A 72089-nucleotide genomic window follows, 5' to 3' on the forward strand; every position below is an offset into this window, starting at 1 on the left:
GTGGTCAAGTGTTCAGGTGTTCAGTTGTGACCCATGAGAATAATTTGGCCCCAAATGGAGGACCCAGCTCTTAGAGGAGTTTTCTCTCACTCTAGAAGCTATTTGCATCACACTAGCTCACGGAAGTTTAGAGTTCCCCAGCTAAAAAAGGGATTGCTGGAGCACATTATGATGACTTTAAAACGGGTGCTTGGATCTCCCTGAGCTACTAAGATAGTGTTACATTCTCGTTGGTCATCTGCAATTCAGAGAAGCCTGGCTACCTGGGCCTGTGGTGGGCGTGTCTGGTTGTCCCCAGCCCAGGCAGTAGATCTCTACTGGGCATTCCAATTCTAGGAGTTGTTTTATTGTTAATTTGCATAACAGTAGTTATTCTTGAGCAAACAGAATAATTCTCTGCTTACTCCAAAGCCACCTCTACTAGATTTCATCAGTGACCATATATGTTTCTGCTACTGAAATAACTAAAATCTTTCTTGAAAGTCCTTTACGATGTGTATCCATCACCACTTTCTGTGTTAGTTGAGCTTGTATCACCAGGTAATTATGGTTTATCTGCATCCCTATTACCAATCTTCCCCCTCCCCCCCTAAAAAGAGTCAATTATTCCTTTTTGTCCAACGTGTCAGTGTCTTTGGGATCATAGTCTACAGCTTTGCATCTGTCATTTGTTTTTCTCTCCCGACAAGGAAGTCCATCTTGTATGTTAATGCTGCTGCTTGCTTTCCAGTGGGAGCCGGGGAGGCTGCAAACTTCGCAGCTTATGCTTTTGCACCCGCCACGCTGGTCACGCCACTGGGCGCGCTGAGTGTTCTCATCAGGTACGTGAGCCAGAAAGAGTGTGGCTTCTGTAGGGATTTTAAAACCAGGATAAGCTTAGCCCCACAAGAAACATATTGCTAAGCATATCACAAAACAAAATCCAGAAATCACAAAAGTAATTTGAGAAGACTACACCATAAATTGTAGGAGAAATAGGAAATAGATTGCCTTACTGTTTTTTAGAAAACCTATGAGAGTGAGCTTGGTTTGATGCTCACATAAAGGAATTGTGTGTTATGTTTCAACGATTCAACGAAGCAGATTTTTTTTTCTCTCTCACCTGAACAAATTGCCACAGCCCTTTTAATCCTCTCTGTTGTCATAGTGGTTAATGACCATTGCTATTAGAGGACTTTTAAAAAGCATAGTGTTTGGGTTAAATTTCAACTCTGGCTAAAAGTCTTGCATCTACTACTGGATACTTCTGTTTGGAGGTCTCTTTGTTTCTTTTAGTACTGGGAACAGGAAAAATTTCCCGTTCATAGAATGTGGATCTAATCTTTCTTAGTCTTTCTTACGATCCCAAATGAATGTGTTCAATGAGCCCATGAACTCTTATTTTGTAGCTAAGCAACTATTTTGTTTGTTTTTCTTTTCCTTTTATCTCCATTCATTATCAACCTCTGGTGGAAAGATTATGACGAGGCCTACTCACTTCTTTCCACCTTCTTTGTAGGATTGTTTTGAGAATTCAATGAGTCAATACACATAAAGCACTAGAACACTGTCTATACAGTGAATGACAGCTATGTTTTTGCTGAGGCTGAAGACCTCACAAGTGGCCACAGCAGGGCGACTCTTAGAAAACACCTGGTAGTTGACCAGTCTCGTGTGCAAATGGGTACTGGTAATACCCTGGTGGGAATGCCAGGGCATCAGGGGAAGGAGGCTGGTGTGCAGGAGCCACAGCATACCTGCCGGTGAAGAAGCAGGATGGCACAGTCTGGTGTCCATGGTGATGCCAACCTGGAACTACCTGAGACCGTGGCAACCAAAGTAGTGGGAGCATTGGGTAGGTGAAAGTATCAGGCAGGAGCAGCTGGTAAGGAGATATTTCAATATTTTGACATCCCATATGATTGTACTTATGTGTTCTAGCTAAATATCTGTCCTGAGCAGAGTAAATCTTTAAGCATATATCTTTCTTTAACGTTTTCATGAACATGTGTATTCTAAGTGTATCATGCCAATAAGATGGAAAAGATGGAAAAAATTGAAAATGAATTGAGTGGGCTCTTTTTAGAAGGTCATGGGAAGTTTAGAGGGGTATAGAATGTCTATTTTACTCTTTAGATATAAAAGCAATTAAGCAGAGACGATTGACCATCATTTCTGTGTTTTAAAACTAATCAGGGTTTTCAGTGTCACGTAGCACATTCAGATCAGTTGATTGGGATACAGTGGCTTGTGCCACCGTGTGACTTCTGAGCTGCTATGGAATCAAAAGGTAATTGGACAAGAGTCATTTATTTTTCTTCTCCCAACAGTGCAATATTATCTTCCTATTTTTTAAATGAGCACTTGAACATTCATGGGAAAATAGGCTGCGTATTAAGTATATTGGGGTCAACTGTGATGGTTATCCATGCCCCACAAGAAGAGGAAGTCGCTTCTTTGCATGAAATGGAAATGAAATTGAGAGACCCAGGTCAGTGCTTCAACCAAAGGAAACACTCAAATTCTGCTCCACTTTCTCTCTTCATCAAATGAATTTGTAATAATATTGTAATAGGCTTCCTACAATCCAAGTCGTGCATTAAGAGACACAGTTAAGTTTCACTGTGTATTCCAAGTCTTCTGAAAAGATGACACAACTTACTTTTGTGTCCATGCTTTCCCTCTACACAATGAAATGAAGACATGGGGAGAGGAGAGGCTAAAGACTTACGCGCCAACCCAAATTTGGCCACTCCTCTAAAAATAAAAAGTCAGCCCTAACCAGTTTGGCTCAGTGGATAGAGCCTCGGCCTGTGGACTGAAGGGTCCCAGGTTCGATTCCAGTCAAGGGCATGTACCTTGGTTGTGGGCACATCCCCAGTAGGGAGTGTGCAGGAGGCAGCTGATCAATGTTTCTCTCTCATCGATGTTTCTAACTCTCTATCCCTCTCCCTTCCTCTTTGCAAAAAAATCAATAAAATATATTTTTTTAAAAAAGTCAATCAGCCAATATCTTCCATGCCTCACAGTATTTTCTGGGAGATTCAAATGACATGTTTGGGAAAGTCCATTGTAAAATATAAAGAGCTATGCAGTCAAGTGTTGTTGTTTTTTGTTGTTGTTGTTTTCATTTAATCTCACTTCTCTTTGTAAAACACCTGTGCTCCTAAACTCCTGACTAATAAGACTTCACAAAGACATGATCCTCTGAGCATTTTCTGAAGTCTAATTCTTTTCTCTTCCTCACAGGATTCATTTCCTTTGCTGTGATCATTACCATGATCGCCTTGGTGCTGATTTTGATCGTGGCTCCCAAGAAAGGACAGACCAACATATTAGTCTACATTTCAATCTGCTCGTTGATTGGAGCATTTTCAGTTTCTTCTGTGAAGGGCCTGGGAATCGCCATTAAAGAACTATTGGAATGGAAGCCAGTTTATAAGAACCCCCTGGTCTTTGTTTTGCTGGCTGTGCTTGTGCTTTCAGTGACGACACAGATTAACTATCTCAACAAGGCCCTAGACACCTTTAATACATCTCTTGTGACTCCCATTTACTATGTGTTCTTTACGACCATGGTAGTGATGTGCTCCGCCATCTTGTTCCAAGAATGGTATGGCATGAGAGCTGGAGATATCATCGGGACCCTGAGTGGGTTCTTCACCATTATCAATGGCATCTTCCTTCTACATGCTTTTAAAAACACAGACATCACCTGGAGTGACCTGACATCCACTCAGAAAGAAGCCCTCTCTCTGAATGGCAATGAAGACAAGTATGTCTTACTAGAGAATATAGAATGTTCAACCTCGGGATATGAGGATGACATTACCTTGTTTAGCAGGACTCGTGAATGATCAAAGTCTCTACAAACACTGGGCTTGAACCATGAAGAGACACTTGGAGAGGAGAAGGAATACCTGCAGAACTATTAGGAAAGCTGACATTTTTAAGGTCCTAACTAATAATTTAGATGTAAGGCCAAATAAAAATGCCTTCATTTTTGGCCATCATCTTTGAAAAATCAAGATTTTGATCATCCTCCAGAAGACTTCTGTTGTTTCTCATTTCTGCAAACTTGAAATCTCTTTCCTTCTGGTCGCAGTATATTTGGCCCGGCCAGGTGGTTCTTCATTTCATTGGCTGCTAGTCTTGGTTTCATAGTAATTAATAAACTTAACTGTGTGCTGATAAGCAGAGTATCAGTCACTCTCTGATGAGTCATAGTTTCAAATTATTGAAACTGAGAAGTGAGATCACTGAGGCTTTCCCTTCCCTTCCAACTTCATTTAGCTAAACTAGATGGTAGCTGAAGGGTAGAGTGTTAAAGAGAAGAATAGGCCGGCTCTGGAAATCTGCTCCTGGTGTGTTAGAATGCAAAGAAATATGTGTCCATGAAGAGCTTATGGATTGTAATTGTAATTTATTGACATATCATAGAAGTTTATTACAAAGTAAAAAGGGGAGAATGGAGGAGGGAAATATTTATACCTTAAGTAAAGGAAACACTTTTTTTTCTTTTTACTAAAAGAAACACAAATGATTGTGTTCATGAGTTCTTTTAACTCAGACCTGAACAACATAAGACAAAATTGAGTTTTTGGAGACATCTAGGTGAGTTTAGTTTGGAAATCCTTGTATTCATTTTATTCCTTGATTTTACCATTTTTTTCTTACTGATATGAAGATTTTTGTAAAGCAATTGCTACATTATTTTAGGATGATATTATACACTTCAGTTTTTCTCAAATGTTTAATTCCCAAAGGTTGGTTTTTCCACAAACTATTTGGAAACAACTAGAAGAATCTTTGTGAAAAACCTGAATGAGTTATAATAATCATCCTCTTGAAATTGAGCACTTTCCAGCTTATTAAGGAAATTATAATTAGTTACAAACCTTTTTGAAAATATACATAACCTACCACAATAATTGGTAGATTGTCTCTTTCTGTTGACTCTCACGCTGACCATGTTTTCCATATATTTTACCTATAAGTGTTTTGGAAGAATAAGAAGGGGAGTTAGCTTCCTAGAAAACAAAATATTAAGACCTCAGGAACTACTGCCAGAAAAAAAAATTTTGTATTGAAACTTGCATAAAGTGTTCCTGTCTCCAAGTGCATAGCAGGAATAACACTTTTGGTGGCCTTTAATGTTTATGGACAGATTTCTGATCACTCGTTGATTTAATAGAAAAGGAGAAATTAGCTGCCTTCTAAACTTACTTCTCTCAAAACAAAACAAAAATCCTAACCCCAAAAAACTGTGGCATTCAAAAGAGAAAAACCCTCCTGGTGAACTGGATTTATCTGTTCTAACATCAAAGGTCTGTGATGTTGTTTGTTTGCAATCTAGCTCATGTCTACCCTGGGTAATAATAGACAATTCTGTTATTCAGAATTCTGTTAAACTGATGTTAGCACTTTATCAGTTCTACTGAACTATCACTGATTTCACAGTGACAACCTGAGGTGACTGCCAAGTCCTAAAGTACTGTTATCATCTCTTCAGCAGTTTAGTGTTGAGTGCAACTCAGTGTGTTCTAAATTTCTGAAAACTGATAACCCATGGAAGATACATGGGTTGATACCTCAGATCAAATATGTGTTTACTCTGTTGACTGCTGTTTCACTGTAATTGTATATCAGATATATAAGCTATGAACACAAATTTGTAGGAAAAGGTAGTGTTTGAAAAATGTAGACATGCTTTTACTTTTTTTTTTCTATTGAAAACTTTATTGGTTTATCCTTCTTGGTGAGGAAATTCACTGATGCTGTGAATTTCAGTGTCAGATGTTTCTTAAATGTCACCTGTTACAAAGCTTTGCCCTTGGTGTATTGTGTTCAGGTTGAAGGTTCTTGGAACACAAGAACCATGTGTACCCTGGGTTAGAAAATAAACTGGTGTTGACATATAAGCCCGGGAGAAAGACTGAAAAAAATTTAACGAGTTGAAATATGTTGAGAAACAATGAAATATTTCACATACTCTAAAAATCCCTGGTGGGCTTCTTCAATATGCATTGAAAAACTAAAATGTTATTGCAAACCTTAAACTCAGAATAAATTTCTCCAAATAGGGATATATTGTCTGAGGAGGAATAAAAAGCCGGATCCCCATTTTCAGACTAACCATGTTAGTCTTAACTGGAAGTTTCATATATCTATATATTTAAAATATATACTTTCTTTATCTCATATCGATGATATCTGAAGGTTTATTATGTGAATATCTGCACTTGTGTTGTTAAGGATTACAAAGTTGTCCTCACACAGCCAAATTGAAAGCTTTTCCTAATTCTGTAAACATAATACTTTCATTTTATTTTTGGTCTTGTAAATTGTATTCTTAGGTTAATGGTTAATGATTTTATTTTTAGTTCAGATTGCAAAATATTCATAAAACTGTTTAGCTTTAGCAACATAAAATTAACACCTTTCTTTTATTTTAAGGGTACTAAATTAAATACATGGAAAGCATCCTACATCATGTCTGATAGATGAGACAATTAATAAAATTTAGTTCTCTTTGAATCAACATCTTAATTCTTAAGTCTTATTACTAGATAGGTAAGGACCATTAGTTGCCAGTTTTCATACATTCTTCATCTTTTCTCAATGTGTGTCATAGTAGCTCCTTTTAAGTAACTCAAGGGAAAATGAATTCCATCATTATACTATCTCAACACAAACCGATACAAAAGGATTCCGACAAAAATATTTTATTTTTCTTAATAAAACTAATAAAATTGAACTAACTACAATCTTCACATTCCAACCAAACTTTGTGGAAAAGTAATTTATATGAATATATGTGAAATGTTCTTAGATATTTTGAATGAACTCTGTGGTTATGCAGTTTTCTATTTTTCAAATGTTTATAAATACTGTTCATTTTTAAAAGTTTACAAATTTTAAATTAATATTTCTGTATATTTTTCATTTTCAATAAAATAATGTGGTTGAATTATGCTTGTTGCAGTTCAGTTTTTAGTTTATTGAAGTTAAGTTTATGTAATGGCAAAATTATCCCCATTTAGTTGTTGGTTATAAAAGAAAGTTTCAAGGTATTTTAAAATATCTGCACTTAGGTTAATTTTTTTTTGGTCAATTTCCTTGAAATTCAAACCTGTTTTTTAGAAATGGCTCTCCACAAACCATCTCCCATATAACTGACTCGTCACTGGAACAAAAGGTAGGAGACACTATCTGATCTTCCAGTAATTTCATTGAATAAGATAGGAGCTCAAAGCAGTCAGTATAATGAAATCTCTCAGTCCAGAGATTTATAAGAAGGCGAAGAAAGCAGTATAAAAATATTTGGTAGTATTGCATTACATCAAAGTTTACATTTACAAACCCTACACAAATTGCTTCTAGCTCCTGTGTTACTAAAACTTCGTTTCATGTAGAGACCACATCACCATGACTTGATCAATTCTCCCTGATTTGATTAGGACTCATATTTGAGAACAAGTCCCTCAGTTGTTTCTATGGAAATGAATTGTTTAGGGTAGAAAAGGCCTGTTTCTAGCCTGTGTCCCATGTCCCCTCTTTCCTGCCATTTTATAAATAATATGCAATTCCCTAAATCACATAGTTACCTAGGGCCAGAATGAGAACCAAAATCCAAGTGTCCCAACACCCCAGACTACTCAATCCATGGAATGCAGGCCTATCTAAGGAGGGCTTGGAAACAGCATATCTATCCCAGCAGAGTTAGAACAAAATGATTTTCGCCAGCAAGTTGTCTGTATAGACAAACATTTCAGCACCATGGCTGCAGTGTACAGGAAGCCACGAGGTGAGCTTAAGTTACAAAGAGTGTTAAATTGTATAACAACGAGCAACATATTCTTCCCAACTGAAAGCTTTGGTTGCACACACACACACACACACACACACACACACAGTCTTTTGAGAGAGCTGACTATCTAAGCAACCCTTTTTCTACTTCAGTTACAAATCATGAAGTCCTTTCTTCTTGAGGGAAAACTGAATCTCTAGAAACATCATTATTGTAGGCGAAAACCTTTGAGTTAGAAGGCATTTTAGTTTTCATTTTTTTAAATTCTCACTGAGGATATTTTTCCATTGGTTTTTAGAGAGAGTGAAAGAGAGAGGGAAAAAGACAGAGAGAAACATCCATGTGAGAGAAGCACATCGATTGGTTGCCTCCTGCTCAAGCCCAACCAGGGCCCAGGCCAGGGAGGAGCCTGCAACCAAGGTACGTGCCCTTGACCCAAATGGAACTCAGGACCTTTCGGTCCACAGGCCGACACTCTATCCACTGAGCTAAACAGGCTAAGACGTTTTTTAGTTTTTATATGTAGAACTTCCCTGTGGCTGGTGGGCTGAGGGGGGTAGGAATCTTTGCAGGCCTAGCTCTACCTACTGGCCTCAGGAACTTGTCCAACCCTCGGGAGACAGGCCTCACACCAGTTTTCTGCACTGGTGTACTCCTAAGACCACATGGACCTCCCTCCCACCCAATCCTGTATAGCCCCAGCCACTACTTGACTGGGGCGGGGGGGGGGGGGGTGAAAGGGGAGGCAGATGGGCAGGGTTAGTAGTGGAGACATGCTCTGAGTACCATGTTCCTACAATCCCCTCCCACTTTCTGCCTTCTATGATCCAGCCAGTAACTCCTGACCACCAGTAAACAGCATGCAACTCATCCTGGCCCAAAAGCTTGAATGCCTTCCACAGGGACTCACCGACCATGGAAACCAAATACGGAGTCCTGATTGTTTAGTTTCCACTGAGAAAACCTCTAGCTCTCCCCTAGAATAAATCCTGGGTAGTGATATGTGACTCCTCCTTGAGTTAATTGTACCCAACAAACATTCAGAAAATAAACTCAAAGATATCCCGTAGCCTCAGGCCCAGGTTGATTGTTCCGTCAACCAGGAATGAGCAAAATAGCCTTTGGCTCAGGTCTCCATCTCTCAATTAGAGTTTGCCTTTGTTTTTACTGTTAACATTTCAGCATATTTCTAGAAGAGTTTTAAGTAAAATATCCTATATAATAAAAGCCTAATATGCTAAGTGTCTGGTCATCCAGTCATCCGTTCAGCCAATCAAAGCATAATATGCTAATGATATGCTAAGGCTACTCAACCGCTTGCTATGATGTGCACTGACCACCAGGGGGCAGATGCTCAATGCAGGAGCTGCTCCCTGAGGGTCAGTGCGCTCCCACCAGGGGAGCGCTGCTCAGCCAGAAGCCAGGCTCATGGCTGGCAAGTGTAGCTGTGGTGGCGGGAGCCTCTCCCGCCTCCCCGGCAGAGCTAAGGATGTCAGAGCTAGGGGGAGCAGGCCTAAGCAATCAGTCAGACATCCCCCGAGGGCTCCCAGACTGCAAGAGGGCTCAGGCCAGGCTGAAGAACCCCTGCTCCCCCAGTGCACAAATTTCATGCACTGGGCCTCTAGTATTTGAATAAAAGGGATCTCTCTTCTCCTTGACTCATGGAACTGGGAGGCTGGGTCATAATGTACAAGCCTTGGAGCAGTGGTTCTCAACCTTCTGGCCCTTTAAATACAGTTCTTCATGTTGTGACCCAATCATAAAATTATTTTTGTTGTTACTTCATAACTGTAATGTTGCTACTGTTATGAATTGTAATGTAAATATCTGATATGCAGGATGATCTTAGGTGATCACTATGAAAGGGTCGCTCAACCGCCAAAGGGGTCGTGACCCCCAGGTTGAGAACCACTGCCTTAGAGGAAACAGACAGAAAATAAGTTCTTATGGGTAGAATTGGGTTTTATTTATTGGACTAAATTCCTTCTGAATAATCTTGCATGCACAGAAGAAAAAGAGCAAAGGTACCAGTTTTGAGTCTATTTTCAGGATTACAGGGTGTAAACTTAAGTAATGTGGTCAGTCTGTCTTTTCAACAAGAACTGAGACCTGCAGTACTCAGCAAAGGGAAGCTGCCTGATTGAGTTAATGTGGGGGAAAGGAGGACCCACATTCCAGGCACCATGATGGCTTTCTGTGCGAAACAAACTAGTTCAGCATCAAAAGGACTTAAGCAACTCGATGCAATTCAGGTTACACGCAGCAATTCCACTTGTTATGGGGAGGTGCCTGCTGATTGAAGATTAGCCCGCAGCAAGAGGGAAAACAAAAGTGTGGAGGAACTGGTCAAACAAGATCAAGGTTGTATTATTTGTTTAGCTGCGCACCATGGAGTAGCTGGGGCTGGATGAAGCAAGGACTCTCCATTGGGGCGCGGGATCTACTTGAACAACCTCAGCATAATTTACAGTCCAACGGAGGGAGGATTAACCACTTCCACCAGACACCTCTGTGTGTCCAGGGTCTCCGAAGGGCCGTGACTTCCGAATCATGAATGAGACATAAAGGGTGAGATCTAAAATATGTCGCTAAGCAGAAACACTTTCAGTTTTGCTACCAAGCAGACAAGAAAATGAGGTGACTTCAAAGTCACAAGTCCACTCATTGACTTTCATTCCCCCCAAACAGCAGATGCCACAACACAACAAACCAAGCCATGGAGTATGCTCCCCGCCCCCCATCCCACCCAATGAGATATACAGAGTAAATCCTACCAGTTTCTCAGCATCTTTAATATCTTCTCCAGAGACCTGTGAACCAAGTGAGGAGAAGATGTGAGCTCCCTGCCTCCAGGTTTCTGGCGCTCTGTGAAAGGCACTGTATCTCCTTCCCTGTGATTCCATAGCCATTCTGGGGGCTGAAACAGGGAAATGGCAGGCAGGCTAGTCAAGCATATGGTGGGTTTGCAAGGGACAGCTGTTAGTCATCAGGCATTGATGGATCATTTTCTCCCTTTGTTCCACCTTTTAATAAACTTCACAAGAAGCCTGGGCCCAGAGTAAGCATATCTACATGCACTTAGAGTAGTTTATCTAGCGCAATGATTTTTGGCCCTGGCTGCACATGATTTCACGTAAGAGGCTTTTTGAAATTACCATACCTGGGCCCCACCCCGGACCAGTTGAGTACAACATCTGAAGGTTGGATACGGGCAATTATTTGTTAAAAGCTCCCCAGATGATTTTAATATGCAGCCAGGGTTGAGAAACACAGATCTAATCTAAGACCCTACCTGTTCTAAGTCACATCCCAATTTCAAAGTCATTTTTTAAAAATTGCTAAAATGTAATATGCACACATTCTGTGGTTGTTTTCAATTTGTTGGGCAGATTTCAGCAACCTTGGAAATAAGGTACCTAACCTGGACCCGAGTAAAAGTGTCAAGTGCAAAAGCTGCCAATGGAAGAAGCAGCAGACAGGTGTCCTTTAGGAACGGGCCTGTCCTCAGGTAGGTGAACATTTGACTAGCAGTGGCTTAAGGAAATAGGGGCTCATTTGTCTCAAAGAACAAGAAGTCAGGAAGTAGGTGACTTAGAGTTGGTGTAGTGGCTGAGCAATCCCAGGAGGCAGCCAAGCTCTTTCCTTTCTCTGCTCTGTAGATAGGATTGCCAGATTTAACAGCAACAATAAAAACACAAGACACCCAGTTAAATTTGAATTTCAGACAAACAAATTTAGCATCAGTATGTCCCGTGCAATATTTGGAACATACAGAGTGCAATAAAGAATCTGACTCCATTCTGCACCACATCTGAGCAAGCTCATCAGACAGGCTGGGTGCCTCTTCCTTTGGTACCAGCTGGAAGTTCAAACCATGCAAGCCGCACCCAGCCCCTGCACCTCAGCCCCGCCCCTCATCACCACAAAACCCCAAGGCTGTCTCCCACCTGCTCTCTCCAGCTACTTTCAGATCTGCTGGGGAGCCTTCCCTGATGTCCTCAGAAACTCTCAAGATGTGAGTCACAGCGTCTCTCATACCCTCTTGGTATGTGTATGATGTCAACAGTCTCAACACTGGGGCCAAACGTGGGATGGGGGAAGAGGGGGTCCATCCATTTCTAAGGGTGACCCCAAGAGGAGAGGTGACCACACACACTAAAATATTGTTATTTATCTGAACTGTATCTTTAGCTGCACATCTGATATTGTATCTGGCAACACTACCTGTGGGCCTTCCTCTTCACACCTGTTTCCTCTGAGTCACAGGTGGGCACGCCAACTCCAGGTCTCCAAGCCATGCTCCAAGCAGGAAGGGATTTCCTTCTGGTGAGACTTGGCTTGTTATTGGGGAAGGCGAACACTCCTTGCCCAGGTGCTTCTGGCTGCATTTCACTATGTGGAACTTGCTGGTGTGGGTGTGCTTGTGGCAAGAGAGCGTAGAAAATTGAGTATTTTAACCTTCATAACAGGAAGAATGAGAGTAGTAGCTGACTCTTGCAAGATAAGCCCATAGCAACTACTAGAAAGTTGTCTGTGGCCTTATGTAATGGGTATAATGTCTTTGAAATACCTTCACCTACCCATAAGCCAGAGCTCCCCTCTCTGAATCCTGTTAGCCTTGGGGGCAGGGAATGGATGTAAATGTCCTCTGGGGTGAAAGGTGTGGTCCATATATCTGCACCTTTGACATCAGCTGGGAGCTGGTTAGAAATGCAGAATATGAGGTCCACTGTGGACCTACTGAATCAGAACCTGCGTTTTAACAAAGTCCCCAGGCGACTGTGCATAGATTACAGTTTGAGAAGAACTGGCCTGGTTCTCATATTTAAAAGGAGCTTTAAAACTACTGCCATAGATATTGTGATTTAAGTGGTCTAGAGTACAGCCTGGGGATCAGGATTTTGAAAAGCTCCCTATATTATACTAATAAGCAGTGAAGTTTGAGAACCTAGAACAGTGGTTCTCAACTCTGGGTGAGAATCACTTGGGGTAACTTGTTTTAACACCACCAATGCCTGTGTCCCCCTCAGAGCAGTTAAATCAGAATGGAAAGATGAGTGAAATGGTGGGACCTGAGCAATAGTACTTCCCTAAAGGCCTCACATCATTCTAGTTGGGAGGACCATGCCAGGAAGAGGAAGTAAAAAGCTAGCATCCTCTAGCCCAGTGGTTTTGAAAAGGGGGGCAGTGGTAAGTGGTATTATATGGGTTGAAGGTACCATTGAGACAGGAGGGCCAGGTGGATGCAGCAGTGAACAAAACAGACAAAAATACCTGACCTCATACATGTTTACAGTTGCTGGAGGAAGAGGGCAGACAATAGACCAAATAAATAAGTAGCCCTACATGATTTGTTATACAATGGGGCCTTGACTTACGAGTTTAATTCGTTCCGAGACCGAGCTCGTTAAGGAGCTCGTTAACTCAAATTACTCTATCAACTCAATGCAAAAAATCGGCAGAGAGACAGCTGGTATCTCAAAAAACTCGTTAGTTGGGACACTCGTAAGTCAAGGCCCCACTGTATCGTGTTGAGAGCAGAATCTACAAAAAAGGCAGACAGGGAATATTCATGGTGAGGGTACAATTTTAAATAGTGGTATTAGAGAAATCTCTCACAAAGAGGGTGACATTTGAGCAACAACCTGGAGGTGATGAGGAAGCAAACCATATAGATACCCAGGAAAAGGACTCCTGGTATAGAGAACAGCAGGTGCACAGGTCTTGAGATAAGAAGGTGTCTGTGGTTTGCAAGGGCTCGCATGGGCAAATCAGAGAGGAGCAAGAGATAAATGAGTATGTAGGTACAGGTGACAGCAGTAAACAGAGCATGCCACTCCAATCCAAGCAGATTCATCACCTGCACTTTGAGCTTTCCTAGAAAGCTTACCATAAAAGTCACCAAACTCATGCTTGGGTTGCAGGCTCAATCCCTGGTAGGAGGTGTGCAGGAGACAGCCAATCAACGATTCTCTCTCATCATTGATGTTTTTATCTCTCCCTCTCCCTTCCTCTCTGAAATCAATAAAAATATTTTAAGAAAGAAATTTAAAAATAAAAATGGTCCTCTGTGTGTGTGTGTGTCCATCCTACATATGATGGTGCATCCACATCTTTCATAATTTCTCCATATCCAAGTTCTTGCTGCTGTCAAATCCCCCTTCTCTGCTCTGCAGTACATCTCTAATATTTTCTTTTTTTATCATCCTAAATTACTTCAGTCTTCTCAAGTATTATTTATTTTAATTGTGCATATAACGTATTATTATGTTGACAACAAAGACTGGGGAGTGGGTGGGTAGACATTATATTGTAGCACAGCTCAAACAAGCAACTTGAAATTGAATACGAGTCACCCTTGCCCATAAAAGTCCTTTAGCCATTGTTATGGCCAAGACAATTCCACGTGTTGTTGAGGATGTGAAGCAGCTGGAACACTCATGCACTACTGCTGGTTATGAATCTGGTTGTATCCGCTTAGGAACACTGTTTGGCACTATTTACAAAAGCTGAACATACACATAATTGTTAGCCCTGCAATTCCACTCCTAGGTATACCTAACAGAAGTACATACATATTTTCACCAAAAGACATGTAGACGAATGTTCATAGCAGCACTGATCTATAGCCAAAAGTTGGAAACAACCCAAATATCCATCAAGAGTAGAGTAGATAAATAACCTGTAGTATAACTGTATAATGGAAGACTATACAGAGATGAAAATGAATGAAATACAACTACCTATATATAAGATAGATGGATCAAACAAACATATTAAGTGAAAGAAGCCAGGCACAAAGACTACAATGCCATAGGATTCTGTTTACAGAAAGTTTGTGTTGGAAACCAGGATATTGATTGCTGTTGGGGTAATGACTTGAACAGGGAATGAGAATGGATTCTGGAATTCTTGAATGTACCATTTCTTGATCTAGTGCTAGTTTCACAGATGTGCTCACTTTGTGAAAATTAAGCTGCATCCACAATGTGTGGACTTTATGTGTGGGAGCAAAGGGTCAACAGCAGTCCTGCACTGTTTTTCTCCCAGATCTAGACCTACCTGTCTGAGAGGACTTTAGGTTTGCCGTCACCCAGCACCAGTCCCGCGGATATGTCCCAAGATAAGGTAAATCTGGGTACCGGGGCCAGACATGTGTTTTGTAACCGTGAAACCTCTGATCTGTGAGACAGCACATGGGTTGGGAGGCTTGTGAACTGCACGCCTACATGACAGGTCGAAAACCAAGGGAAAGCTTCTTTGCATCAAGATGAACACCGCACGTCATGGCCTCATTGCCAGCAATCATACGCTCTCCTGGCAGATGAGGGGGGACCCGAGCATCCATGCACATGGAGAATCGATAGGCTTCCATTGGAACTAAGGGCCGTGCATACTCTTTTTCCTGTCCCGAATCTTTCTAAACAGCTAAGTAAACTTAGTGCTGGATTAAATACTATGGTGTCTTGTGAGTTTGATTGCCACTCAAACATGTCACCAATGCAGTGGTGGGACCATGTATTGTACTTCAATTCAAAGTTTACTAAACAGAAAACATGTTTTGGCTCTTCTTGCCAAAAGGCTATTTACCCTGATCATATCTTCTGCTTGGCCTCCAAGTTCATTCTGTTTTTCAGCTTCCCTCTCTCCTTTGACTTCCTGTCTTCTCCTTTTTTAGGGCTCTCATCTACCACCAACCTCTAAACTTCCTGTCCACTCATTATGCAGAACTGTTTAACTATTGAACAATCTCATCCTTAACCAGTCAAGCCACCCACAGAGAGCTCATGTCAATAACTAATACAAAGATCAGTTACAAAACAACTCCCTTCCAAAGGGAGTTGTCTAACTACTTCTTAAGCAAGATTTTTCTTTTGTTAGACAGGGAATGCTGACTCTCTGTCCATGGACATTCCAAATCCACACATTATCTGAGTCTCAGTTACATTCATGATTCCTGTTCCTAATTTGGTGTTTCAAACGTTTCTAAAATGTTAACACAAAAGGAATAGAACTTGCCTACCATCACCATAGATGCTCTTAGAAGTCCCTGCTGCCACCCTATGACTCCCAGGATAACTTACCTGTACCACCACTCTGCTCTGTGCCCTGTCTCCCTGCACGGCATTGATAATGACGGCAGATGCTCTGTGGGCACTCCCAGCATTTCAGTGTTCAGTATGTTGTTGTTTTCTTTTGAGGGGAGAGTGAGGACTGCTAAGCTTAGTAAAACCTGAGAAAGACACCTTACTGCCTATATTGGTACTACTTTATTTCCTGTTATAACATTAACCTCCCCTCCCTCTGCTTTTGCTGCTTAATAGTCTCATGGCCTCTTGAGCTACACTTTCACATTATTTTACTTGAACTATGGTCTCAGTAGTAGGAGCCCTCTGTCTTCCCTCCCCGTAGCAGAAGCGGTGATAATCTCAGAAATGGCACAGTGTCTCAGACAAACATGTCTGAGGGCCCCACTTGAGTTATCAAGATTCTTCTTGTGCCTGGTGTTTGATTATTTCAATGCACATTTATTGGATACTATTGATATTCAAAGATGTCGTTCTTAGAGTGGGCAAATATGATTTAAAATCACAACTACTGTCAGCCAGCAACTTAGAATCTAAAAAAATATATATAAAACAAGTTCCTTCAGAACCACGATGCAGGGCAGGATAGCATAAAAATAATGGGCTCCTGTTGTTAGACCCCACGGTAATGATACGCGTGCTTTCTATCATAACCTTCTTCGCATGGAACTTCTGAAGCACTCAGAATGATAAAGATCCGTTTCCAATCATTCCTACAAACAGTGCATGAGAAATTAAGATTTTATTATGATTGCTGGTTGCTTAATCATGAATTCAAAACCCTGGACTTCAGAAGTGAAGGAGCCTGATGTAACAATTGGTCATCTTATTTTTGCCTCCCTCTTGTTCTTGTGGAAAAACCAAGTCATCTTCTGGTAAGGTGCAGGAGGTACTTTTTATGACAAAATAAGACTTCTTAAGTTGTCCAATGTCACATGGACAAAGTGTGAAATCTTGGAATTGAAATTCAGGCTCTGAACTGCCCCTGACAATGGATGTTGGGTCCAAGTTCCTCTGTTATGGACTTGATTTCTTTGGACGCCAGGATTGGAAAAAGACATGAGCAGGCATAGGGAGACGGGTCATGCTTTATTGCAAACAAAGCAGACAACTGCCTGGTCAGCAGCACCTTATATACTCACTCAAACAAAAGAGGCCTCCTGCCAATTAGTGACATCTGTGCTACATGAACATAAGTAGGTTATATAAGGGTGCGCCTGCACAGTACAGTGATACTGCTGAGTCATTGCCTTTTCGCGTGCGTATGGCAAATGGGCCTTTAACATCCAGTGTCCTCTGGCCAGAGTCCCCACAATGGGTATTACTGGACAGGGAAATGTTACCAGGACCTGTACAAAGAAGAATGTGTGTTGTCTCCTACAACAATGTTTAAAACTGGAATATAAGAAACTGTCCCCAAAAGTATCAGGTATGTGCAAAAACAATTTATTAAATAACATAGGGAAGACTATACAGGACAGTTCCAGACTGCTCACAGGTGTGTGGTTTGTAAAATGAAGGCAAGTTTCTAGAAAGATCTGTGTAGATCCAAAGCATGAGATTCTGCAGGGGAGGCTCCTTTAGTCCATGACTTGGCAAAATTTATTTTCATCTTCTGTGCATGGTTGACTGAAGTAAAGAGTGTCACTCCTCTTCAGGAAATAAATTCCCTCCACCCTCAAAGAATCACGTTTCCACGTACCCTCAGGGGTTCTCAGGGCTATTCTTATAAATGTGATAGAGCATTTGTCCCATTTTCATAAATAGGGCATGAAGAATGAAGAGTTTAGAAGTCCCTCTCAAACATGTAGGAAATCTGTTGTCAGGATATTCTTAAATCTTATAAAACATTTGGGAAGCCTGTGATCTTGATAATGTTTCCAAGAGGCAGCAACTCTAAAGGAAGATATTCACTATCAGTGACCCTCACAGCTTTTCCTTTTGAGACAATTTGGCGACAAGATCTTCTGGGTTGGCATTCCACTCAAGTCACCAAGTTTCTGCAATCTCAGAGAGAACCCGCAGCAGCTCAGCAAACGTAGGCCGGCCTTTAGGTTTCTGGAAAAGAGAAGCAGAGGTGGTCAGCTCAGCTTCAGATTCACTCAGACCCCAGTTCCGGGACTTGCCAGCACGGACCTGGATCCAGGCTGGTTCTCCACAAACGGAAGAGAAAGACACCTCGGCTGTCCCACGGGGCGTGATTGGCAGTGGCGTGAGGTAGGATGTGAAAATGTAAGATAGAGGGCATTGCAAAGATAAAATGGCTGGAGCTGCAAATACTAGCCACGTGTGGCTATGTAAATTTCAACTAATTCAATTAAGTACATTTTGAAACTCAGTTTTCAGTCACCCCAGCCACTTTGCAAGTCTTCATGGCCAGGCATGGCCACCATGTTGGATAGCACAGACATAGCACATTTCCGTCATCACAGAAGGTTCTGTTGGCCAGCACTGCCCGAGATCGATCTGGATAATTTGATATGCATGAGGTAAGGGAAGAGTGGGGAAAGAGGGGGCATCTAGAGTACTAGGCTCCCACATGCAGTCCCAGTTATTTACTACACCTGATCCCCTGTTGAAAGAAGGATTTCAATCACAAAGCAAAAGACATGTTTTCATAAGGGACTTGGCAGGTCCTGGAGCACAAGCTGTGCTTTCTTCAGGCTTAGTTAGCAAAGTCCCTGGCCACGGGCCAAGGACTGGAGCATTTTCCTATGTCCCCGTGGGCTGTGGTTTGGCTTTGGCTCCATGAGGAAGAGGAGATGACCCTGTTGGCAAATGGAACTACTCATGGTAGCCCACATTCTCACCAAGGCATAGGCGGCAGGGTTAGTGGGGAGACAGACACCCTTAGTGGCTTTTGAACAATAAAAAAGAGCAAAGGAAGATGTGAGCTCATGCGAGAATCCTCCTTGAAATTCCAAGAATACATGGTGAAGGTTTGTAGGGGCTGAAGTTCCACAGTCACTAGAGACTATGAAATGTGTGTATCAATGCTATTATTATCATGTTGGATCTAGAGGCGCAAAAGTTGTAGGCAAAATCAACTTTGCAAACAAGTACATCAACATAACCAAAACAATGCTTTAATTCGTGTTCCAACTGTTATTTGAGACTGATGTCATTTACTTCCCCCTTCTTTGTCTCCTCCCCACAAAAATATAAAATTTCAATAGGTATTTTATTGTATGTATATGTATACATACATATCCTATATAATAAAAGCCTAATATGCTAAGTGTCTGGTCATCTGGTCGTCTGGTCGTCCATTCAACCAATCAAAGCATAATATGCTAATGATATGCTAAGGCTGCTCAACTGCTCGCTATGATGTGCACTGACCACCAGGAGGAAGATGCTCCAACAGGTAGGTGAGCTTGCTGCTGGGGTCTAGCTGATCGGGACTGAGCGAGATGGGCCAGACATGCCCTGGAGCCCTTTCATATTCCCTCCCTGGCTGGCCAACCTCCCATGTCCCTCCCCAGGCTGATCATACATCAGCGGGGTCCCTCGCCTGGCCTGCAGCCTCTCACAATCCGGAACCCCTAGGGGGATGTCAGAGAGCCGGTTTCAGCCCGATCCCGCAGGCCAGGCCAAGGGACGCCACTGGTGCATGAATTCATGCACTGAGTCTCTAGTACAATATATAATTCCTGAGCTATTTACAATGTTAATGCAAAGATGTTCTTGAGACAGCTGTTTGCTACTAAAAGCCTGCAAGATTCTTAGCAGATCAGTTAGTCATATGTAAAATATTTTCATATACCAGGTATCTTTATAAAATTAATACTTCACTGGGTGTGAACAACCACATCATTCTTGAAATATTGAATTTTTCAGTGTTTGTGGACTGGAGATCAAGTGGTTTCTTTTTCAGCCAGGAGGAAATTCCTCACCCAGCTGTGGTTTTTCTAAGCTGAAACTGTCAGCTGGAAAGAGAGGAGCTGTCAAAATCACTGGGGAGTCTGATGTGACAGGAGGGGTGTATTGAATCAATGCCCAGAAAAGACAGTAGTGAGACATAAACCCCTCTGGCTTTATTTTTAAGCTTGGCATTTCAAGAAAAAGAGAAATTGGGCTCCCTAAAGATCATTTCCTGAGAAGTTCCTGGCACCCTTTCTGCCTTCATTCTGTTCTGGTTTAATCTCTCTATCAAGAGTCCTGAGTGCACCAAGAGAGATGAAACCCACTATGTTTATCCTTGGAAAAGCAAGACAAATTAGTAGAGTGAAGTAAGTAAAAACGCCATCCTTCTCTCCCAAAGTGGAAGTTTAACAAACCTGATTCTACCTTCAGTTCCCACCCACCAGTTCCTAAAAGGTGTAAACCAGCTAATCACTGAGGCTTTACTAGCAAGAGTTTCTGCAGGAACCAATCACAGAAAGATAAGACTTGGAAAATATCCTGAATTCCTCAGATGAAAGGCCATTGTTAAAAACAGAATAGATTAATGACTTTGCAGTGGGAGTTTCAGAGAGAAATAGTGCTTCTGGCTCTCAGGGGTCATTACCAAGGAACAGACACCTTTTCCTGCCATGATGGGGTCCTGTGGTGAGGAATGTGATACATGGGTCTGCTCTCAGATGCTGGGGCTGCCAACCTTCACGGGAAAGTGAGGGACACTCACCTCATGCCAGCAGTGGTACATGACTTCATAGATGGACATTGGTGCCAGGCGAGGGCGGTACAGCCTGAAGCCTTTAGAAATGGCTTCCACAACTTGCAAATTTGACTTATTTTCAAAAGGCATTCTCCCTTCTGTAAAAACTTCCCACATCAAAACGCCTGCAAAGATAATGCACAAAAACCAGAGGGTAGAGAGAAATGGTTACTTAGAACTGAAAGAACTGCCTCAAACTATACGGCATTATCTTCCTCTTCCAGTCTTTGCATCATAATCACCCAGAATGAGAGCAGGTCCATCTAAGGATCGTGTGCATCTTAGTTTTAGGACAGGCCTGTAATCTGAGAATGTTCCAGTTGGAAACGATGCCTTTCCTTTCCCATTGGCCTTGTCTGCCTCCCTCTTGGAAGACATTGCTGCCAGCACTTTCCTTTATAAGTATTCTCATGTCCCCACCTTGAAATCAATAAACCTTTTTGCCATTGCATAGAAAACAACAAAATTGACTGAGGCCCTGCTGCCTGCTAAGACCAAGAGTTGACCAGCTAGCAGATGGCTTGCATCCCCCTCCAACACTGGAAGTTAGACTGCTGGGTTGAGCCGAAGACTACCTAGCAAGGGCTCTGAACATAAACAGGTGTTGATTGATTAATTGATTGATTCATGAAACTTCTTCGAGTCTCCCAATTTGAGTTTATTTAATAATTCACTTATTCTACAAATTTGTATTAGGTATTAAGAGGCCAGGCCTATGCTAGAGCCAGAGGGTTCTTAAGAATGACACCAGTCCAGGTGCTCAAGAACCGCACTTGTCCAAGGGGCTGAAGAGAGACAAGTGGGCAGGTAAAACTCCAGTTCTCATTGTTCTGCAGCCACTTAATGAGGCCCTTGGGTTGCTATCCATTTGTCTCAGGACATAACTCTCCAGTAGAGCTTAAAATGTCACCTGCCAAGACTACCACATGTCAGTGGAAAGGTAATGAGATCAATGATACAAGTTTAACCTTATTGTGACAATAAAATTCACACCCTGCTGAGGATATAGCTGTCCCTCCAAACCCAAGAAGCCATCCAGGAAAGTCTGGGTGAAAGAGAGTAGGTAACCACACATTTGTTGCCACTCTTTGAAAATCATTTAGAAGAACAGACTCCATTGGGCATGGGTCTACAGTGCCTCTTTCTCAGTGAAGAACAATACCCAATATAAATATGATTGACAGATCCCAAGGAGGCCTATGTCTAAATTCTACAAAATTTGATGGTAATGAAGGAAATTAAGGGATGTTGCTTAGCAGTTAGACATGAAGTTTATCAATTGCATTCGAAAGTCAATGACCTCATAAGATCAGTTTTCCGTACAAGTCTCTGTGGTGTGGACATGTCGGCTGAGTTTGTTTCCTAGATCAGAAGACTCGATACTCTCTTACGGTTTCACAGCAAGTGCTCAGTGGGAAAGGAAAAGATCCAATAGGCAGACTTATGTCAGAAGGTGAAGGACACCAGTTGCCGAAGACAGCCTGGGTGTGTTCAGAACACTTAAGACAGAAAGCACTGTTTTCCAATGCTGTTACGAAATCAAAATTTTAAGAGACTGGCCTATTTTATGACATAAAGCTCCATTAAAAGAACACTAAATTCACTCACCAAATGACCAGACATCAGATTTGCTGCTGTACTTGTTGAAATGGAAAACTTCCGGAGGGGACCACTTGACCGGGAACTTGGCTCCAGAAGAACTGATGTATTCATCATCCAAAACGTACCTAAGGCCATCAGATTGCAAAGCACATTGTGTTTCGTGTTATCTCCAAGTTCTGTTTACTTCAAGTCCCTTCTGTGAAGTCAGTTCTAGAAGACAACGTGTTTTACCCCCCAAAAGTTCTGCTTGCCCTCCCTTTTTGTTTTCAAAGTGGGAAAGCAGTCCTTAGAGCAGTGGTTCTCAACCTTCTGGCCCTTTAAATACAGTTCCTCATGTTGTGACCCAACCATAAAATTATTTTCGTTGCTACTTCATAACTGTAATGTTGCTACTGTTATGAATCATAATGTAAATATCTGATATGCAGGATGGTCTTAGGCGACCCTTGTGAAAGGGTCATTCGACCACCAAAGGGGTCGTGACCCACAGGTTGAGAACCGCTGCCTTAGAGTGTTTCTTTTCCAAGCCAAGCCTCAATTTTGTTTATTTTATTTGGGTCTCAAAAAACCATAGCCATTCTTCAGTCCAAAACATACCTTACTCATTATGCTAATTACAATAAAATCTGCAAAGAAGTGTGCTGAATGGTCTAACAACCAAGGTTATAAAAAAGGAAATAAAAATAAATATATAATAAAAAAGAAATTTACAGCTGAATGTCTTCTTTTGTTACTGCATATTTTTTTTGTGGGACAGAGAAGGGGGAAATAAAAGTATTTGAACATATTATATTTGAGGTGGAAAATTTCTAATGCATTAAAATGGCCCTATAGGGAAGTAAATCAGTAGTAGCTACCACCTCCTTTTAAAAATAATGAAGAAATTGAACCCTCTCTCTTTTTTGAGAATCCAAGAATCTCTTTTTTGGATATTTGCAGAAATATCCAAGAATGGGCATCTGGAGAGAAGAGAGGACAGCTAACATGTGCTATGTAGCCTCTTGTCTTGAGTATGTAGTATGGTATTTTTACATTTATCTATTAATGCTTCCCCACATTGCACTTCTTTTCCCCATATACTCTACCTCACCTCATCTTTAAGGTCTTTATTGAACCAGAAGTCATTCTACTAAAGGGAAAGAATGAATCATAGAAAACAAAAGGGAAAGAACAATTTTTCATAGCTTTTGAGTTTCCAGAGAAGGAGAAAGATGGAATTATTAACAAAATATTTGGGAGAATGGCTCATTTGGGAGAATAAGAGTGAGAACTACCCCCATCACCACCACCATCTGTCTCTCTAGAAAAGGCCCCTTGAGCCGGGAAGTAGGGTGGAAAAGGGAAAGGGAAGAAATATTAAACCTGAGTGTGTGGCTGAGGTAGAGAACTGACCCTGCGCCCTCCATGAGCTGCCCCAATCACAGAGCAGAGAAAGAAGACCCCACGTCACCACAATAGGTTAGTGGGATTCAAAAGCAAAACAGAACCTGTGCCTTCTTTCCCAGGTGGAGCCCAGGAGAGGCAGAAAGATCCAGAGAACAAAACGCTCTGGATGTGGGGAAATGGGGCCTTAGATAGCCCCCAGGAATGTCAGATGGGAAGGAGTCTTGCAGTCAGAAACTCAGGATGAGTCAGTGGCCACCTGTGTGGATGGCCAGCCAAGCACAAAACAAGAGGATGGTGACTGCAAGGAAGCCAGTGTCAGTGGACAATAGACAATAACAAGGAGCGGACAGGCCATCCCCCTACCAGTACTATGGCCCCAAGAAACACACAGAACTGGGATTTGGGCCCTGATGAGAGTCAAGGAGAAACCGTGAATTGACTGAAATTAAATTTCTAGCAACCTGGAGGAAAGGGTAAAAATAGAAACTGCAAGGAGTTATAAAGAATATGGTTAGATTTTTTATACTTTTGAGCTGTAGACTTAAAGTCAACTCCTATGGCAGATAATAGGGATGTATGATGATGTCATAGAAAAATCAGAACTGAGCAAACAAATTATTTTTTCTTTCAGAAATATAGATAGCTATATATATATATATATATATATATATATATATACACATACATATATATATATATATATATATTTCTTAATCTTACACATATAATGAGTAGACTGAGAATTACTTTTAATTTTAAGATATGTCACAGTTTTATTAATGATGATATATGAAAAGAGATCAGAATAGCCCACAGAGTCCATTTACCTCACAGTTAAAATCGGTGCATGTCCTAAAATTCAAAGTGGGTCAGCAGGCCATACAGCCACATTAACAGGGCGGAAAAAGCAAAGCCAACAACATCTTTCAGTTTGTCAATAGACGAATACAAGATTTTCTTTTATGAATAAACAATAGCAAAATATGTCATGTACCTTGTCATTCCGAAGTCTGAAATTTTTACTATACTTGTAGAACTGACCAAACAATTTCTTGCTGCCTATAAAAGAAGAAGAGAACCCGAGTTTGAATTTAAGTTTTGCTTTCGAGTTTCTACTCTCGTTTTCCTTCGTTTACTTGGGCCCCAGCCTACTTCTCTCTGTGGGCAGCCTGTTATTTTTATGGTGGCACCTGTGGGGGGTGTATATGATCTGGCATATCTGCCCTCATGTGGTAGATTTTAATAATTCTTCAGAGAAAGAACAAAAAAGTGAAAAGAAATTGTAATATTTTCTTTTTAAAGATTTTTTTTATATTTTTAAAAAGTATCCTCGATAAATATGAAGATTAACTCCATCTTAATGAGGAAATCCTCTTAAATAAAGATGGTAAACTATGACTCTTGACATAAAAAATAGTGTGTATTTTTAAATGTATCTTAAATAAAAAGAAGGCTCAATATACATGACAAATAAGGGATAGTCATTACATATCTTTGGGACATGTCATTGCTAATAAAAATTAAGAACTTGTATTTTAAAACTTACATCTCACTGAGTATAACTATTTACAATGATACTTTCACATTTCTTAATATTACCACAGTGAACTAAATATAGTGTTATATAATGCAGCGATGGTCTATCTGATGCCAAACAACCTATTTTCAGTCAACCTAATCAAGAAAATTATTATTTGGTTAGTTTGATAGAATTTTTCTCTTATCAAATTTTTGTGGTGTAGTTAGTCCTAAAATAAAAGCATCTTGGAATGGTTAAGTCAGAAGGAGCCAGATGGGAAGATGTTGACAAGGGCTGGCCATCCCAAAGACAGACCACAAGGCAGCCCTTGGCAGGGAAAGACTCCTTGTTGCTGATATATTTTAAGTGGCATCCAGGTGGATAAAAAAGAACACAAAGGAAGAAGAGATGAAGGATAGGAGAGTCTGCGAGAAGACCCCCTGGAGCAAAGAGAATGATCAGAACTGTCACCTGAGTTTTAAATTCTAACCCTTATCAGGAAAGACAAACCTGCAGAGTCTAGGAAGGTGAGCTAGGTGGAATGGATGCCAAATCCATCCACTCAAAAATCTGCTTGATAGCTACTTTGTGCTACTGGGGAATATGCCAGGAAGGATGCAAAAGAATGGTCCTGCTATGTAATAACGATAGTTAGCATTGCTGAGCTCTCCTCTGAGCCAAGCACTGAGTTAAGTGTTTATTCATATTAATTCATGTAACCCTCCCAATAAGCCCATATGAGGGAGGTGCTTAAATCACTACCACTTTGCTAGTTAACTAGCTTCTTAGCTGGTAAGAAACAGAGGCGAATTTCAACCCAGGCAGTCGAGCTCTGGAGCAGTGGTTCTCAATCTTGACTGCACAGGGGACTTTCCATGAAACGTTTCAAAAAATATTGATGGTTGGATTCCACTTTCAGAGATCCTGGTTTAATTGGTCTGGGTATGATCTGGGTATTGTGATGTTTTAAAAGCTCCTAGGCCTTGATCTCCAGGAGTTTAGAGTCTAGCTTTTGTGTAAACAATAAAAACAATTAGGAAGTAGAAATAATAAAATAATAAGTTCCATGCATTATAAGTCATGTAGGACAAGCAATGGTGTGCTGGGGCCAATGAAATTATGCCTCCTTTCTCTCTCTAAAATATTTCAGCTGGAATGATGAATAATATGGTCATTCTGGTCATGGTGATGGAAGTACAGCACTACCTCTAGGTGACAGTAGCGGGGATTTCTCACAGAATGCTCATCGGAGTTCTTTTGGGGCTTAGAAATTAGACATGGAAGGGCATAGAGGGAACAGTATGAATATCATGAACAAATAAGGAGTAGGTAGAAAATGTTTTTCAAGGGGAATAAGCAAAGCAGAAAAGCAAACTATTAACACTTGGGCAAGATAAGCCTTGACTCTATTTATTTATTTATTTATTTACTTACTTACTTACTTACTTACTTGGACTGTTCTGAACATTACAGAAGAGAATGGTTTAGTATTTCTAGTCCTCTCGTTAATGCCAGTAATGCTGATGCACTCCTGTTAGTAGAACCAAACCACCTCCACATGGGCGGACTCACCCCTGGGTGAGAACCACTGGAGCTTGCTCTTAGCTATTGTATCTCCAATGCCTGGCAGAGCTCTTGGCATTTACTTGGCATTTACTAGATACTCAATGCCTATTTGGTTGCTGGAAGGGAGGAAGGAAGGAAGGAAGGAAGGAAGGAAGGAAGGAAGGAAGGAAGGAAGGAAGGAAGGAGGAAGGAAGGAAGCGAGGGGGGAAGGGGAAAGAGTGAGAGAGGAAAGAAAAGTGAATTAGTTTTATAGCATGGTGGCTGATTAGTTTAAGGCATATTTAAGGTAGCACCTTACTTGGCTACAGCATCAACTGGGCAATTAAAAATAAAGCTACATTCTTAGAAGTGGGATCACTGGGTCAAATGGGAGTTCCATTTTTAGTGTGTTTTTTTTTCATAGTGGCTGCACCAGTCTGCATTCCACTAGCAGTGCACGAGGGTTCCTTTTTTTCCACATCCTCACCAGCACTTGTCCTTTGTTGATTTGTTGATGATAGCCATTCTGACAGGTGTGAGATGGTACCGCATTGTCGTTTTGATTTGCATCTCTTGGATGATTAGTGACTTTGAGCATGTTTTCATATGTCTCTTGGCCTTCCTTATGTCCTCTTTTGAAAAGTATCACCAATCAGAAAGGATATATGCACCCCTATGTTCATAGCAGCACAATTTACCATAACTAAGATTTGGAAACAGCTTAAGTGCCCATCAGCAGATGAGTGGATTAAAAACTATGGTACATCTACACAATGGAATACTATGCTGCGGTAAAAGATAAGAAATTCTTACCATTTGCAACAGCATGAATGGAACTGGAGAGCATTATGCTAAGTGAAATAAGCCAGTCAGAGAAAGATAAATATCACATGATCTCATTCATTTATGGAATATAATGAACAACATAAACTGATGAACAAAAATAGATCCAGAGACAGAGAAGCATCAATTAGACCCTCAAACCTCAGAAGGAAGGTGGAGGGGTGGGGGGGTAAGGGGGAGAGTTCAACCAAAGGACTTGTATGCATGCATATAAGCCTAACCAATGGACACACACACCAGGGGGTTGAGGGTATGAGTTGGGGGGGGGGGGCACTGGGGAGATAAGGACACATATGTAATACCTTAATCAATAAAGAAAAAAAAGACAATAAATAAATAAAGCTACACTTCTGAACAAATTGCATGAAGAAGAAAATGCTTTAGCATTAAGCCAGCGTATGCATTATTCAAAGTATCAAAAGTCCTAAATTGTCACGTCCTTCTGAACATAAGTATGCTACATAAAATAATCAGCGGAATTGCACCACACTTACTAAGTCCCTGTGAATGAAGCAGTTTCTCTCCAGATACTCCATCCCTTCGCATATGTCCTGGCACATGCTCAGCAGCATCTCCTTCCTGAGCTTCCCTTTCCTCTCCCTGAGGTAGTCCAGCAGGCAGCCATTCTCCATAAACTCCGTCACGATGTAGAGGGGCTTCTGCTGGATGCATACTCCATAGAGCTGGACCAGCCTCGAATGGGACAGCTTCCTGTGGCAGAAACACATGCACAGTGAACAGAGCCGTGTTGGCCTGGGGAAGCGTTTGGGCTCCCCTGGGGTGATTCATCATCTCTATAAAATTTCCTTCAGCGAGATATGATCAAAAGGAACCCAACCACAGAGGAAGCAGTGCAGTTTCCTGTCCACTGTCTGCGCTAAGAAAGTGGGATCCAGAGAGTAAGCAGGCTGCCTAAGTCACTGTAGATACAGACTATTACATGCCCCATAGTCTATGTTTTCTCCTTTCCATTTCGTATGCTTTTTGCTTCCTTATTACAGCTGCTCCTTGCCCAGATCTTGCAGAATTTCTGTTCTTTGAGTTTCAACCTTCTTAGCTGTAACTGCTCAGACAAAAAATTCTGGACAGACAGGAGGGACAAAAGAGTGATTGATGCATACAACAAGAAAATTGAATAATAAAAATGGTTTCAATTAAATTATATGTATATAACAAGGGCTAGGAGTTTAACTAAAAACCTTTATTGTCAATATTAATTACCCCTGGAGAAAAACACTTAGGGAGGCAAGAAGATTGGGGTGTTTGCAGTTTTTTTTACTTTATTCATTTCTGTGTAATATGAACTTTCAGTGTTAAAACTTTTCTTGCAAAATCTAAATTATTTTAGCATGAAGATATGATGATGTAGAAATAAAGAATAAAATGATATACAAGTTTAAAAGTTCTTTAAAAAAATTAAAATTACTATACATATATTTTTATGATTATAAATATTAGTTCATATATTTCCATATAATGTATTGCCACCAATAAGCTACACCCAGAAACACAAAGCCATAGTTCAACAACTACAATGAAGAATCCCTTAAAGGCAATGTAGTGCTGAAATGATTTAAAGAAAATGTAATGCCCCTAATCCAAAGAGCTGAATTCAAGTTTTATCTGCTATTGGCTGCCTGACCAGGCAACTTATTTAATCTTTGTTAACCTCACTTTTATTCACATGTGAAATGGAGATGATAAAACCTATCCTTCTTCCTTGTGAACAATAAATGAGATCACGTATGTGAATATATTATAAATAGTACTAGAGGCCCCGTGCACAAAATTCATGCACGGGTAGGGTCCCTAGGCCTGGCCAGTGATCAGGACCAATCAGGGCCTTCCTTCCTGGGCTGCAGGCCGCCGACCAGGGCCTTCCTTTTTTCCATGCCACCCCCTGGTGGTCAGCACATGTCATAGCGAGCGATCAAACTCCTGGTCTCCCGGTTGAACTCCCGAGGGGACACTTTGCATATTAGCCTTTTATATATATAGATAAACCAAGGTAAAAAATATGTAGGTAACTTTTTAATTTAATTAGCTTTTTATGGGCTTATGTTGTCTAAGGCGGAAAAGACTGGTTTTATTTCATTCTTCTAAATTACCTTTAGCACATGCTCTGGAAGCCTCATGCGTGTGGGCTCCCACATTAGGTTCCATCTCCATATATAGTGATTAAGAGCCCAGAAGAGATTTGAAGTTTTTCTTTTACTACAATAGAACAGCTACACAGGATGCTAACAATTTTGGTTAACAGCTACAAGATCTGGCCTATAGTAGTTGCCCAATAAGTGTTTGTTGATCATTATGTTAGTTAATTGAAGGTCATGGCTTTTGTGCCCAAACAGTTCATAGTTCTGATTTCAATTAGAAACTCTACCAATGTTTTGTTGTGGGACTGTAGTCAAATTAGGTTAAGTTTACAAAATTTCCTTTTTCTCATCTCTAATATTGGGATCTTAATGGACTACCTCATAGAATTGTGAGGATTCACTAACTCATTCAGCAATCCACAAATATATTTTGAACTACATGCTAGTCAACATTTTAGCCACTCACCAGGTTGTAGAAGAGAGATAAATAAGCTCCTATTATTACGGAGCTTACGTTCTAGTGAAGGGAAAACAAAACAAATATATATGAAGCTTTGGAGTAGTGACAAGGGCTTTGATGGAACTAGCACAAGGTGATATAGTAGAAAGCATTTGGGGATGGGTATGCCAATTACACAGGGTAATCAGGGAAGACTTCCTGAAGGAGGTGACATTCAAACCACACACTTATTAAAAGGAGGTAATGTGTATATTACCATGTAATATGCACATATACAATATAATAAGTATATTACCAAGCTGTATATGCTTGCCAGATAGAGCTCAATGTGTGTCAGCCCAAAATTTTTAAGATGAATGTATTTGCATTCCACAGTTAGAAGTCAGAAGGGAGCTCTTCCTGCCTCACTTAAAAAAAATTTGGAGCCCTGGCAAGTATGACTCAGTTGGTTGAGCGTCATCCCATGCACCAAAAGGCTGCCTGTTCAATTCCCAGTCAAGGCACATGCCCAGGTTGCTGGCTCAACCACCAGTAGAGGGTGTGCAGGAGGCAGTAGATGGATGTTTCTCCCTCCCTCGTCCTTCCTCTCTCTAAAATCAATAAAAACATTTTTTAAAAGTCAGGAAAATAATTGACTATGTGCAAATGTAAGAACACAGTATGTCTATCTGAACTGACTTAAAAATAAGCCCCTGGCCTCCTCATTCCTGCCTCTGTAAACCAGCAAGAGCTATTTCTATTCTCCACACTCCATGCATCTTCCATCACCCTCAAACTATCATCCTCAGAAATCCTGACTCCAAAAGCCCAGTAAGGCTTGAAACTTTCAAGAATCCCCTCTTCATGACATTAGACAACTCTAATTCTTTCTTGTTTGATAGGAATTGCAGTATGGCTTCAACTGTCCCTGACTTACATGTCTCCTATTTATTCTTTTCTTACTACCCCTATTTAATCCAACACACAGGAGCTTTTGGTCTCAGATACAGGAAAACCATATTTGGATGCAGTTAGTATCTGGGAGCGAAGGCCAATAGGGCAGCTGAGAGGCACAAAAACATCTTTGGGAAGCTGATGTCACTGGAAAATTGTGTTTATCATAAAACTTTCCTTGAAAATCATTTTGTTGTAAGTGGATGGAGAGAACAGTTTGATAGGACCCTTGGGGTTTGGGTTTTAGAGCCCCAAGAGGCAGTGTTGCTCTGCCTTCAAAGGAGAATGGGTCCAGTTAATCACCTCTGGTTTTTTGGTTTTCTGATTGGTTGGTTGGTTTTTTCTATTTCAGTCTGCAAGTTGGGAGAAGAATTAAATTGCTTTGGATAATAAAACAGAATCTAAGTAATCTGGGTAATCTGGGTTTTCTTCACCACATTGTTGTCCCTTTTAAGTAAATGTTGAACAAATACTTAAAGTTGATTTGATTTGTGTCACATTATCAATCTGTCCTGGCCCAGGCCAGTTTATAGACGTAAAACACAGCCACGGGTTCAGCTGAGTCAAAATGCTGATCTGTGAGGGTCTACAAAGAGCCACTTCTGTTAAAGCTCAGAATTCTTTTCTTTTCTTTCATTCAGTTTCATTAATTTTTTTTCTCAAGGTAAAATTTATTTTTATTTTTTTTAATCTTTATTTTTGAAAGTATTACATTAACCTCTGCCAGCCTGCTCCTGTCCCCCCTAAAGTTCAGAATTCTTATATCGTCTGAAAGCAAATACTTTATCCTTATCCTATATAATAAAAGCCTAATACGCAAATTGACTGAATGGTGGAATGACCGGTCGCTATGACGTGCACTTACCACCAGGGGGCAGAGGCTCAATGCAGAAGCTGCCCCCAGCCTTCAGGCCCCAGGCCAGCCAAGGCGGGATCTGCCAATTAGCCCGCCGGTTGCCCCACAGAGTGAGGCGACCAGCGGGGCATGGGGCCAGTGAGTGGGCAGTGCCAGGGCGGCCAAGGGGGGGTGCCAGTGGAGGCCCTCCAATTTCCCTGCTGGTTGCCCCACTTCGGCCCTGATCATTGACCAGGCCTAGGGACCCTACCCATGCACAAATTTTGTGCACCGGGCCTCTAGTATTACTATAAAGACAAAGTCAACATTTTTGCTTCTGAGAAAATGAACAAAAAATGCACTTATTAAGGCCTATTATTGAAGCGAACACACATTTTTGCCACTTTCCTAGATTATATCAATTAATCCACACATTGGTCCATTGAGGTAGGTATTACCATCCCCATTTTACAGGTGAGGAAATTGACAGGCTTGGAAAGGTGAACTGACTCATCCAGGCCACATAAAGGTTAAGCAATTTGCCCAAGTCACACAACTAGCTTGGGCAGAGTTGTGACAAATCCAGGTGTGACTGACTCCAAAATCCATGTTCTTTCCACGATACCAGGGTGTTGTAAGATATTTGTCTGGGTATTCTTTATGCTTACGTCATCACTTTAGCCTCTTCAATGAAATCCTCCTCAGACATGGAGCCTTCGTTGATGGCCTTGATAGCTACCTGGAAATGTGCTCGCCATTCACCTAAATGGACCACACCGAACTGACCACTTCCGATCTCCTTTACAAAAGCCAACTCAGATGGATCTATCTCCCACTTTTCTGAAAAGCAAAAAAATAAAATAAAAATCCATTTTATAAGTAGGGAAAAGCTTGCTAAAATTTTAGAGCTAGAAAAGATTTAGGGATCACCTAGATCTAGTCTCTTATTTTATAGAGAGGTTAAAAAGTTTACACATGATTGAAGAGGGCCTACAATCATTTTTAATACTCTCATTGTGGCTTAAATGTGTAATTCCAGAATTCAAGTTTAAAAATACAAGCTTGAGCCCTCGCCAATTTGCTCAGTGGATAGAGCGTCAGCCTGTTTGATTCCAGTCATGGGCACATACCTCGGTTGCAGACTTCTCCCGTCCCAGGCCCTGGTCAGGGCTCATGCAAGAGGCAACCAATCAATGTGTTTCTTTCACATTGATGTTTCTCTGTCTTTCCCTCTCTCTTCCACTCTCTCTAAAAAAAATAAAAAAGAAGAAAAAATAAATCAATGGAAACAAATATCCTTGGGTGAGGATTTAAAAAAAAGAAGTAAACATACAAGCTTGAGCCTTAGCTGGTTTGGCTCAATGGATAGAGCATCAGCCTGTGAACTGAAGGGTCCTGGGTTCAATTCCAGTCAAGGGCACAAGGGCATGTACCTTGGTTGCAGGCTCAATTCCCAGCCCCAGTTGTGGCACGTAGGGAAGGCAACCAATTGATGTGTCTCTTTCACATTGATGTTTCAGTCTCTCTCTGTCTCACCCCCTCTCTTCCACTGTTTCTAAAAATCATTGGGAAAATATCCTCAGATGAGGATTAACAAAAGTATAAGCTTGACTTACTTGGAGAAGAATTATAGATATTAAAATATGCTTTCTCTTTTCAGAGAGAGCCAGGATAAAACACAGTTCTGTGCCTTTCCAAGCTAAACCTACCAAAACAAGATCTGGGACCTGAAATATTCATGTCCAAAGTCTGCTTTTGTCCTAGTGAGTAAACTTGTGAGACAACGTTTGGGCTTCCCTCCCCCATTTCAGTTCCTTCTACTGCCCATTCTCATTCCTAGAGGGCTTTTCTGCCTTGGAAAAGTCTAATCAATCCATCTGATAAATATGTCCAATGTTGAGATTCTAACGTGTGTGTGTGTGTGTGTGTGTGTGGGTGTGTGTGTATGTTTGAAGTGACATTTATGTGACTACATATTTCTCATCCTATAGAACAGTGATGGCGAACCTTTTGAGCTCGGCGTGTCAGCATTTTGAAAAACCCTAACTTAACTCTGGTGCCGTGTCACATATAGAAATTTTTTTACATTTGCAACCATAGTAAAACAAATACTTATATTTTTGATATTTATTTTATATATTTAAATGCCATTTAACAAAGAAAAATCAACCAAAAAAATGAGTTCGTGTGTCACCTCTGACACTCGTGTCATAGGTTCGCCATCACTGCTATAGAAGCAAGTCAGAGGGGAAAATGTTTTTTAAAAACCTCTTGAAAACTGAGAAATATCAAATCTTTTGAATCTCTTTTTATATAGCAATACCACCATCTGCTGGAACTTTAAAATAATGCATTTAAAAGAATTATAAGAGTTAATGGCTCTTACAGCTTTGCAAAGTGCTCCCCCTCCAAATAGCAAGTGTGTCTGAAAAGTAACATGGGAGGACATATTCATGACCTTGGGATTGACATAGGTTTATTCCGCAGAATGTAACCATAAAGGAAAATATTGACAATTACACTTGTAAAAATGCTGTTCATCAAATAAATCTTATTAAGAGAATCAAAAGGTAAGCCACAGACTGGGAGAAAATATTTCTAAAACATGTAGCCAACAAAGAATGCCTATTCAGAATATAAATAAATTAGAAAAAGTAGATAATCCTATTTTTATGGGTTAAAAAACCTGAACTTTCTTTTTTTCTTTTTGTAATCATTTTTACTTAATTGCAATCTTTTTTTAAAATATATTTTTATTGATTTCAGAGTGAAAGGGAGAGGGAGAGAGAGATAGAATCATCAATGATGAGAGAGAATAATTGATAGGCTGACTCCTGCACGCCCCCTACTGAGGATCAACCCTGTGACCCTTTAGTCCATAGGCCGACCTCTATCCACTGAGCCAAACCAGGGAGGGTTGAACTTATTTTCTCACAAAAGAGAACACCCAAATGGCCCCCAAACCTATGAGAACTTGATCAAAATAATTAGTCATCAGAGAATTGCACATTTAAACCATAATGAGATACCACTACACACTTACCAGACTGGCTAAAGTGAAAATAAAACAAAACAAAAACAAAAACCACAAGAATGCCAAATATTGGCAAGGGGGGAAGGTATGGAGCAGCTGGAACTCCGTATACTGTTCATTGAAATGTAATTTCGTTAAGCTCTTTGGAAAACTGATGAAATCTAAGTGCATATCCTATGACCCAGAAATTCTACCCTTAAGTATATATACAATATTGGAGTATAAATGTGTACTGAACTTCATCAAAAGACATACAAGAATATTCATAATATATGAGACAAAAATTGGTTATAACCCAAATGGCCATCTAAAAAAAAAAATCCATTGTGGTATAGTCATGCACCACACAACACAATGAAAATGGACCAACCACACCCAACACCATGAGTGAGCTGATGTATGGACTGAGAGAAAGATGCCAGGCACAAAAGAACACATGGTGTCCAATTCCATTTAGAGTAAAGTAGGCAAAACTAACTGAGCAATAGACTAATAAATTGTACACTGTTCTGGATGTTAAAAATTGAGTTTAGTTTAAAAAAATTAGGGCCATTGTAACTTAAATTGCTAATGGTGGAACTTTTATTATATACTAGAGGCCCGGTGCACGAATCCATGCACAGGTGGGGTCCCTCGGCCTGGCTGGCAATCGTGGCCAATCAGGGCTGATCGGGACCAGCTGGCCAGGGGCAGGGACCCCGGGAGGTTGGCCGGCTGAAGGAGGTTGGCTGTGGGAGTGCACTGACCACCAGGGGGCATCTCCTGCATTAAGAGTCTGACCCCTGGTGGTCATAGCAACCCGTTGATCAGTCGTTCAGTTGACCAGTCATAACGATTCCTTAGGCTTATATATATAGAGAGAGATAGTATTTATGGGCAAGGAAAGAATCCAGGTACCCATAACACCCTGAAATCACTCTTCCATCTCAATTAACATAGAGACCTTGAGTCTTGGTTACCTGTTACACAATATAATTGTGTTATCATTTTTCCCAGTATATTCTGAGTCCCACTAATGAGAGAAATTTAAAGGAATAAAGCATCACCAAATTAGAACATGGGATTCTTTATCTCTATGTATTCTCACAGATTTGCAAATAACCCATTTGCTAGAAAATAGTTAAAATCAAATTTTGTCCAGATTTTGTGCTGTTTAAAAAAAGGGATGCGGACACTTTTAGCAGTTCATTTTAACAGGTTCTCTTGGAGAGCATCATTTCCCAGAAACCCATATTACCAGAGAGCAACAGCCCAAATACTCAAATGAAAAGAACTATAATTTATCAAAAGGGCTCTTAATAGTAAAATTTGGGGTAAAAGTGAAACATTTCCCCCCAAAGTTTAAATTGTCCTTAGGAGATGCATATAATTAAATATCTCAGAAGGGGTTTTAAACTTTGAGAAGGAATGTAACTCAATAGACATCTCAGAGAGCGGAAAACTTAAAGAACATGGAGGGAACTTGGGGTAAATTCTTTACTGGGTCTGGTGCTTTACTGGAGCACATGTGTCTACTTTACCATAGCTAAAACCAGCGGTGGCTGGCAAACAGCTGCCCATCAGCCCAACTGGGTAACGGAGGCGGGACATGAGACCTAGGGAGAAAGAGAAATCAGCATTTCAAGCCTAGTTACTAATATAAATAACATACTAAATGATAGTACCATTCTTTACATAAATAAGGCACTATCCTACTTAGTCTGTTTGCTTATTTTTCCCATTTGAAAAACATTTTTCATTACATAAGATATCCTCATTGAACACAAATTAAAGAATTCAAGAACATACAAAGATGAAATAAAGATCCCTCACAAAATATTAACATCTGGAGAAGTACTATTGATGAACATCTTTGTAAAAATCTCTATAGGCATATTTGAAAGACTATACACATCTAATACATTTTACAGAAATATAAATGTCTTGCTATAAGCTTATACAATCAACAGGTAACTGATGTATACCAATGACTATAAATAGACCTTAAAGTTATTTCCAAGATTCCCCTATTGTAAAATATGCTGTATGATCTTGTATGCACCTCTCAACTTATCGCCGTAGGATAAATTCCTTAAAATGTGGTTTCGTGATCAAAGGGTATCTACCAAAGTTGTACCAATTTATTCAACTAAACAGCGCTTAAGTGTAACCATTTCCCTATTTTACTTTTTGAGAGTCGTTTATTTAAAAAAAAATAGCATTGGAGCCCTAGCCAGGTAGCTCAGTTGGTTAGAGCATCGTCCCCAATACATCAGGGTTTGGGTTTTGATCCCCAGTCAGGACACTTAAGAATCCTCAGTGACTCTGAAGACCTAATTGAGGTTCAAGCCTTCATCAAGCTGGGTCTCTATAACACGTGGTCCAGACAAACATAAAAAGAAATTTCCTTAAGACCCCAACACTTTCCTCTAACTTAAAAGGTTTTGTCAAATGTTTTTATGCTGTGAATTACTACCAGTGGTGTCATGATAGTCTATCTCTCTGATAGGAAGAAGTCTGTCACTGTCTGCATTGCCATTACTTCTGCTAAGGAGATGGACGGTCATGAGCTCAATTCACCAGAGGTCAAGAAACAGACAAGATAGTCATGGGTTTTGATGCACAACCTCTTCCAAAAGTGGACCCTCCAAAATATTCCCCAGTGACATGATTTGCCTCTTTCTGGAGGTGATGGCAGGAGTTGTGTGCAGACTCCGGATTTCATAGGTTCAGTGGCTCCAACAGTTTCAAAGATTTATGGGAGTTCAAATCTCAGTTCACACACTAAGTGACTGTGTGACCTTGAGCAAGTTACCTCACAACGCATGCCTCAGTTTCCTCACCTGTAAAATGGAGATAGCAACAGCACCTACCTCATAGGATTGTTCTGAAGGTTCAATAAATAAATATACATAAAAGCATTCAGAACAGGGTCTGGCCACAAGTAAGTCTGCAATAAATGAGTTCCTTCTGGGTCCCCTGCCTTTCTTCTTATCACCCTTCTTTCTTGTTGCTGTATTTCTTTTCTACTTATTTTCTCTTTAATAAATAGCAGCCAGCCTGGCCGGCGTGGCTCAGTGGATAGAGCATCAGCCTACAGATTGAAGGGTCCCAGGTTCGATTCCGGCCAAGGGCACATGACTGGGTTGCGGGCTTGATCCCCAGTGTGGGGTGTGCAGGAGGCAGCCAATCAATGATTCTCTCTCATCATTGATGTTTCTCTCTCTTTCTCCCCCCTTTCCCCTTCCTCTCTGAAATCAATAAAAATATGTTAAAAAATAATAATAATAAAAATAAATAAATAGCAGCCATTGTTTTAAGTTTTCAAGTCCCACTTTTCATTGTTTTTATGGTTTAACCCAGGTTTTTTATTTTAAAAGTTATCTATATGGTATTTTATATATTGTAAGAATAATTTATGTATATGGTAATAAAAAAATTAAACCTTAAAGCAATTTATAAAGCAGGAAAGAAAAGCTTCCCATATCCAAATCTCCTTCTCCCGAGGTAAACCTTAACAGTTTGTAGTCTGTTATAACCTTATCAGTTTAAAAATTATTACCTAAATGTCAAGTTTTTCTGTGTACACATATATGTGCAAATGTGTATTTTTTCAAAAATAAGACTACACACTAAATATATTGCTTTGTACTTTTTTTTTTTTTTTTTTTTTTACTAAATAACTTATCACTAACATCTTTTCATGTCGGTACATCCTGATCTACCTCAGTTTTGTTTTGTTTTTAACCTCACCACCAAAACCACTCAGTTTCTTAAAGTTTGTCTTTGAAGGAAGGAGAAAGAGGTGTGTGAAGGGGAAAACTCAAAACTGGTCTCCTGATTCAAAGGGCTACCCTCCCTGGCCCCGCTCAGAAACGTCACTTCCTCTCTAATCAAACTCCCTTGACCACCTGGAATATTCATGAGAACTCATCCCATTCCCATAAGTGGATAAAATGTCCTTGGATTTATTCCTTATATTTAGAACCAGTACAATGGAAAAGTGGCCACTTTCCAAAAGAGATTTTATTTTGTCAATACAACTTTTCATGAGAAAAATCTAAAATAGTATTGTATGACAAGAAGTCAAAAAAATATGAAAAGTTACAGTGGGTTCCAAATTCTATAAAACTGAGGTAAGAGGATTCCCCCATGGGCTCCAAGTGGTCTAGCAGAGGTTGATGAGGGCTGAAGGCCAGAGATGTGATTGCAATTGTGGTGAACTTTCTGGAATCCTACATCTTTCCATAGATGATAGGCTTGTATGAATAGCAATTATTGCAAACAATAGCTGGGGGTGGGGGCTAAATATGCCTCCAGTATATTTAAGCCAAATTGTAATAAGTGAAAGGCTGCATCCTGTGTAACATCTTCTGTTCTCCAAACAAGAAAGAACAGAGAATGAGAGCAAATTTTCTATTGTAATCTTCTAAAATAGAGAGCAAATTTATGGGGCAAGGAAAAGGAGGCCATTGGGACATTGGAAATCCTATTACATTTAGCCCTGCATAAATTTTAAGAACAAATGTATAATGAATGACTCAATAGCCTTTGCTTCTCTGTCATCTATTGCTTTTCTAACTTGGCAGAAATGTAAAAAAATGACCTATCTCTTGCTCCCTGACTAGACAACCAAAGAAGCGTCACTGAAGGGAATTGTTCAGAAGCACGTTGTATTTCGAGCTCTTACACATTTTTGCAGGGATATGTGTAAAGTGTCTAAGACCAAAGATGCATTGCCCATCGAGAGCCTGGCTGACTCTCCCAGCCTGAAGTTCCTGACTTACCAGCGGCGTTGTGCTGGTGATACCAAATCAAGTCAGGGATTGACTGAAAGAGGTGCCTTTCAGCCACGTACCACTCTCCGGAGTCATTCTTTTTAATCTGGTAATGTTTGATGGTAGGCTCCATGCTTCTACAATCAATAAAATGTAAATTAGTAAACAAATAAAAGGTCACTTGGGAACTAAATCAATTCATTAAGCAACAGGGCTCCACCTCTCAAACCCTTAGCCTGGCAACACTACACACCGAAGCGCGGATTGGGTTAAATTAAACAGGTCCCTCCCATCCCAGGAGAATTCCTCAGCTGTCTTATTGGAGCCTTAGAATCAAACATAACCTCAGCCAAAGTCTAGGTGACAACAAGATCTCCTAATGGGCACGTGAGTGTTTATTGACTATCAAGTATGTTATAGGAATGAAGAAATGCACTGGGAGGGGTGTGAGGCGATGTGAGACAAAGAAGGGAGGAAAACCAATACAGGGCATATTGATGAGCAGCTCTGCCACGGGCAACCGGAGTTTAATCCTTATCGGAAGCTGAGAGACTGTGGAACACACCTTGGAATTGTCCCACTAAAGTACAAAGAAGCCGAGGTCTTATCCACCAGCTCCTGCTCCCCATTGGGGGAGGGTGGCTCCTAGGATGTTAATCCTCAGGCACGTCCGGCCGGCCTAGCCACGGGGACCATGCGTTCCCTCACCCAGAGAACATCCTTGGCAGAGACACAGGAAGCTTCCTGAGGGCAGGTGAACTCCGCAGGTAGACCCAGGATAGACAATGGATATGAGGAAAGCACCACCAGTTGGGCAACAACTCATCAAGCCTCCTCACTTGATGGTTGAGAAAAGGAGAAGAGAGAACTTAAGTAACACCCGATGCCACACACAGATCTTGTTAGGGATACAAACTGAACTGGTCTGTCCTAATTTCCAGTCTAGTAATCTCCCTATGCGGGGCTCTCGCTTACATCCTGTAAGTGACGGTGCCTCCCTGAAAAGGGCGGTCCCAGGAGTTGTTATTTCTACAGTGACCAAAGTCCCCATGGCTTACCTCCTATCTCTCGTAAACACGGAAATTGTGTAGGATCCCAAATGTCTTGAATCTCGGACAATAAATGCACCTTCTTTGGACTGCAAAACAATTCATTCATTGCAAGAGTTTACATTTATCAGAAAGGAAGACAAACCCACATCTCAGTAATGAAAACCAAAGCCATACTGACTTAGGATAAAAGCCTGAGACTGTGTTTACAAGTACAGGCTTAGAAATAATACCTATAAAATAACATACATTTAGGACAAAGATTTTTTTGTATATATGAGCATCTTCAAACTTTGCCCCTAGTTTTCCTAAGCAAAATCCTGCATTTGACAACCATGTATACCACCATTTAGTTATTTTTGTTACATTGATCAGGATGATAGATGGAAACAGCTGATGAGTAGGATGAACAGACAGAGTTGTACTTTGGAAGAAAAGAAAGAAAATGACAGGTGGGGGCAAAGGAGGGAGGGAGAAATGCATCTGAAATTGTTGGGATCAGAGAGGGAACGGAGACCAGAGTTTGTAATAAGGAAGAAAAGGGAATAAATTTGGGGGAGTCGGGAGAGAGGAGCGAGGAGAGCCATTCCAGTTGCTCTGGGTATGGGAGACACAAAAAGGGATACGGCAAGAGGAAAGAACATTATAATAAGTTTGATGTTAGATTATGAATTGCATCTCCACTGACATTTTTGGAAAATCTCAATAAAGCTGCGAATTGCTTTTAAATAATCTTGAATGTTGGGCAGTTTTATTTGATTTTTTGTGTGTGTGTTTGTTATTTTAAAATGCTTCTGCTTTATTGAGGGTGTTTACACTTGTGGAGAGAAAAATATCTCAGAATCTTGTCAAAGCCATGAAAGTTTACACCCGTGAAGTGCTGCCAATAAGTTGCTTGAGAGCTGCACAACCCACAGTATGGCCTGGCCATCAAGGTGACACAGTCCAGAAGGCAGTCTCCTTTTCCTTCCAGATGCTTACCAAGAGACAAGCCCCATTTCCTGCTCAAATTGTCAAACCAAAGAACCTTTTATGGTAAAATCTAGCTCTCTCTCCAAATGAAAGGCCTAAATGTGAAATCTTTAAAAACATTTAAAATAAAACATACAATTCCTTTATTACTTCATGAGAGAGAGGAATTTCTTATAATAAACAAATAAACAAAAAAGCAGAGATCATAAGAAAAATATTGAGAGATTTGGTATTAACATTTTTAGAAATTCTGTATAAGAAAACAGCATAAAGTTTTTTTTTTAAGCCAGAAACCAGAAGAATATGGTTGTAACACATAACTGACAAAAGATTTGTATTCAGAATATATTTTTAAAACACGCATTAGTCAGTTTAAAAGACAAATACACAGAAAAGTGAGCAAAGACTATTAATAGGCATGTAACAGCAGAGAAAGCCCACTGGCCCACAGACACATGAAAAGTTACTCAATCGAGATGTTTATCAAAGAAATGCACATTTCAAAATATATATGAAATTTCTTACTCAATGCCAGGCAGATACCAAATGTTGGCAAGAATGTAGGAAACTAGTTTTCTCATTCCTTGGAAGAGTTTCAACTAGTACAAGTACTTTGAATCATGATTTGATAATATCTAGTAATGTTAAATGTGCACATACCCCTGACCAGACCGTTCCATTTCTGGGTATAATTGAAAGAAACCCCTTCCTTTGCATATCAAATGAAACATACACAGAAGTTCTCTGCAGCACTGTTTGTGATAGTAGGAAATTAGAAACAATTGAATGTTTATCACTAGTGAAATGGATATGTTTGGGTATCCTATATAATAAAAGCCTAATATGCAAATTGACCAAATGGTGGAACGACTGGCAGAATGACCAGTTGCTATGATGTGCACTGACCACCAGGGGGGCAGATGCTCAATGCAGGAGCTGCCCCCAGCCCACAGGCCCCAGGCCAGCCAAGGCGTGTGCCAGCCCCCCACCACCACCACCGATCATCGCACCACCGATCGCCCCACAGATTGGCCCTGATCACTGGCCAAGCCTAAGGACCCTACCTGTGCACAAATTTCATGCACCAGGTCTCTAGTACTCATATAATGAAATAGTAGACAGTAGTTGCAAGAATGTGTTTGATCTATCTATACCCTTTTGAATAAAATTGAAAATATAATGCTTAATTTAAAAAATCAACACATATGGCCTCCTTTATGTTAAACGTTAAAACACATAAAATAACACTACAGTTTGCTTATTGCACAATCTATGATAAAAATGTAAACATAGGGACAAAATGGGAAATGTTCTTCTACCGTGATTGCCTCTGGGGAGTGGGGGAGGACAAGAAAGATGAGAGGATGGGCTCAAATGTCTATTTCATCAGGAAATGTCATGGCCAGATGTGACTGCATGCGGTGATATCTAGGCTGTGTGTGGGTTGTCACATAACTCCCTGTCCTAGCCTGTGGGGAGGTCAGACCCTCGCCCTGTCAGGCTTCCTCTCAGATGCAGAACCACTCACGCTGAACCTGCACAGCCATGTTACCTGTGATCACCTGGCTCACCGTGGATCTACTTCTGGACTTCCCTCCTCCGGTTCTGCTCGCCTCTCATCCATCTTCTTTGCTCATTCTGGACCTACTAAGATCACTTTGAAAGCCAGGACACCACCTTTGTGGCACTCTCCATTTCCTCCTAGCCAGTGAAGCCAGGCCTGGCCTCCAACCTCCATGCCCACTCCCATGAGGTGAGCTCGGTCTGTGTCCCTCATGCTCTCTCTGCATGTCCCCCAGCTGTTACCTGGACCCTCCCTGTGTCCTGAGCCATTCCTGCATTGGGTTTTTAGTTACAGAACTGATTCTTTCTCACTTATATTTCTAGATTTCCTCAACATCCGACAGCAGTGTGTAATGACACAAATACCTTGTACGTACTTTCTAGTTTTGACTCCACATGTACCCACAGTTAATGTTTACCGTCAGTTGGAAATTTAAACTCTATGCCAGTGATGGTGAACCCGTGACACGCGAACTCATTTTCTTGGTTGTTTTTTCTTTGTTAAATGGCATTTAAATATATAAAATAAATATCAAAAATATAAATCTTTGTTTTACTATGGTTGCAAATATCAAAAAAATTCTATATGTGACACAGCACCAGAGTTAAGTTAGGGTTTTTCAAAATGCTGACACGCCGAGCTCAAAAGGTTCGCCATCACTGCTCTATGCAGTTTTGTTTTGTTTTAACCTAAATGATCAGTCTTGACCAAGCTTGATATTTTGGCTACCTTACTCTTCCCTTTGTTCCCAAAGATCAAAGAAGGTGCAGCACCATGTATTTTTTTATTGTGTTTTTAATGAGCCTAAGCTAAGCTCATGAGGATAGGGTGTATATTTGATTGGCACTGAAGCAAAGGTGTTTGGGCCATTCAAATATGGATTGTTCGGTAGAATGCACTTTGGAGTAGATGAGGGAGTTGTAAAATGTTGGTGTTGAAATCATTTCAGAAAAATGTTTCTAAAGTTATAATGAAAATCAATAAAAACATAATCTGATACAAGGACAACTAGTGTATATCAAAAAAATGTGTAGAGAAAAAAATGTGTATAGAGATGAAATTATAATACTTTAAAACTAAAAAGAACAGGAAGCAATAAAACTTTTTAGTTGGGTCTTTCTTTACAATGCAGCCCTCATGGAAATTTTGAAAATATTCAGATTTATTCAAGAATAAATTGAATTACCTCTTGTCTCAAAAGACGTTCTGCCTGATTTCTGGTAATGTTTCTATGGTACCACCTGTAAAAGCAATAAAAATAATTTTTAAATTGTATATTTCTTTTTCTTTTTTTTCAGAAAAAAGAAAACACCCTGCTCCATTTCTGTCTTAAAAACTTACTCCAGAACTGATTTTTAGAATATAGAGTGGGTTTTTAAGTTCACATAAACAATAATGTACTATTATGGGCCAGTTAATTTAGTTTAGTGGAGTTTTATTAGTTGCAAGTTTATTCTATTATCTCACTTCAACTTCCTGGCACACACTTAGTATGTAATTTTGAAAAATTTAACCTCCTAAAAATTTCCATGAAAGATATGTGGTTAAGAAGTCGTCATCTTCACCCTGGCCAGTGCGGCTGGGTTGTTGGAGTGTTGTTCCACACGCCGAAAGGTCGTGGGTTTGATTCCCATGCAGGTCACATACCCAGGTTGCGGGTTTGATCCCCGGTCAGGGTACAGGGGGCAACTGATCAATGTCTCTCTTTCTCTCTCCCTTTCCCTTCCTCTCTCTCTAAAATCAATAAAAATATATCCTCAGGCGAGAATTTAAAAAATAAAAAAGAAGTCATCATCTTCAATAAACACTTCGTTGAGTTTTGGTAGACAAACTAAAAAAATACTTGTTTCTTTCTTCTCAGGAAGTTCTTATTTGCATGTTTTTGTATGTGCTATGTTACCTTTCCAAAATTAAAACCCACTCTAACTTACGTGACTTTCCCAAGTATGTTACTTTGCAGTAAAGTGAGCAGTTTAGTGAGTGGAACAATCTATATAACCCTGCTCCACACCCCCTCTCCGGCCCCATCTTTCCTCATTCCCTGTTCACTCACTGAGCTTCGCCACTTGGGATTCCTTCCTTCCTCAAATTCTCCAAGTCCTCTTCTGCCCCCTGTCTTTCTGCTACCTCTCTGCATGAAACATGTCACTATAAGACTTTAGAACAGCGATTTTCAGCCTTTTTCATTTCATGGCACACACAAAAATTCTGCAGCACACCAAAATATATATTGTGTATTTTGCCAATCTGACAGAAAAAAAAAATATGTAAAATTTTGACTCATTCACACTGGATGACTATTATTGTGTTGGTTGTTGCCCTTTTTTTTTTTTTTTTTTTTTGACAATCTAAAGGAAAAAAGGTCAGTGCCCCCTGACTAAATAGTCAGTTATTGCATGTTTTAAAAATTCTTGCAGCACACTGGTTGAAAATCGCTGCTTTAGAATACCAAAGTGCACACAGTTTTCATAATTAAATAATATTATAACTTAAACATGAAGTTTTGTATGACAATACCTAGTCAGTAAGCAAACATGGTACAAGAAAGAAAAAGGAAACAGAACCAAAAAGAGAAAAAGAAAAATGGAAAAACTTTCATTTTAAAACAAGATTTTAAAAAGCAACTAGTTTAATATTACCAGAAATACTATTTTTAAGGACAGTGGAAGGAAGAATGCACATATAGCCCTGCATTGAGTCATAATGGGTGGGCCAGATGGTAGCTAAATGAAACTCATACCTGACTTTGAGGATGGAATCGATCTTATTACATGGACTTCCCCTAACCTCTAGCAGCAGAAAGCTGCCACTAAATTAGGATGGTCAGGTATTAAAAATACTAATGCCCTTAAAAGGAAAACGAGCCATAGATAGTAGGGATGATTAGGGATGATTCTAGTAAAATAATATGACTATTTATCACTAATGGGAATAAGAGTAACTGTGATGTTCAACTGTGATTATCATTTAGTACTTTTTAATGAATATTCATAGTTTGAAGGGAATTTCAAGGTGAATCTGAGACCTCCTGTTGTAGAAATAGAGACATGGGGAATCAGTTTCAAGGGGCCCCCACTGGCTAAGTTGTGAAACATGGGTGCTAAAAGGAGAATAACAATTATAGCTCAATAAAATACGTTGAATCTGTGAAAAGTAAAGACTGCATAATGGAACTTCAAATAAGAAAAAGTTAAGATAAAATGCATTTTTTCTAAATGTTTTTCACTGGCCATCATATCAGTGTTCATTTTGTTGCTTTGTATTTTATTTATTTATTATAGTGATAAATAATATAAGTAAATAGGTTATTTTGTTTAAATGTAAATTAAAAATCTGTGTGTATGTCATTAGAATGACTTCAAAGTTGTAACCAAAGAGCCAGATACAAATATAGGAAGAATTTAGGATTCTTTAAAATAATGCAAGATTCCACAGCCAATAATGAGATTGGATGAATATAACTTGGGAGGTTGGGCATGTATTGCAGAATTAAGTCAGATGGCAAAAGTTAGAAGAGTTGTGTTTGTTTTTTTAAATCAGTAAGGCTGTAACTTACACCTAGACAACACTAATTATAAAACTGATACCAAAGGATGTGGGCCTGGGACTTGGGGCAAGGCTTCTATTGACATATTTTAAAAATCCAGCATATCCAACTCTGGTTGAGTACAAACATCTTGTGTAGAGGTAAGCCTCAGGTCCCACGCCCCTGTCTTAGATTTCCGATCAGTAAGTAACAGTATTGTGCTCTTGAGTTTTCAACCTACAAACCCTCTTCAACCTGAGAGGGTAAGTCTGCTTCTCTTAGTAAGTGACTTTGTAACCCTGAGAAGGTTAAGCAGTCAGTGCAGAGATCATGAGATAAATCAGACTTATATAAAGTTCAGGATAATCAATGTTTGCTATTTAAAACGTCTATAATTTTAAAAGAATCTGGCATATTGGAGTTTTGCCTCCGGTTTAAAATTTATAATTAATCTTTTCTTGGTATTTGAAGTTTAAGGGAATTTGACTCATTTTTAAAATATTTGCATGGTTAAGAGAACTTGATTTATTAGATTTACCTAGGGTTCGATGAGATTCACATGTGTTTAATTTATTAGATTTACCACATAAGTTAAATTTATTAGATGTCCAGGATCATGGAAAGACTTACAAAGGGCTATGGCAGTTGCAAATTTGTCCTGTCTGGCATGTGAAGTACTAAAAAAAGAAAACTGAATGTATTCAGTTTATTAATTCAGTTAAATGTTTCAGAAAATTTAATCAGCTGAACTTATAAATAGGACTGATTGTTGAAGGACATTTAATATGTTGAGTCTGAAATAAGGTAATTGTTCATATTTTTTCATATTTATAAAGAGTATATCATGATTTACAAGTTAAATTTGAAGGCTTACTGAAAACTAGGTTTTTACATTGTATTGTTGATAATTGGATATTAATTTAAAACCAAAATAGCCATAAACATTTCTACTTATAAATGTTCCCCTGAGATGTCAGAGCCCACATTGACACAGCATTCCTTCCCCTGAGGACCCCCTACCACCTTTAGCCTCAAGTCACTTCCTCAGAAAGCCTTCCCCAACCAACATCTAAATTATACCTCCTTCCCCATTGTTTGCTAAATTATACCTCCTTCTTCATTGTTTGCTAAATTATACCTCCTTCCCCATTGTTTTCTCCCAGTGTCCCACACTGTTTCTTCCCAACACTACATATTTATTTAAAATTTCATATTTATCTGTGAATTTGGAGTTGTTTAATATCTATATCCCCATGAAGCTGTAAGTCTCATGAAGCTGGGACTGCTTCTGGGTGTTCCGTGTTGCATCTCCAGTGCCTGAGAAAGCTAACACCTGGTAATGCATAAGTGTACAATAAATAAAGATCGAACAAATAAAGTGATTCAGGGGACTGAAGTAACAATGACAGGTATTACGAATGACATGGAGTACGCCTGCAATACTGGGCAAGGTGTTTCAAACTGTAAATGCCTTTCTAGTTACTTTCACAGTTCAAGGAAATAATGATAATTGCTAGAAATTATTGAACATTTACTCTGTACTGTATGGGACAGGTATTATTCCCCAGTTTTCAGATCACTCGGATGTTTAGAGACATTAGGCAAGTGCCTGCAGCCAAAGCACTAATCAGTGGTGATATGAGGATTTGAACCCAGATTTCCCCCAATTTCTATGTCCACACTACAGGACTTTGACCTAGGGCAGTAATTCTATACAGTCATTAGAACAGTGCTTGGCACATAGTGAGTGGCTGATAACTTTTAGTGATTATTATATCTATATCCTAACAAATCTTTTTTTTAAGAAATAGCAATAAAACTAAAAAGCAGTCTTCCTATAATTGGAGTTATTAAAGAAAGTAACTTTTAAAGACACGTAAATCAAGGCCCAAGAAAGTGAGATGGTTATTCTAACCTCAGAGTAGTTTTATTCAAATGATCCAATATCTATAATATAAACAAGTTGTTGAACTGGTCTAAACAGGGGCAGCAATGAGCAAATTCATTGAAAATTTTTAAAAAAGGAAAGGAAGATTGCTGGTTAGTGATTTTCTATTCACTAACCCCCAGACACTGTTAGGTACCTTTATACATGTCTCCTTTAACCTCCTGGAAAAACCAAATTGGGATTCTGGTAGATAGATAGATAGATAGATAGATAGATAGATAGATAGATAGATGATAGATAGATAGATAGATAGATAGATAGATAGATAGACAGACATAGAAAGATAGATAGACAGACATAGAAAGATAGATAGATTTTTTAAAAAGCCTTTTTTTTTTTTCTTAGCGGGAGATTTCCAAACAAAACTTCCCTGACCTGGCTTTCAAAGAGACCTATTTGTGACTCATAGATACAGAGAACAATTTGATATTTGCCAGTTGGGGGGGGGGGGTGATTGGGAGGATAGGCGAAAAAGGTAAAGGGATGAAGAAATACAAATTGGCAGTTACGGAATAGTCACGGGAATGTAAAGTACAGCATAGGGAATATAGTCCATAATATTGTAATAACTATGTGTCGTGTCAGATGGGTACTAGATTTATCAGGGTGATCACTTTGTAAGTTATATAAATGTCTAATCACTGGGTTGTACACCAGAAACTAATATAACAATGTGTATCAACTGTAATTGAAAAAATATATATATTAAAGAGAAAAAAGCAAGAGGGTACACAAAAACAGAGAGAGAGAGAGAGAGAGAGAGAGAGAGAGAGAGAGAGAGAGACCTGTTTGTGTTGGTCAGCTTTAGTGGAGATAGTGGTGACACCCCTATGGGCCATCCGTGAGTAACTGTAGACAGTTGTGGAAATGTTTTCCAGGGAAGGTGGGTTCAGCCACGAAGGGCTTTGTTTGACTGAGTGGAGACTGGAATTTCGGAGCAGAGCTAAATGACGCAGGTCAAGAGAGGGGAGTGAAGGAAAGGAGAAGAGAGAAGAGACCCTCTAATGGGGCCAAGGAGAGTGACGTGGGAGAGAGATCTAGCTTGAGACATAGCTAATAGAGAAGTCTGGTAAGGTTACGTTGATGTGTCATGTATCCTGTGGTCATCCGTCACCTGTTTCTCCCCTCCAATAAAGGGTACGTTATTCACCAATTCTTTAAAAATTGGATTTGTTTTAGGGAAGGGATATGCTGAGTCTGGCCTGTAGGTGACTTAAATTAGTAGCAAGGTGGACCAAGGGGGTTCTCTCATTCAATTTGTATTTGCTCACTGGTTCTCAGAGAAGCACGGGTCTTAATGCCTCCACTCATTACCTACTGCCACCTGCTGGAAGCATATGTTAATTGCAAAACAAGTATCTAAGTCGGGGGAGGGCACTCAAGAACTCAAATTGATCCTGAAGTTATAAAAGACTAGGACTACTCCCAGCTCGGCTACTCTCTACGTATAAATTAATCTCTCCACCGTAGTTTCTGATCTGCAGAATGAGGGATTAAACAAGTGATTGCTAAGATCTTCCAAATCCATATAACAAAAATAGATTTCTAAGCAGGACTCCAGCAAACATGCCAAGAGTTCTTCCAAACTATACTGGCCTCGTTCTCATCTGCAACTATTTCTAAAACATTTCAAAACAGGAGCCAAAATAGAGTAACGTGTCTATAAATTAAGTCCAATTTGCCACTCATTGAAAATGTAATGTCCTTTTAAAAATAATTTTCCATTTAGGACACATAGTAAAACAAGTGCAAGACGAGTGTTTGGTTTCATGCTGTCACTGCCAAAACAAAAAAGAATGGCTACACAAACCGAAACAAAAATAAGTTTAAGAAAAAGAAGTTTCTGAATCAACCATTGTAAGGATCAAAGACCTCTTGAACTAGAGCTGCCGAACGTGTGACTTTCTTTTCCTTTTTCAGACCGAAAACAGTATTTGAGCTTGTAACCTGACAAAATGTAGCTGATTTTCATAGATTAACCATAGAGCGTATTTTGGAAGACACTTACTCATAAATTTCTAAATTGGTTAGTTTGTTTTCAGCCACGTAGTTGCTTGGAATAAAGCCTTCATTCCTATAACAAAAGACAAAGCAAAAATAAAAATTTTGCCAAGTTTCTAGCATTATAATGGCAACAATTCTTATAAATGTCAAGGCTGGAAGGGAAGTCAAATTCATTTTACTGATGAAGTTGTTAAAAGAGGAAAACAGGTTTTTCACTTCCACATTTAACTAGAATCTCAAAATAATAAATAGTAAGATTCTGACTTATCATGTGAGTAGTTTAAAGGTGTCTTATGACACCAGAATCTTTTTAGAGAGAAAAAGGGGCATTTACATGACCACTGGGATGTCACAGTGACCAGGTTAACAGCAGCTCAATTACAAAGATAATGTTTGCTGCAGAGCATTCGATAGAGTAGATATTCTAGTTTAGCCACGTCCCTATTACAGCAACCTGATGAAGAAATACTTGAATGTGCCTTTTTTTCACAAGGAGGGGCATTTCTCTAAGACAGACACTAAGCAGGGAAATTGCTAGGACACCAAGCATGTGCGTCTTTCAGTAGACACAGCAAATTGTCTAGAAGGAAGATACACCAATTTACCCGCCCTTCCGCAGGGTGAGGAATTCCCTTTTCCTACATCTACACCTTCAAATTCCATTTGAAATGACAAAAAGATCCCCAAGACATATTATTGGGAAATAAAAGCAACTAATAGAACAATGTATAAAGTGTGATAAGGTTTAGATAAATTAAATCTGCAAACAATACCATATATTTCAATATGTGCATGACAGTGCATTGAAAATGATTTACTAAATGAATAACGGTGCTTATTTTTGAGAACGTTGGCATTATTTATCATGTTTTCATATTATAAAGAACTATATGCACTTATTAACTTTAAAGTTAAATATTAATTGGTTGGTTGGTTGGTTGTTTAGGTCTGAATCATGCCAACAGGCCACCTGCAGGAGTCGCTATTTCCACAGTCTTAAACCCACTGATAACTATTCCCACTGAAATATCTCTATCACATGTTGAGTCACACTAAGATTTGGAAAGACAACCAAATAATCAGGAAAATATAAAGAAAGAGGTCATGAGCCCTAACCGGTTTGGCTCAGTGGATAGAGCGTCAGCCTGCGGACTGAAGGGTCCCAGGTTCAATTCTGGTCAAGGGCATGTACCTTGGTTGGAGGCACATACCCAGTGGGGAGTGTGCAGGAGGCGGCTGATCGATGTTTCTCTCTCATTGATGTTTCTAACTCTCTATCCCTCTCCCTTCCTCTCTGTAAAAAATCAATAAAATATATTTTTTTAAAAAGAAAGAGGGCATGAAATATAAATACTTCTGATATTTACATACTTATAATCTTCAAATCTTGACAAAGATCAGAAATCAATGCCAGCATTCTCTCCCAGAGAGCCCAGAAACTCCTCAGAATCCTTCTCTATCCAGGACTTCAGTCAGGCATTAACCATCTATTGCAACTGACACAGTGAAGTCTGTTGGCATCCCAGGGTCTTTTTTCCCTTGTTGCTTAATTCAGCACCTACTTCCAAAACTAGTCATTGTAGAAATATGAAAATAAGGAAGAGCCTGTTTCTGTTCCTGCCTTAGAGCCTAACAGGAAAAAACAAACAAACACGTCCAATTCCCAGAGAAAGTGTAAATCAGAATAGGAACCTATAGGAATTATTATCCCCACTTTATAAATAAAGACATAAAAACTCATTAAAAATAGAACTAGCTTGTGATCCAGCAATTCCACTTCTGAGCATTTATCTGGAAAAAAAAAAACACAAAAAAACAAACACTAATGTGGACCCCAATTTTCATTGCAGCATTATTTTCAATAGCCAGGACATGAAACCAACCTAAGTATCCATCAATGCAAGAATGGATAGAGAAAATGTGATATGATAGATAGATAGATAGATAGATAGATAGATAGATAGATAGAACGGAATATTATTTGGCCATACTAAAGAATTAAATCTTGCCAAAACCGGCTTGGCTCAGTGGATAGAGCATCGGCCTGTGGACTGAAAGGTCCCAGGTTCGGTTCCGGTCAAGGGCATGTACCTGGGTTGCGGTCACATCCCCAATGGGAGATGTGCAGGAGGCAGCTGATCAATGTTTCTCTCTCATCAATGTTTCTAACTCTCTATCTCTCTCCCTTCCTCTCTGTAAAAAATCAATAAAATATATTAAAAAAGAAAAAAAAAAAAAAAGAATTAAATCTTACCATTTGCAACAATGTAGATGGAACTTTAGGGCATTATGCTAAGTGAAATAAGTCAGAGAAAAAGACAAATACTGTATGACCTCACTTATAGGTGGAATCTAAAAGGTATTTTACATTAAAAATTGAAAGCTCATAGACAAAGAGAACAACTTGGTGGTTGCCAGAGATGGGGGAGTGACGTGGGGGTGGGAACAATTGGTGAAGAGGGTCAAAAGATATAATTTCCAGTGACAAAATAAATGTCCTGGGAATGTAATGTACAGCATAGTGACTATAGTTAATAGTACTGTTTTGCATATTTGAAAGTTACTACGAGACTAAACCTTAAAAGTTCTCATCACAAGAAAAAATATTCTGTAACTATCTATGGTGACAGATGTTAACTAAACTTCTTCTGGTGATTGTTTTAAAATATATACAAATATTCAATCACTAGAGGCCCTCGCAGCTCCGGCTTCGTCAAGAAGGTCATCTGGAAGGTCATTCCGCTGTTCAGCCATTCGGTTGATTTGCATATTATGCTTTTATTATTATAGATTATGTTGTACATCTGGAACTAATGGAATGTTATACGCCAATTACAGCTCAATTTCAAAAAAAAAGAGAAATGAAGTCCTGCTGGTGTGGTTCAGTGGTTGAGTGCTGACCCATGCACCAAGAGGTCTCTGGTTCGATTCGCAGTCAGGGCACATGCCTAGGTTGCGGGCTCGATCCCCAGTGGGGGGCATGCAGGAGGTAGGAGGCAACCAATCCTTGTTTCTATCTTCCTCTCCCTTCCTCTCTCTCTAAAATCAATTTTTAAAAACATATCTTTTAAAAAAGAAATGGAAACTCAGACAGGGTAAATGACTTGCCCAAAGGACAGGATAGTAAGAGGCAGCATTGGGATGTGAAGCCAGGTGTATCTACTTCTGAGAGTCTGCTGAAATCATGGTGCTAGTATGCCCTCCTACGCATGGGGAGCTGGGGGGACAGGTTTAATTTCACACAGAAGGAAGTTATAAACCCAGAGAAACTGAGCCAGAAAACAGCCCTCTTGATGCTTCAGACGTCTGTAGGGGATAAAAGAGGAGGTATTTGATAAGGACCGAGCCACCAGTCTTACCCCCAACGGTCTCTTGCCTTCCACCAGTGAGTGTCATGCTTCTCCAGGATCAGGTACTCCTCTGCTCTCTTTAATGCTAAGTCACAGGGCTCTCTGGGCAGAAAATCATAGAGTGCCATGACTCGGGTCTTCTCTTCAGCAACCTCAGGGGGCGGGAGGGGAGGCAGCGGCTTGCGTTTTGACGGTTGCACACGGCCCCTGTTGGACTGTGAAAACCAAGCAGTGAGTAGCCGTGCCACTGTTTTAACAATCTATACTGATCATGATCTGTACTAATCAAGAAGAGGCATAGAGCATCTTTGCCTGCTGCCTCCCTTCTCCCATCCAGCTGTGCCAGAGCAGAAGCCAGGGTGGGATAAACGTAGGAAATGACCAACTATAAAACAACTTTCGGATCCAGCAACACACTCATCGCTTGGAAATTTTCAAGATCACACATTCTGTTGCCAGCATTGCATTGATTTTGTTTTGGGTTTTTTTTACATTGGATATTTTTTTCCCTTGATTTCTTCCCCAATAGTTTCACTTTATCTTATGGGTTTTTTCTCTCTTGGAAAAAGAAAAGCAGCTCTTTTCTTTCAGGTGCTGTAAGCTTGTGTTTGGCTTTACCATGCTTCCTAAGAACACTGTTTCTCCCAACACTGGACTGAAAACTAATCCTGGCCTCAAAAGGGCAGTAGCCAGAATACATTTTTTCCCTATTCACTGTCCAGTTTCAAGTTCTTCCAAAATATAGCTGAGCAGGCTATGTTAACTGGTCTTTTTTTTCTTCTTTTAATTTCTTCTAGAAAATTCATTTGCTAAATGTTTATTGAGCCCTTATTATGTGCCAAGCGCGATACTAGGTTCTGGGCATGGTAGCAAACAGTACCTACTAGAGCAGATCCTAAAAACGCAAGCTTCCTCGACCCCCACCCTTACCACCCATCAAGATGATACTCACTTGCTTCTTACTTCTCAATTCACTGAACCACTGTCTGCGAGGCTGAATGTATTTTTCTGAGAGTTCTTCATCATTGCTCAGGCTTATTTGTGTTCTCACTTGCCTGACATTAAAAAATAAATAAAAAAATAATCATGTTACACTAGATCAGCGGTTCTCAACCTGGGGGTCGAACGACCCTTTCACAGGGGTCGCCCAAGACCATCGGAAAACACATATATAATTACATATTGTTTTTGTGATTCATCACTATGCTTTAATTATGTTCCATTTGTAACAATGAAATTGGGGGTCACCACAACATGAGGAACTGTATTAAAGGATCGCGGCATTAGGAAGGTTGAGAACCACTGCTCTAGATCATCCCAAAACTAGTACAAAAAATCCAGGTCTCTTTCCCGAGGCTTTTTTAATTATGAAGACCATTTCCTTGGGAAAGTTACTATACCTCTTAGAATTTAATTTTTCTTATCTGGAAACTAGAGGTGCTAAGAGCACATAGAGTTGTTATGAAATAAAATTGAGGAAACATGTCACATGCCCAATACAAAGTCTGGTCCATGTTAAAGGCATAAAATTATAAACATGATCATGTAACACTCTGTATCAGGCACAGCGTTACTCATTGTACATGCATTACCTCATTTGATAGCATCTATTGTTATAAGTAGACATGATATAGTAATTAAGAGCATGAGTTCAAATCCCGGCTCTACCATTTCATAGTGTGGCCCTGGGTAGGCAATGTAACCTCTCTAAGCCTCAATTTCCTCATCTGTGAAATGAGGATTGTAAAAATCCATAGGTGGCTTTGAGAGTTACTTGAGCTAATAAATGCAAACCTCTTAGCACAATCTGACATATGGAACACTCCCATTAAATGTTAGCTGTGACTGTTTTCATGGTGCTTTGGATTTTATTCTTATACAATCATTTGCTGGACACCAAAGTATAGTTTTGGTGGAGATAGTCAAATGAATAAGACAGAATTCTTGCCCGTAAAATTATACAGTGGAACACAGACATACAAATAGGACACATGAAATAAATGTTAAATAAAGAACCAAACTGCATGCTTTGGAAAGACAATCGAAGGAGCAATTAAACCCAAAAGGATTAAGAAAGGATCACAGAAGGCCTGACATTTGATCTATGGCTTTAAATAACTAGGCATTTAAGAGGGGAAAAAAACGGGAGAAGAGTTTCCCAGGATAAGGCAACAGCAGATACAAAGAGACATGGAGACTCGAAACTGAACGCATTCATTTCCAAGTAGTTGGCCTCGGAAACAAGACTTACCGCTTCTGCACGGAACAGCAACAGCAACAACAGAAAATCGACTGGATGGTATTATCTGAAAAGCAGAGCATTCTCAACTGTTAGAAAGCCATGGGTCCATGATAGCCGATAGATGAGACTGGGGTGCTATTCCAAAGGAGGAAATCCCCTATCACTGCAGGGTGATGGGAATTATTATAAAACGTATGCAAAGTCCGACCATGCCCTCCTTCACCAGCGGAAGGAGAAAACCTGCCACGAAAGCAAGTTACTGGCACCCCGACCAATGTGGTTTCCCTTCTCAGGCTCTTCTCGCCAGGTCTGGTTTGTGCAGTTTCCTCCGTCTGCGAATGATGACCACTACGCTCTACCTTATCTTGGTCAGGGCTAATGTCAGCTAGCAAACGCACAAAAGAATGGACTTCCACCACATTCTCCTAGAGAATCTGCTCACAGTGATTTTGAATTAGGTCATCACATGTCCTTAAAAAATATTTATTATATTTTATATCCTATACTAATAAAAGACAAACATGCAAATTGACCGTACTTTTGCTACACCTTAAGCCATGCCCACCAGCCAATCAGAGCAACTACATGCAAATTAACACAACCAAGATGGCGGCCGGCAGCCACAGAGCTGGAGCGAGCAGGAGGCTTGCTTGCTCCAGTGATGGAGGAAGCCAAGCTTCCCTGCCTGCCACGGCCTGGCTCTGAGCTCCACTGAAAGCAACAAAGTTTCAATTATAGAAGGTAAATAAATCCCAGAATTTTAAAAAAAGAAAAAAAGGAGAGGCTGGGAGCTTACGTCTCCAGGGTGCTTGCCCAGGCTGAAAACAGCCCTTAGCCCCTCACCCAGACTGGCCAGGCACCCCAGTGGGAACCCCCAACCCTAAAGGGGGTGTGGCCAGCCTGAAAATAGCCATCAGCCCCTCACCCAGGCTGGCCAAACCTCCATGGGGTGAGGGTCCCCACTGGGGTGGATATCCTCTGAGGGGTCCCACACTGCAAGAGGGCATAGGCTGGGCTGAGGGACCCCCGAGTGCACAAATTTTTGTGCACCGGGCCTCTAGTATTTACATAAAATAACAAATATATATATTATATTTAATACATTATATTTTAATATGCTTACTTTGATATATATATTTATATTTATATACTAGAGGCCCAGTGCACGAAATTTGTGAACGGGCAGGGTTCCTAGGCCTGGCCGGCGATTAGGACCAATCAGGGCCTTCTGGCTGCCGGCCGGGGCCTTCCTTCATTCCACACTGCTCCCAGGTGGTCAGCACACATCATAGCGAGTGATTGAACTTCTGGTCTCCTGGTCGAACTCCCAAGGGAACACTTTGCATATTAGCCTTTTATATATATAGATATATTTGGCTTTCAAATTTTCTATGGATTAAGTCCAAATACAAGCTAAATATTTCAAGAAAGAATTAGCTAGCTTAGTAAATCTGGGACATGCTTACACTTTTATTGTCAAGCTTAATCTTTTTTATTTAAGTTAGGTCAGCGATTTTCAGCCGGTATGCTGCAAGGACTTTTAAAACATGTAATACCTGACTATTTAGTTAGAGGCACTGACCTCTTTTCCCTTAGATTGTTAATAAAAATAGGACAACTAACACAACAATATCCGTCCAGTGTGAATGAATCAAAATTCTATCTTTTTTGTTTTTATCAAATTGGCAACAAAATATATTTTTTTGGTGTGCCGCAGAATTTTAGTAATTTGTTTATGTGTGCCATGAGGTGAAAAGGGTTGAAAATTACTGAGTTAGACCATTTGCCTTTTCAAAAATAAATAAATAAATTTTGAATTTATCAAAAGGATGTTTTATATTCACAGAATTTGCATTTCACAGTCAGCTCTTTCTCTATTCACACCTGAAAATGACGTATGTGAAGGAAGCAGAGTGCACTAGACAGTAGCATTAGCTTTGAGGGTAACAGATCTGGATTTGAATCCTAGCTGTGTGGCTGACTATACCTGGGATAAATTCCTTTACTTTTTTAACTCTTTGTTTTTCTGCATGTAAAAACAAAATAACCACACCTACCCCCTTCAGAAGCCTTATAGAGCAGAGGTTAACCTCTAATTCCTAGATATGTGGGTTTGTACAAGTTACTTAACTTAAGCAATTTCCTTATCTGTAAAATCAGAATAATAGGATATTTATCATGTAAGACTACTGTGAGGATGAATTGAATCAATTCATGTAAAGTTCCTAGAACAATGTCAGGTATACAGTAAGAGGGTACTCAAGAAGACCTATCATTATTATAGGGTTGTTGAGATATCATCTCTAAAGTCCTGGAACATGGGAGAGGGGCACAAACAGAACACACTCAGTACAGTCCACCTCTCAGCATCCTCCTCCTGCCCCCATTGTGATGGACCAACCCAACTTCTTCCTGGTAATCAGGACGTTCATTCCAGCAAACTGACTCCAATTCAGAAATACAAGGAATCTAAAATGTCCAGAGGAAAGTCTCAACCTACAATATTCCCTAAGAAAAGAATTCTTTTCTCACGCAATGAAGTCTCCAAATCCACTAAACCCAAGGTCAGAGGGAAAGAGAACAATATTCCAATGAGTTATTAGGTTGAATGGTGAGAGGGCCATTCCAATTTTTACTCACGTATCCTGGCTACATATTTGCTGCTGGTTTTAAGACATTTATTGCATCTTATAGGACACCACTCCAACTTTGCAAGATGTTGTCTCCTAGATGTTATAGTAATTGAGCCTTTAGCAGACCCTTCCTCTGTCCTGTCAAGCCAGCTGCTTCTGAATTGTGGGACACACTGTTAGAGTATTCAGAGAACCATTGAGCAAGCACCAATGAAACTAAGAAAAGGCTAACTCCACATAATAGATAATCTTGCAGATATCTTTCCATTCTGTCCCCATTGCAAGAGTTTCAAATGTATTCCTCTCCCCCAGATCTCCTTGGCACCAATCTCCTGATCTTGTTCTTTCAATGTTCCCAACCAGCAGGCCAACTTCTTGCCATTGCCCATGAATCAATGTAGAGCAATGCCTGACACTATCTTGCCCTAATGAAGTGATCAAACTGATGTATTTAAAGTTCCGGGAGGATTTTATTCCAGCACTATCTTAGGGCACCCCTGCATCAGGCTGTAGCACAATGGCTATTGACTTCCCATTCATGTGGGCTCAGGATGCAGGTCTGTCTGTAAATCAGGTCTGATAGGGAATTCTTCTTGAGGCCTCTGGTGTGAGTTAAATGAGAAGTAGAAAAAAAACAGGTACCATGTGAATATAAGTCATCTGTTCATGAAGCTTTCTTGGATCAACTAGGGCCCATTTTCATATATACCACTTCCATATTCTGATGGATTACTGCAGTGCATGCCCAGATTTATGGTTCAGTGAATTAGATAACTCAGCTCATGACGGGTGGTTTGCATCACATAAATATTTCACGATCCATGGTCAGGCATTCAGTATTCACCAGTATCAAGCCAGGAGCTACTTTTCAAATTGAAAATAGTTATTGGCACAGGGTCAAGCCTTTACTCCAGGGGTTTGTGCCGTGATTCTCATACATGGGACTTCCAGAAGCTCTTTACAGCCAACATTTTTCCCTTTATCCCAGGCTACCACCAATGATCATTCAAGTAATTTACAATTGAGTTATTTCTCCCAGCAATGAGGCTATTCCTGGACCTCTAAATATATGACCAAATACATCCCAAATCCAGTTGTGACTCTGTTTCCTGGAGCCGCTTCTGATACCAACTAATGTATCAGTCAGAGCTCCAATATGAAACACGACATGCTTAAAATAATTTGTTTAGGGGGTAATGTGGGGATAAGGACACATGTGTAATAACTTAATCAATAAAGAAATTTAAAAAAATAAAATAATATGTTTAAAGTTTTATTTACAAAGGGACTGGTTACAAACGTGTGGATGGGGGTATGGAAACCATGGAAGATGCGCAGAAACATGGGTCCAGCAGTAGTGGAACTACGATCATCCCTAGGTCCACAAGGACCAGAACAGGGAGAGAATGTTGAGTGGAGCAGAGACCAGCTTGATAGGAGCAATGATCTGCTGTTGAGGTACACAGCCGACCTGAGACAACCTTACCACACCTTCCTTCCCAGGCTCCCACAGGGTGTAATCCAACCACAAGCCAGAGGCTTGGAAGCAGGTTGAACCAATCCCTACAGATTACTTTTCCAGGATAGAGTGTAGGGTGGAGAAGAATGAATACCAACAGGTTGGGGTCACTAAGCCAGCATGGAGACTGGCTACCACATTTAATCCCTATAGGTCATCTTTCCAGAGTAAAATAGCGGGGATAAGAATAAAGCTATTCAAGCTAAGTAATTAGTATATATTAGTTCCCTTTCCTTTCACAGAAGTTGACCTTCTAAACCTAGATTCATGTACTGGTTACTTGCCTTTCTCTAGTTTGGATATAACTGTTACTCAGTCTTTGGGCTATGGACACATTGGTAGTCCTGTGGTAAAAGTCTTATTTCTAAAAAAAATAGAGTTCTAGTACAAGCCCAGGCAAAAATATCTTTGCTCTCACTGCTGTTTCACCGCTCTTTCCTGATTTAATTGCTTTCTCTCTTCCGTTATCTGTACCCAGAAACCATTCATTTCCCAAGGTTTGTTTCTGGAAGCTAAAATAAAATAAATTACTAAGTCCCAAAAATATACACATTATTTGTTATTAGGTGTTTGGATTTCAATTGCTTCTGACTGTCAATTTTCACCTGATAGTGTCTGCATGAGCAACCTGCCAAAAACACTACTAATTAGCCCTTGAGGTCTCTGTCTACCCTGGCAGGAGTGGTTTTTATTTATATTCACACCAATTTATTTCAGCCTCATAGAGATCTGTATCTATTCAGGCCAGGGGATGCAAAGTAAAATGTAGGTTACACAAATGAGTGAAGCAGGTCAAAGTATGGTGTAGATTGTGACAAAATGTGCCAAAGCCACAGGTGGAGGTTTTCAAATTCAAAAATTTTAAAATACTCCCTTCCTCTCCCACATCACTATTTTTCCTTTTCTACTGGATCATTCCCATCAGCACACAAATATGCTGTTACTTTACCCATTAAGAACAAAACAAACAAACCACTCTTGACCTTATTTCTTCCTTCAGCTTTGCTCCCCACTTATAGTAAAATCTAGAAATGAGTAGTCTTTACTTGCTGCCCCCAATTCTTCCCCTCCCATTTTCTCTTAACCCATTCAATTTTTTGTCCCTACCCCTTCCTCCAAACTGCTTTGTCAGGGTCACCAGTGACCTCCATACTTCTATACCCAATTATCAGTTCTAAGCCCTAAACTTATTTGACCTCTCAACAGCATTTGACACCACATCCTCTTGATGTTCCTTCTCAGTCTCCTTTGCTGCTTTCTTCTTGTCCTTCCTAACCTCTGGGACTGGGTCTAATGCTGAATTGCCCCAAAGCTTTTGATCTCTTCTCTTTTCTCTGTCCTATTTATTCCCTTGATTGTGTCATTCCTAGCGGTGGCTTAAAAACCATTTATCAGGTAGATATCCATTGTACATTTAAAACCTATATAATCTTATTAGCCAATGTTAAATTTAAAAATGTTTAATTAAATATGTATATACTAGAGGCCCAGTGCATGAAATTCTTGCACTTGGGAATCGGGGGTCCTCAGGCTGGCCTGCTCCCTCTCACAGTCCAGGAGCCCTCAGGGGATGTCTGACTGACAATTGCCGCAGGAGCAGGCCTAAGCCAGCAGTCGGACATCCTTAACGCTCCCGCCACCACAGCTGCACTCGCCAGCTATGAACCTGGCTCATGGCTTCTGGCTGAGCAACGCTCCCCCTGTGGGAGCACACTGACCACCAGAGGGCAGCTCCTGCATTGAGCGTCTGCCTCCTGGTGGTCAGTGTGCATCATAGCAACTAGTTGTTCTGGGATGTCTAGTAGACACTTCAAATTAACAAAGAAATCTGATCTGAACTCCTTCTCTTCCTTCTCTAAATGTGCTCTGCCCATCCTTGTCCATCTTGTCAATAGCTAGACCATGTTTCCAGATGTGCAGGCCAACAATCTTGGTGTCACCTTTGACCCATCTCTCTCACACCCCAGTTCAACCGGTCAGGAAAATATTCTGACTATGCCTTAAAAATATATCCAAGTGTTTCAGTTTGTAATGATGAAAAAGTTCTGGAGATGAATGGTGATGATGGCTGTACCACAGGCGAATATACTTAATGCCACTGAACTGTACATTTACAAATGGTTAAAATGGTACATTTTTCTCACACCCCAGTTCAACCTGTCAGGAAAATATTCTGACTATGCCTTAAAAATATATCCAAGTGTTTCAGTTTGTAATGATGAAAAAGTTCTGGAGATGAATGGTGATGATGGCTGTACCACAGGCGAATATACTTAATGCCACTGAACTGTACATTTACAAATGGTTAAAATGGTACATTTTATGTTGCCATTGTTTGTTTTGTTTTATTTACTAGTATATACTAGAGGCCCAGTGCATGAAAATTGGTGCACTCAGCGGGGGTGGGGGGTCCCTCAGCCCAGCCTGCGCCCACTCGAAGTCCAGGAGTCCTCGGGGGATGTCCACCTGCCGGCTTAGGCCCACTCCCCAGGGGATCGGGCCTAAGCTGGCAGCCAGACATACCTCTGGCAGCCCGGGAGCCCTCAGGGGATGTCTGAATGATGGCTTAGGCCCACTTCCTGCGGAGAGCGGGCCTAAACCACAGTCGGACAGTCTTAGCGCTGCCAAGGAGGTGGGAGAGGCTCGTACCACCACCGCTGCACTCGCAATCATCAGCCCAGCTTGTGGCTGAGCTGAGCTGAGCTCCCCCTGTGGGAGCGCACTGATCATCAGGGGCAGCTCCTGCATTGAGCGTCTGCCCCCTGGTGGTCAGTGTGCATCATAGTGACCAGTTGGTCCCAGTTGTTCCGCCATTAGGGTCAATTTTCATATTACCCTTTTATTATATAGGATTCATTTTGCTTCATGATTTATTTCACCTCTATTTAACACACACACACACAGAATCTTACTGCTTTTTCCCACCCGTCTGTTATTACCATGGTCTAAGCCACCATCATCTTGTTTAGATTATACCAACGGCCTCCTAACTTCTTCCTGCTTCTATCCAGAACCTCCTATGGTTTACTCTCAACACCATGGCCAGAGTGATTAATTTAAACCTAGATAGGATCATGTTACTCCTTATCTCCAAACCTCACAATGGCTCACCATTTCACTGGAGATATAGCCAAATTTCTCACGAAAGCCTATAAAACTCTCATGCCCTCGCCTCCTGTGGCCTCTCACCTTCTCACCAGTATGTTTCTGCTCACTTCCTCCAGCCACACTACCCTCACTGCTGCTTCTGGAGCACCCCAGGCCTGTTCTCACCATGGCTTCTTTGCTTTTGTTTTGCCTTGATCACTGTTCACCCAGGTATTAACCTTTTTCAATCCGTTCCTTCAAGTTGGCTCAAACCTCACCTTCTCAAGTACTCTTTTTTTTCATTTTTTAAACAGCATTTCTCATTTTCTAATGTGTTAGGCAATTCATTTTTTTATTAATTTTTACTGTCTATCTCCCCTATTAGAAGATAAACAGTGATCTTTGTCTATTTTCCTCACAGTTATATCCCAAGAAGCTAGAACAGTGTTTGACACATAATATACACACTCAACAAATATTGAGTGAATGAATATGTAAATGAATTGGTTTGAAGAAGCATCAAGTTATAACCTTTTCAGAGTGCCCACCTGTCTTGATTTAGTCCTAATGAGAAAATGGAAACTGTATTTGGGGACAGACTAGACAGAAACAATAGGACACAGGGAGCAGTAAGAGAGGTGGTGTAGAATGAGACTATGGAAGTCCTTTAAGTAAGGGAAGATAGGACCCCGACTGTCTATGTGGTAGGGAGTCTTATTGGACACTGAAGATGGAGAACAATTTGGCCATAGGCCAATGCAGAGTAAAATCTGTATTCAGCCTAGAAACCTTTATAAGATGGTCCAGCAAGGTGAGCAACAATTATCTATGGTCTCATGTTTTACGATAAACTAAAACCATTTATAGACGATCACCAACTTACAATGGTTCAACTTTAAATTTTTCAAGATGATAATGGTGCAAAAGCGATATGCATTCAGTAGAAACCATGCTTTGAATTTTGATCTTTTCCCAGGCTAGTGATATGTGGTGCAATACTCTTTCGTGATGTTGGGCAGCTGAAGCAAGCCACAGCCCCCGGTCAGTCACACGATCACACAGCCAACATTTCCAGCGTTTTCTGAACCTTGTGTTCTGAGCACGCATAAGGTAGGCTGGTCTAAGCTATGATGCTTGGTAGGTCAAGTGTTTTAAATGCATTTTCAACTTACGACATTTTCCACTTTCAATATCAGGATATAAAACCATCATGAGTTGAGGAGGACCTGTAATGTCATCCAAGCCAAAGAGTGTTGATAATGGTCAATTTAGTCCTTGGATAATCACTGGCATGTTACATTACTCTATTTTTCCATATGCTTGAAATATTTAAAAAACTAAAATTTGTAGATTGCAAAGAAGGAAAATCTCCAAAAAATCAGGTAAGATTGTGGGCTAGATAGGTGCATATTTTAGCACTAATAAGTTTTTACATATACATGATTTTTTTAAAATATATTTTTATTGATTTTAGAGAGGAAGGGAGAGGGATAGAGATAGAAACATCAATGATGAGAGAGAATCATTGATCAGCTGCCTCCTGCACGCCCCCCACCCCCCAACTGGGGATCGAGCCCGCAACCCAGACATGTGCCCTTGACTGGAATCGAACCTGGGACCCCCCTCCCCGCACCCCCCAGTCCACAGGCCAACGCTCTATCCACTGGGCAAACCAGCTAGGGCTATACATGATTTTTTAGTGATAGTTGCAAAAGGCTTATTTCTTTATTTCAACCACTGTCTTTTGCCCAACCAAAATTATCATCTTCCTCGCTAGCCCAGTAAGAAAACTATTCTGTCGGTTTCCCTTCCCAATTTGCCATGTCTGTGTGTATGACTCTATCATAGAAATCTTGGATTCTTCCTGAGCCCCATACTTAGCATTCAATCTGCCATTGTTCTGTTCAAATTGGCATTTTACTTCTTATCTCTCCTGCTACCGACCCAGCCCAAGCCCTATTCAGCCCACACCTGTATTTCTGCATTAATTCATTTAATCCTCACAATGTGAAGTAGATGGCACTTCACAATGCTGAATTTGAACCACAAAGAGAATCTTCCTTGCTGAGAGTCAAGGGCTTGTAAGTGGAGAGCGGGACTGGATCCCAGGCAGGCTGATACCACAGTCTCTGCTCTTAACCTCTGTGCAACCAGTGTTTGCTCAGTGACTGAATGACCTGGTCAAATCCCCTGCCTCTGAGCCCTCTCTCCTCCAATCCATTCTATATATTCGTTTCCCTAAAAATTTGTCTCAGCCAACTGCTCTTTATTTTTAACATTGAAAAAGACTCTTTTTAAAAAATATATATATTTTATTGATTTTTTAACAGAGAGGAAGGGAGAGGGATAGAGAGTTAGAAACATCGATGAGAGAGAAACATCAATTCAGCTGCCTCCTGCACACTCCCCACTGGGGATGTGCCCACAACCAAGGTACATGCCCTTGACCAGAATCGAACCTGGGACCCTTCAGGCCGCAGGCCGATGCTCTATCCACTGAGCCAAACTGGTCAGGGCGAAAAAGACTCTTAATCACACATGGCATCAAGACTTTACCTTCCCTGTGCTAAAGGCCTTCCATCATATGGCCAATCCCACTTTGACTCTTAGTGTTCCCCAGTTCCTGCCACACTAGCTTCTCCCACTTGCTCTATTCTCACAGATACCTTGCCTGCCTCCGGCCTGAAAAAAAAGGGGAAAAAAGCCATTGCAATCCACTCCCAACTTACCCTCCTTTGGCTCTCAAAGAATATGTGCTCTACCCTACCCTGTGGCCCTTAATTAGATGGTCATTAAAATTTCTTTATGTAGGTTTCAGTTTCTCACAGGGTTTCTCAAACCACTATTGACATTTTAAATTGAATTATTCTTTGTTGTGGGGGCTGGTCTGTGTATTGTGGTTGTTTAGCAGCATCACTGACCTCTATGTACTACATGCCAGCACCAACACCTCCACACCCCACTAACACACACGCCCCCTCCTCTTAGCTGTGAAAACCAAAATGTTTCCAAGAATTGTCAAATGTCCCCTGGGGGCAAAATCACCCTTAATTGAGAACCACTGATCTAGACTGTAAGCTCTCCAATTTCAGGGACTGCATCTTATACATTTTGTCTTCTCTACAGCATCCAACATCGGTGCCTCATACATAGCAAAGCTCAATAAATAACTATTAAATAAGGCTTCCCCAATAGCTACACCATCATGTTAGATCTGGGCTCCACTTCTCGTACCTCATTCACCACATGATATCTCACAGCTCGATGCTGGCTGCAGAGAAAGCTAGGCTTACCACGATCTTTTGTGGTCAACTGTTCCACCATGTGGAAGCAAAATTGAAGAAAACGGAGCTTCCGGGGCTTTAGCTAGCACTTGTAGTGGGCCATAAGTCTAATCTTTTGTTCCAGATATATGAAAAAGAAAGAAAAAAGCTTATCCAAAACCAAGCATTAAATTATGAGACGCTAAATAAAATGACTAAACCCTCTCTGGTGTTCAATTTTTTTCTATATTAGGACAGCATGTGGCAGTGATTTTCAACCATTTTCATTTCACGGCACACAATCTAATTACTAAAATTCTGCAGCATGCCAAAAATATATATATTTTGCTGATCTGACAAAAAGGTATAATTTTGACTGATTTACAAAATAATAATAATAATAATAATAATAATAATTACCTACCCTTTTGCTCCAAAGTAAATTTTTAAAAAAATCAGGTATCTATAATTGTATATAGGATTTCTGGTACCAAGAATTAACCAATCAGATGCAACCTTATTATGTGATGTGACCAATAAGACATAATTCTATTATATGACCTACTAGAGGCCCAGTGCACGAAATTCATGCACAGGGGTTGGGAGGGTCCCTCAACCTGACCTGTACCCTCTCACAATCCAGGACCCCTCAGGGGATGTCCCCCGCTCAGGGGATGTCCCCCCCACTCGGGGGATGTCTGACTGCCGGATCGGGCCTAAACCAGCAGTCGGACATCCCTCTCACAAACTGGGACTGCTGGCTCCTAACTGCTCACCTGCCTGCCTGATCACCCATAACCACTCGCCTGCCTGCCTGATTGCTCCTAACCACTTGCCTGGCTGCCTCATTGCTCCTAACCGCTTGCCTGCCTATCTGATCACTCCTAACCACTCTGCTTGCCTGCCTTAGTCAGGGACACTGACCTCTTTTCTGTGTACTCTGCACTTCTTGCTAAGTGGCTGCAGGGCTGGCACTAGCAGAGGCCAGCCTCAGTTTGCAGCTTGGCCTCTCTTGGGCACTTCCTAGCCTAGCACAAGTAGCGCCATCAGCAGATCACTGTAGCTCATGCCAGGTGGCTATGGGCAGGGCACAGGCAGTGGATGACCTTGGCCTGCACCTCCTGGAAGGCCCCAGAGCTGTGCACCTAATGGATAGCTTCAAGCCATGCCAGATTACAACCCAACCACCCCCACGAGTGACATTCTCAAAGGGCGAATACAGTGGGCACCGAAGCCCCACTGAAGCAAGTCCTGCTAGTGTGGGGTCGGCCCATGCACAGCAGCTTGTCCTCGAAGTTGCAGCCAGGCCTTGAAGGCCATCAGCCTGAAGGTCAGTCCCTCCCAGTGACGTGCCAATAGCAATCAAGGCTCAACTATAACAGGAGGCGCAAATAGCCCACATGGGAGGAACACCTGGTGTGCCCAGCTCAAGTGATGGGGGAGGCTGTGCCACTGGTCCCTACAAGACACCTGCTACATTAGGCCACCCTACCAAGACCAGGAGATGTAGCAGCTCTACCAAACACATAGAAACAAACACAGGGAAGCAACAAAATGAGGAGATAAATAAACGGGTCCCAAATTAAAGAACAGGAGAAATCTCCAGAAAAAGAACTAAAGGAAATGGAGGCAAGCAAACTACCAGGTACAGAGTTCAAAACAATGGTTATAAAGATGCTCAAGAAACTTAATGAGAACTTCAACAGCATAAAAAAAGGACATGGAAACCATAAAAAAAGAACCACTCCGAAATGAAGAATACACTAACTAAAATGAAGAATAACTTACAGGGAATCAACAGTAGAGTAGATGAAGCAGAGGATCAAATCAGCTATTTGGAATAGACGTGTGGGAACCACACCAGTGAGAGCACAGAGGCCTTGTTATTCATACACCGGGATGTTCAAGGCCATTCTGGCATGAGCCTAAATGGGATGTCCAAGGACTCTGAGCCTGGAAATCATCATCAGGCTAAGATATCAAGTGGGTGCAAGGACACACGGTACACTGTGCCCTTCTGTAACCCAAATGACTGATGTCACTGTTGGCAACTAGCCCCCTTTGCCTCTGGAGTAATGTACAGTTTACTGACCAAGAGTGTGTGAAGAAGTCTGCTAGAGGGAGAGCAGCTGGGCAGAGAGAGCTCAGAGAAGCAGAGACAGTAAGACACAGAGAATGCAGCTCCTTTGTGTGCAGGAGAGGCTAGAGAGCTCAGACGGAGCTGAGAGCTGATCCTGCTATGATTAAGGCTAAGAGCTCACAGAGAGCTCAGATACAGCTACCATGTTAACCAGCCAGTGTGCTGGGCAGGGGAGACAGGAGAAGCTGCTGAGCCAGAGGAGCTACTGAGGCTGTAATAGCTCTAAGGGAGAGCTCAGATGCCGCTATAATGTAAGGCGGTGAGTCTGGGGCAGCTTGCGGCTGCTCAGATGCTAACAGTGGGTACAGAGATTAATGCTGCTTTTGTGAGAAAGATATGTATTCACCAGCCAGTGTCCGGCTGCCTGCCTGTATGGATTTTACCGTAGGAAACTGTCTTGTCTGATGGCTATGTGGACACTGGTTCTGCAATAAAGACTCATTCTTATACACCCACAACTTCTCATGGCCTCTCCATCTGTCCTGCCACCGAGGATTGGCCTGTGTTTCTGTGAGCAGAAGATGAAGGAGGAACTTGGACTCAGTTCCCAACAGCTAGTACAGTGGGCAGGGTCTGAGGAAGAACCAGCCCTAGAGTAGTCGGGAAGAATTTAGAAGAATACACGGACTCAGAATAACTCAGAGCAGCAGTGCTGAGCAGCAATCCTGCTGTCTCTGACAATAAGGAAACAGAAAACAGTCAGAACAGCAAGAAGAAAAAAGAATCCAAAAACATGAGGATAGTGTAAGGAGACCCTGGGATAGTAAGGAGACTCATGGTGGTGTGGAAGAAGAGAGAGAGCAAGAAATTGAAAACCTATTTGAAAAAAATAATGACAGAAACGGTCCCTAACCTGATCAAGGAAATGGACATACAAGTCCAGGGTGATTTTTCTACAGAAACTTTGCAGGCCATAAGATATTGGCACAAAATATTCGTGAAAAGCAATGACCTAGCCAAGGCTACTCTACCAGCAAAGCTATCATTTAGAATCAAAGGGCAGTTAAAGAGCTTCACAGACAAGAAAAGCTAGAGTTCATCAAAACCAGTATTACAAGAAATGTTAAAGGGCCTTCTTTAAGAAGAAGCAACAACAACAAAAAAGGTCAAAATATGAATAATAAAATGGTAATAAATACATATCTAGCACTTAAAGGTTGCCAGTCTGATTCCCAGTCAGGGCACATGCCTGGGTTGTGGGCTCAATCCCCAGTAGGGGGTATGCAGGAAGCAGCCAATTGATGTTTCTACTCATCTCTCCCTCTCCCTTCTTCTCTCTCTAAAAAAAAATTTTTTTAATAAAAACATATTTTTTAAAATTACTTTAGAAGCAAATGGATTAACTGCTCCAATCAAAAGATATATGAAATATATATATACATATACATACATATATATATATATATATATATATATATATATAGTAACTGAACAGCTAAAAAAACAAGACCCTTACATATGTTGTCTACAAGAGACCCACTTCAGATTAAAAGACACACACAGATTGAAAGTAACGGGATGTAAAATAATAATTCATGAAAATAGAAAAGAAAAGAAAAAGCTGGGGTAGCAATACCTATACCAGACAGAACAGACTTTAAAACAAAGGCTATAACAAGGGACAAAGAAGGGCCCAACAACTCCACTTCCGGGTGTTTATCTGAAGAAATCCAAAACACTAAATCGGAAAGACATATACATCTATATGTTCACTGCACCATTATTTTTTTAAAGATTTTTTTTAATCCTCACTGAGGACATGTTTTTATTGATTGTTAGAGAGAGAGGAAGAGAAAGAAACAGAGAGAGAGAGAGAGAAACATCGTTGTGAGAGAGAAACCCATTGGTTGCCTCCTCTATGTGCCCTGACCAAGGATTGAACCTTCAACCTAGGTATGTGCCCTGATTGGGAATCAAACCCACAACCTTTTGGTACATGGGACAATGCTCCAACCAACCAAGCCACCCAGCCAGGTCCACTGCAGCATTATTTACAATAGCTAAGATAGGGAAGCTACCTAAATGTCCATCAATATATGAATGGGTAAAGAAGAAGTGGTGCATATATACAATTGAATATGATTCAGCCATTTTTAAAAATGAAATTTTGCCATCTGCAACAACATGGATGGACATAGAGGGTATTATGCTAACTGAAAGAAGTCAGAGAAATACAAATGTCAGATGATTTCATTTACATGTAGAATCTAAAAAACAAAATAAACAAACAAGCCATACAGAAACAGACTCATAGATACAAGAATGTTTTGATGGATGCCAGATGGGAGGGGGGTTAGAGATGGGTGAAAAAGGTGACGGGATTTAGAAATACACATTGGTAGTTATAGCATAGTCATGGGAGGTTAAGTTCAGCATAGGGAATACAGTCAATTATATTGTAATAATTATATCTGTTGTCAGATGGGTACTAGATTTATCAGGGTGATCACTTGGAAAGTTAAATAAATGTCTAATCACTGGGTTGTACACCTGAAACTAATATAGTGTTTATGTCAAATATCACTTAAAATTTTTTTTAAAAATCTGTATACTGATAAAGAATCACTATATACTGAATAATTTTTAAAAAGAATCACTATATATTGTAGGAGATGTGTAGAGGGTAGGAAAAATAAAAGATAGCTGAGGTAAAGTGCCTAGAACATAGCAGTTGAACATTTAACTTTCAGCCTTTTTTCCTTACCCAGTTCCTTGTAACTTTTGGGATATTCACAGAATATATTTAAAGTAAATAGATAGAAACTGATGTGGTTCTCCCTCTGAGATGAAACAGGAACAAGGCCAAGTAAGCCAAAGCGGATCCTCAGCCCCCAGCTTCTCTGCTCGGAGCCCATACGCTACCCGACTCAGAGGCAAATGTTCCTTCCATTCCCGACTCTAATGGGCTTTCTCTCCCACTATTAAACAGCTCTTCAGAGAGACTCCGAAACTTATTCTTGATAAGGTATAAATGATATAATAGTAAACATGTTGTACTGTAGTTTCTTTTAAAGGCATTTTCATCTAAGCATGACACCTGTATTAGAGTGAACAGAAAGAGAGATTTATTTTAAGGAATTGGCTCACAGGGTTGTGAAGGCTGGTGTGTCCAAAATTTAGTAGGATGGGCTGGTAGACTGGGAACTCAGAGAAGAATTTGTTCCACTAAGGCCTTTAGCTGACTGGATGAGGCCCACCCACATTACATTTTACTCAAATCCACCTGTGTAAATGTTACTCTCATCC

At 40.5% G+C, this 72089-nt stretch overlaps 2 protein-coding genes across 2 annotated transcripts in view; one reads left to right on the forward strand and one right to left on the reverse strand.

Moving 5' to 3' along the window:
• Nucleotides 1-6520, forward strand: part of NIPAL1 (NIPA like domain containing 1) — a 28071-nt gene extending 21551 nt beyond the window's left edge. Inside the window, exons 8-10 of the mRNA XM_014466635.2 lie at nt 731-821; nt 2310-2470; nt 3229-6520. Coding sequence (XP_014322121.1) covers nt 731-821; nt 2310-2470; nt 3229-3836 — 860 coding nt within the window. The 3' untranslated portion in view covers nt 3837-6520. The remainder of the gene's footprint in view (nt 1-730; nt 822-2309; nt 2471-3228) is intronic.
• Nucleotides 6521-17039: 10519 nt separating this feature from the next.
• TXK (TXK tyrosine kinase) lies at nt 17040-56281 on the reverse strand. The gene is made up of 14 exons (XM_006101273.3): nt 56211-56281; nt 54912-55014; nt 53969-54174; nt 50614-50679; nt 44318-44372; nt 40605-40684; nt 39556-39683; nt 36310-36384; nt 32424-32595; nt 27926-28142; nt 24519-24583; nt 22145-22263; nt 20504-20661; nt 17040-17934 (listed from the first exon to the last, which is right to left on the reverse strand). Exons 1-14 carry the CDS (start codon nt 56279-56281, stop codon nt 17866-17868), a joined length of 1584 nt encoding a protein of 527 aa, XP_006101335.1. The 3' UTR covers nt 17040-17865.
• Between the last annotated feature and the right edge of the window lie 15808 nt (nt 56282-72089).

The sequence above is a fragment of the Myotis lucifugus genome, unplaced genomic scaffold (genome assembly GCF_000147115.1).
Source record: "Myotis lucifugus unplaced genomic scaffold, Myoluc2.0 scaffold_349, whole genome shotgun sequence".
NCBI classification, from domain to species: Eukaryota; Metazoa; Chordata; class Mammalia; order Chiroptera; family Vespertilionidae; genus Myotis; species Myotis lucifugus.

Bases quoted from the DNA above. Each gene is read 5' to 3' on its own strand.
- TXK (XM_006101273.3), bottom strand. From the start codon at position 56,281: ATGCTCTGCTTTTCAGATAATACCATCCAGTCGATTTTCTGTTGTTGC. The intron at 50,680-53,968 runs GTAAGACTGGTG...CTTTTGTTATAG, and splicing joins AAGGCAAGAGACCGTTGGGG to GAATGAAGGCTTTATTCCAA. The intron at 40,685-44,317 runs GTAATTCAATTT...ATTGTTTTGCAG, and splicing joins AACGTCTTTTGAGACAAGAG to TCCAAAGAAGGTGCATTTAT.